The sequence below is a fragment of the Coffea arabica genome, chromosome 6e, assembly GCF_036785885.1.
Source record: "Coffea arabica cultivar ET-39 chromosome 6e, Coffea Arabica ET-39 HiFi, whole genome shotgun sequence".
Classification (NCBI taxonomy): Eukaryota; Viridiplantae; Streptophyta; class Magnoliopsida; order Gentianales; family Rubiaceae; genus Coffea; species Coffea arabica.
Genome location: NC_092321.1, coordinates 49,052,740 through 49,124,828, shown reverse-complemented (window position 1 = coordinate 49,124,828; position 72,089 = coordinate 49,052,740). Strand labels below are relative to the sequence as shown.

The 72,089-nt window shown below is 34.5% G+C and overlaps 3 protein-coding genes and 1 long non-coding RNA gene across 22 annotated transcripts; 2 read left to right on the top strand and 2 right to left on the bottom strand.

The window, feature by feature from the left end:
• Positions 1-28,366: 28,366 nt before the first annotated feature.
• Positions 28,367-34,526, bottom strand: LOC140004462 (probable transcriptional regulator SLK2). 14 transcript variants are annotated; one of them, XM_072055763.1, is made up of 10 exons: positions 33,721-34,526; positions 33,499-33,621; positions 33,028-33,076; positions 32,054-32,078; positions 31,930-31,975; positions 31,795-31,815; positions 31,058-31,181; positions 29,252-29,360; positions 29,067-29,162; positions 28,367-28,869 (listed from the first exon to the last, which is right to left on the bottom strand). In XM_072055763.1, exons 1-7 carry the CDS (start codon positions 34,077-34,079, stop codon positions 31,058-31,060), a joined length of 747 nt encoding a protein of 248 aa, XP_071911864.1. In that variant the 5' UTR covers positions 34,080-34,526; the 3' UTR covers positions 28,367-28,869; positions 29,067-29,162; positions 29,252-29,360. The 14 variants fall into 14 exon arrangements, with proteins under 14 accessions (XP_071911864.1, XP_071911865.1, XP_071911863.1 ...); XM_072055764.1 differs by having other exon boundaries at positions 29,252-29,338; XM_072055762.1 differs by having other exon boundaries at positions 29,252-29,348; positions 33,721-34,525.
• A 689-nt stretch (positions 34,527-35,215) lies between these two features.
• LOC113697345 (mediator of RNA polymerase II transcription subunit 11-like) lies at positions 35,216-40,461 on the top strand. 4 transcript variants are annotated; one of them, XM_027216926.2, is made up of 6 exons: positions 35,543-35,796; positions 36,377-36,482; positions 37,492-37,656; positions 38,382-38,466; positions 38,553-38,669; positions 40,044-40,461. In XM_027216926.2, the coding sequence occupies exons 4-6, from the start codon at positions 38,395-38,397 to the stop codon at positions 40,218-40,220; spliced, it is 366 nt and encodes a 121-aa protein (XP_027072727.1). In that variant the 5' UTR covers positions 35,543-35,796; positions 36,377-36,482; positions 37,492-37,656; positions 38,382-38,394; the 3' UTR covers positions 40,221-40,461. The 4 variants fall into 4 exon arrangements, with proteins under 4 accessions (XP_027072730.1, XP_027072729.1, XP_027072727.1 ...); XM_027216929.2 differs by lacking the exon at positions 36,377-36,482 and having other exon boundaries at positions 35,216-35,796; XM_027216928.2 differs by lacking the exon at positions 36,377-36,482 and having other exon boundaries at positions 35,539-35,796; positions 38,401-38,466.
• Positions 40,462-48,652: 8,191 nt separating this feature from the next.
• Positions 48,653-49,545, top strand: LOC113697374 (uncharacterized). Its single transcript, XR_003449858.2, has 2 exons — positions 48,653-48,898; positions 49,196-49,545. It is a non-coding gene; the product is annotated as an uncharacterized lncRNA (long non-coding RNA).
• A 2,367-nt stretch (positions 49,546-51,912) lies between these two features.
• Positions 51,913-64,907, bottom strand: LOC113697398 (ABSCISIC ACID-INSENSITIVE 5-like protein 2). 3 transcript variants are annotated; one of them, XM_027216997.2, is made up of 6 exons: positions 64,754-64,898; positions 63,599-63,692; positions 59,347-59,441; positions 58,135-59,134; positions 57,981-58,052; positions 51,913-52,209 (listed from the first exon to the last, which is right to left on the bottom strand). In XM_027216997.2, the coding sequence occupies exons 4-6, from the start codon at positions 58,984-58,986 to the stop codon at positions 52,129-52,131; spliced, it is 1,005 nt and encodes a 334-aa protein (XP_027072798.1). In that variant the 5' UTR covers positions 58,987-59,134; positions 59,347-59,441; positions 63,599-63,692; positions 64,754-64,898; the 3' UTR covers positions 51,913-52,128. The 3 variants fall into 3 exon arrangements, with proteins under 3 accessions (XP_027072798.1, XP_027072799.1, XP_071911861.1); XM_027216998.2 differs by lacking the exon at positions 63,599-63,692 and having other exon boundaries at positions 64,754-64,907; XM_072055760.1 differs by lacking the exons at positions 63,599-63,692; positions 64,754-64,898 and adding an exon at positions 59,747-59,801.
• Positions 64,908-72,089: the final 7,182 nt, after the last annotated feature.

Genomic DNA, 72,089 nt, shown 5'->3' with positions numbered 1-72,089 from the left:
TTGGGATCACTATGTGATAATATGTGTTTACTGGTGTGTTTTGTTGGTACCTCATGAGCGTAAGCTCACCCCTTGTTATTTTGTTTTCCTTACAGGGATCATTTTGGAACCGTGTTTAAGGAAATGAGCTGAGTTAATCTAATTTTTGTTTAGCTCCTCAGCGGTTGGAAACCCTAAATATATCTTGAATTAAATGTTTCCCTTTTGATCTGCAAATATACGAATATGGTATATAAACATCTTTAATCATATTCATGTGTTATTTTGGTTTGTAAATGTCCCTTTTCAAGGATTATATGAATTTGTTTGTATTCGGTTGGGTCCCGGTCGGATTGTGACGTGGCAGGCACTATTCACTTTCCATTTCGATTGTCATTTTCCGTTTCATAATGGTTGATTTGTTTAAGCGCGCTAATATGTCCCGGAACGAGTTGAGCTGTGTATAACCGTCCTAGTAGTCCTGGCGAGAGTTGGGCAGGCAGTTCGCTAACCCCTTTGGTACGCCTTAGGGGAAGGTGGGACTGTCACAAAACTCTTCTAAAGTTGTATACATTCTATTTTGACCCATTTTTGAATAACCAATCTACAATATCAAACTAAATTTTACATATATAAAAGGTTCAGTGCATTCATGAACGATAATAAATAGTGCACAGAATTATTATACTGTGATTCTTTGGAACTTGTGGGGTCTTTCGATCATTTGGTAATAGGTAGAATTAGTATTGGTAATAATCAACTCTTGGCCACATGTTCCTCTAGGACAAGAAGTTAGCAACAATCTAGGTGTGCTTATGACTAGACAAATTTGGTATTTTAACTTAGTGGATGTTGGCTTGGAGTAGTTGCATCTATTAGATTCTATTCATTTGACTTTTGGGCATCCATTTTATTTGTGAAAAAATCAGATACTAACTCTTTTATGCTCTAGATGCATGCTTCGTTTGACTGGTATGTTTCGTTTATGTTCCCATAGTATAGCTCTACTTTTGCTTTGCATTCAATGTTTTATTTGGCTACTTAGTGTAAGCATTTGGGGTTGAACTAATTGTAATGTCATAGGCTTGAGAAGAGCTAGTTGTTTTGCAAAATAATATTTGAATCTGATTGAAATCAAATGGAGTAGTAATAAGCTAGTATATGAATTTGTTGATAACAGTCAACATGGTGAGAGGTAAAACATACTTATTAGTTTGTCATATCCATTTCTATACTATAGTTAAGTATTGTTTTTATCTAGAGAACAATTGAGTGTTCCAAGATCCTTGAAAAGTGTTACTAGAATATATAGTAGTAGGTGCTTCTTGTTATTCCCTTTATATTGCACAAGATTTTTTCTTTTGATAAAGAATATATGGTAGTGTCAAAACTCTTTCAATTCTTTTCTGATTTTTCAATTTTTGGACTCTTTTTTTTTCTCTCTTTGCATTTTGGATAAAAATTATGTTACTTTTGAGTAATACTGTAATGGTATGTCATACCTATATCTTTGTGTTTTTATAATCATTTGTGTAAGTTTTGCTTGATCAGAAGTTCATGGGTTTAAAGAAACCTAATTGTTTGCACTTTAAATTTTACAAAACCATTGCCTTTCTTGAACCCTAACTTCATTAATATCTTACTTCAACTGGTCGAGTAGATTTGATACATACAACGTACACCATAGATCTACAGAGCCAAAAAACATCATTCCAACAGCTTCAAAATGTTAAAAAGGTAATCAATGAATTAGAGAATTTCTTCCTTAAATACCTATTTTTTTAGGAGTAGATCGTGGTAACCAATAAAGTTTTATTTTTAGAGGGCCAATCTATTATTAGACCACCAATATTTAGTGGTTCATATTTTAGTAGTTAAAAATAAAGAATGAAAGTTTTCTTACAATCCATTGACATTGAACTTTGGTATATTGTTACTAATGGTTCCTTGAAGTTAGAACAATTGACACTACAACAAATTTGAGTAGATTAAAAGCTAGACAAGAATTAGATGAAAAGGATAAAAAATATCTTTCTTTAAATGTTAAAACCATGAATTTGTAATATAATGGTTTAGATATTTAAAAATTTAGTAGGACTAATGGTTGTAAATCAATTAAGAAAATTTGAGATAAAATATATTTTTTTAAGATAAAATGTGTGAAATATATGAAAATAGTTAAGATATTAGAGAACACAAGAAATCTTTACTTGTTGCTAAATATGAATCTTTCAAAATGAAACATCATGAGAACGTTGATAAGATGTGCTATGGATTTAGTAACATTATTAAAGATCTTAAATTGCTTGATAAAAAATATTCTTTGAGTGAAAAAAAATAGAAAGATCTTGAATGTTTTGCCTAAGAAATGGAAAACCAGGGTTATGGCCATAGAAGAAGCAAAAAATTTAAATTCTATATCCATTGATTCTTTTGTCAATTCACTAATATCTTATGAATTGAAACTAAAATCAAAAGTGCAAGATAAAGAGAAAGCTAGAATCAAGAAAAGCAATGAACTCAAAATTTCTCAAGAAAAAGATGATCTATTTTTACTTGATGGTAAAGATGTGAAGGTTGATGAACTAAAACCATCAAAAAACTCTTTAACAATGAGAGAAGATTTAGAAGAGATGGGCCAAGCAACAATCAATTTTTAAATTTCACCAAAACGAGAGGAAATAGAAGATAAAATATCAACAACTTCCAAATCTCATGAAATAATTGTAATATGGATGATAAACTTGAAGAAGAACATGAAAGAGTTTAAATGGCACTTATGGCCTTTGGAGACAATGAGGTCACAACTAGCTGTTTTTCTATTGATAAAGATGATATTGATGTTGATGATGATGATGATGATAATGTTGAAGTATTTATGCTTAAATTACATGATAGTTATGCTAAGAATAAAGAATTGAAAATTAAACTAAATACTTTGTTGAATGAGAACTCTAATTGTTTAATTATATGTGCTTAATTGTTAATCAAGTCCTGTTTTAATTATACTTTTGTATACTCCTTAGTGCTTATTGATGCATCTTTCAAAATAGGAGGAGCTATTGTAAGAATGACCAAAAATTGATTTGAAAATAATTTTTTATATGAATTTCCTTGTATGTGCTTGACAGCATGCCTTTGAAGGGAAATATTTCTATGATCTTAATTTATCTCTTTTTGTTTATTTGATCAACATGGTTATTTTAAGGGAGAGTGTTGAGATTGAAAACATTGTCTTAATTAAGCAAAAACCCAATGCTTTATTTTAGGTGTAGTTCATTTGAATTTCTTTGTTATGCTACTTAAAAATATTATTTGTTTGATTTTATGTGAAGCTTCTTGCAATAATTTCTTCAAAAACAATTTTCCTTCACATTTACATGCTTTATTTTATGATACTAAAAGGGGGAGTAGATTGAATGATATTTCTTTGAATGTTGGGTTTGTGTGTGTAGGAAGAGTCTATTTTTTTTTTCAACTAACAATTATCCTAAAAATTTCAACAAAATATAATCTTCTTCTACTAGGAAATCTTTAGTTAAAATATTTGTTAACAAATCAACGTGATCTTTGGTTAACAAATATCCTTATTTTTCTGATAACTAAATTATTTTGATATCAAATTCAATCTGATAAAATCTGTAGGAAAAGTTGGCATATCTCAACACTCCTCCTTGCCACTTTTGCTGCAGATTTTCAATTGTCTTCTCAAATTTTTGACCCTTGTTTTGGACAAGGCTTTCATAAAGATGTCTGCAATCTGGTCATCAGTCTTGCAATGTTTCTTGAGCCAAACTTCAAAATCAATACCAAATTTTTTGATGTATTCAAATGACTTATTTGCAACTTGAAAGTAGAACTCCCATACATAATAGATAAACCTGAAGAAGGAAGAGTCTATTTAAATTCATTTGATCAAAGAAATTATTATTTTATTTATCATTATTAAAAAGGGGGAGATTGAAGATCTAGTTAATCAATCCTTGGTTTTGATCATTAATAAACCAAAATGATGATTTGGTTTAATGTTTTTAGTGAGAATTTTGTTAAAATAGATGCTCAAACATTTGAGAAAAGAAAGGATGAAAACTAAGAAGGAATGGAGATTGTCGCTCAGTATTGAACGTAACTTCAGACACTAGTTGGAAGAATCAAACGTCCAAAGAATGAAAAAAAATGCCAAGGATGATCAAATGATGGGACAGATGCACAACATGCCTATCGGATGTCCGACAAGTTCACAAAATTCTCTGTAAACTCTCTGTTGCTGTCAAAAACTCCATCCGACAATGGTTTAGACATCTAATGCTGTCAGACACTCTAGTGGATGATGATTCGAACATCCAAACATTTTAGCAAAGAGAATTCAAAGTAGGATCGGACGATGGTGGATTGGCCGTTCGATGACTCTAACAGCTAGTTTTTCAACAACTATTTTCATGACTATTGGAGAGCTTTTTGGACTAAATTTTCACTCCCTATAAATTCCAAGAGGTCTGAAACATTGAAGGACTTTTGCCTATATTGAATACAAGTTTTGTAAGAGGAATTTTGAGTTGAAATGCTCTTTATGTGTGTTATTGTATTTTTTGTAAGGTAAAAAATTGAGAAGAGTTCTTCATTAGTTAGGTGGACATTGAATTGTTATTTAAAAAGGATTAACTAGGAAAAGCTATAAAATCCCTTGGTTCAATTAGAGTAGGAAAACTTAGATTGAGCAAAGAGTGAGCTCTTCTTTGTACAAGTTGGTTTGCTTCACCAACATTAGAAGAAACTCGTAGTGGAAAGTGTAGTAGTTCTTAATTGGTTGGGAGCATTCAACTATTGTATAGTGAAGGTTAACTTGATGAAGTTGTGAAACTCTTTACCTCAACTAACGGCTATTTAGAGTAAGCAAATAGTGAGCTTTCTTATGTACAAGGTAGTTTGTTACGCTATCAATTGAAGAAACTACTAGTGGAATTCATTCCAAGATTGAAAGACTTTTGGAAGTGTGATTTGTTTGCATCTCTTTCATTCTATTGTTCACTTTTCTTTTATTCTATTGTGTGGTCAAATTGCTTCAAACTTTATTGCTATTTTGTATGTTTAAGTGTGTGATCACTTAGGTCATTTTGGGTAGTTAAAATTAGGTAAATATTTGTAACTATTTGTTTGATTTGTGAACAACCTAATTCACCACTCCTATTAGATTGTTTTGGGCTTTACAAGTTATTCATTTTGTCTAACACAAGTCACCAGAAATTAAAAAACTAAAAGTACTAAAACATTAAAAATTTGACAAAACCTGTACGCTTTCTCTTAGGCTTTACTTGGCTTGATTGAGGTATGTCTCTTTGAATTCTTTCAGTGTGGACTAGTGAAATTGGATACAATATAGAGCAAATTATCTGGTTGGCCACTAAACTTTTGCAATCGTTGAGTTTTGGTCACTCAACTATTAAAAGTTTGGTTTTGGCCACTAAACTGTATAAAGTTAAGATTCAGGGCCATTCTGTTAGATTTTGTTGTTAACTTTATCTGATCTGTCTATTAGCGCAATTTCCAAGATAAAAGAAAGGGTTATTTTAGGAAGTTCAATATGCATCTTCTTCTTCTTATTGTATAAACCTAAAGAAGGCAGGGTGCCAGAGAAACTACAAGGGAGAAGGAAATGGAAGAAACCCAACTTGGATTAGAGGAAGTAGGACCAAGCTCAATACCACCAAGAGCCGTGCCAGCAAGTTCCAATTCCCCATAGAGGGTTTTCTGGAATGAACCCTAAGTTGCTAATCCCTTAGGGGATTAGTGAAGATCCTTGGATTAAGGCCAGTGTAATTTGGGGCATGGAGGTTGGGAGTTATTGGGAATGGGTTGTTGCCCCTCTCTGCAATTACGTTGCTACCGATGATTTCATTTCAATGCAAACAAACAACCCTGTACACCTCTTGAGGTTTCTGAAATTATTCTTTTTATCTTTTGATACTACTTTGTACAGCTTCAATAGCAGATCAGGAATATCTTATCAAAGCAACCGAAGGACCTGTGCTTAACTTCGACCATCCATAGTCATCTCCTCCCTCGAGTCTGCCTTTCATTCTGGTTACCTCCCTCTCCTCTACTCTCCAAATTTCAGCACCACCAGCCGTTGCATATGATATGAAAGCCTTCTTGTCTTCTTTGGCTTTTTTATTTTTTCCTTCTCCTTCTCTTGAATCTCTGCCACCCACTTGCTGAGTCTTTGAGCCATGGGGAGATTCCTTCGATTGAGGCAGTTTAATTTGGGACAGGGAGGTTGGGATCTCCTCCCTCGAGTCTGCCTTTCATTCTGGTTACCTCCTTCTCCTCTCCTCTCCAAATTTCAGCACCACCACCTATTGCATATGATATGAAAACCTTCTCGTCTTCTTTGGCCTTTTTATTTTTTCCTTCTTCTTCTCTTGAATCTCTGCCGCCCACTTGCTGAGTCTTTGAGCCATGGGCAGATTCCTTCGATTGAGGCAGTGTAATTTGGGGCAGGGAGGTTGGGAGTTTTTGGGAACGGGTTGTTGACTCTCTCTGCCATCCAAAAGATGCATGTTTAACTTCCTAAATTGACCCTAGCATTTGTATTGAAAATCGTGCAGACAGACAACATTTGTCTACTTAACGGCTAAATGTAATAGAATGACCTCGTGTCATACTTTTATACAGTTTAGTGGCCAAAACCAGACTTTTAATAGTTGAGTGACCAAAACTCGATGATTGCAAAAGTTTAATGACCAACCGGATAATTTGCTCAACAATATACTATAAGTTAAAATAAAAGTCTAAATATGGGAGTTTTAAAAATTATGTGCTATGAATACTTATAGTAGCTGCAAATAGATTTTGAGAAAATACATTGGGTAAAAGCATAATCATTTAAAAAGGTAAGTGACTTATTCAAAATGTGAAAAAATCATACAGAATCTGTAAAATTAATTTCATAGTTAAAAAAAATGATGATTAATCTAACTTTAAAATTTAAGTCGAAAAAAGTGCAGAATTAGAAAAATAAGTTTAAAATGTAAAATGAGTTTACAAAATAGTTACATGATTCTCTTTAGCTCATGGATTTGTTTTGGTTCTCATGCAATGAAAAATCATGAGCTAGTACAAAAAATTAAAATGTTTGGCTTGGAAAATATGTACAATTCATAAGGATAATAATTTGGGAAAAGTGTTGGCATCAAACTCTATGAGCTAATTTGACTGTAATAGAAGATTAATAGGAATGATCAAACCAAGCACCTAAAGATTCATACTGAATTGATTGCGATTGTGCAATAACTACTGTAGGAACCTTAACAATTATAGAAGGGTGAATTTGATTCTCAACAGGCACACTTTCATGAAGTTATTTTTTCCTCACACTTTTCATTTTTTAATATCCGAGCTCTTCGTCTCCTATTATTTGACACAACAGATTTTTTCCTATTGAAAACTCAAATGGTGCATTAACAAATAAATGCACCATATTTAAGCTTGCAAGTGGCAAAATAGATCGACTCATAGGCTGAATCATAACAAACTCAATAGAGTGAATCACAAGTCTAGAAGGTTAGCATTTTCAGCTTCTATATGCTTTGCCTTATGCACACAATGCATTTGAGATATTTGGCCTTCCAATCTAACATGGTGCTCTTTCTAATAGTTTATCATACCAGAAGACTCAATTCCTATAGACCCAAATAACACATTCATGAATGTCTGCATATTATTACTATTTAGAGAAACATAGAAGGAAGATTGTGAGATCTAAAAACGGAGGGCTGATATGATTTCAGAGATATAGAACAAAACAATCCATCTTTTTGAGATTTTTTGCCTTTATCTCTCATAAAGTTTTCGCTCCTATTATTTCTTACGTTAGAAATTTGATTTTCTAGAAATGAAAGTGATGCACCCATGCATATTGACTATTATTTGGGTACGTTGGAAGAAAATGAGATAAATTAATCCATAAGCAAAGAAGAATGCTAATCCATCAAACTAACTATGACAAAATAGTTAAGTCCTCCAGTAAACATATGATGACAAAAATTACTCCTCTACAAATGGCTAGCCATAACATGCCTTAATCATTATTTAACCAATCATGTAATCATCTTACATTTCATGGTTGTTTATATAGTCTCATCTAAATAGTATAAGACAAACGGTTGAACACAAAACATGTGACAGCCCCACCTTCCTTTAGAGCGTACCCAAGAGTTTGGCAGACCGCCTGCCCAACTCTCGTCAGGATTCAGTCACAATTCATGAAATTCACAAATGATAACCTCAAAATAAAAGCGATATTAAAAACAACCTTCAATATATACACTCATGGACCTCCAATCTATAATACAACCAAGGAGTCAAACTTGCAAAAAAATCAAACCAAATAAGCTGGCTAGACATCTATGAAGTGCTCGCGTGAGCGACTGACAAACTTAGATGAAATCTAGGCCTTCCTTAATTCAACCTCTCATGTTCTCATCCCTGTAAGGAAAATAAATTTGCATGGAATGAGTTAAAAACCCAGTGAGGTTCCAAGAAAACAGACAGGTAATATAACAGGCAAGACCATACACTGGATATCAAGAAACAAGTCAAACTCAGATAGATCATGATCCAGTATATAGTTAAGCAAATAACCAGATAGATCATGCAAAAGTGTACAGTAAAGAACACATTCATGGCAAAGGATATAGATTGCTCTCAGGAGCAAGTTTCACTGCAGTTTGATCAAGGTCCGTTGACTCTCCATCAACCACGAAAGTATAACGTCTGTAGATCACCATTTTACACCAATTTTCGTCCACCAGACATACCCCTTACTGGGCCCGAATACTAAAGAAGTACCCAAGGTTCGTCGATCTCCTCGACCAAGCCCTTGCCGGCTCAATTCGACCAACTAACCCTGGTTGGACTTATAGTCCCAAATATTCAGTAATTCAGGATCTAAGTTATAACCCCAAGTATTCAGGTATTCAAGATTGGAGTCGTTGGCTATTATCCAACGCTTACACAGTAAATGGTTGGAGACGTTAGTTGTCACTTAACGCTCCATATTCAGTAATATCAGTTTCACGTAATGAATTCTAGTTAGGAGTAAACAAGTTAGGAACTTGTCCTTTACCCAAGATTTCTCAGCTTACCCGACCGCTCTGAGGCTAGTCTAAATCAAGAGATCCAACGAGGGTTCAATTCAACCGTTACCAACTTACATTCACACATACACATGAGTAACCCTAGATTTCACTTACTCGACGTCTCGAATAAAGTCCAAGGCCCAGTTCAACCACTACAAGAGAAATATAGCTGGTCTACAATTCAACCGCTACGGTCTACTATTCAATCGCTACAAGAGAAACGTAGCCGGTCTACAGTTCAACCGCTGCAAGAGGAATGCAGCCGGTCTACAATCATGCATATAAATAGACAGGTCCACACACAGGATCAATTGATTCAAGTTCATGGAGGTCAAGTGCGAATAAGGACACACTCGCCCAGCCATGATCAATTCACAAGTAATGTCCAGCAATTCACATTCTCAAGTATTTCAAATCCATATACAAGTCATATGCACATCAAGTTACTTGCTCATGCATGAATGAGATATCAAATGTTTAGTCAAGTTAGGTCAATTGAGTGTACATAAGAGCACACTCGCCTAAACAGGTTCAGTCACAAATAAGCTCAGCATATCATGTTTCAAGTATTTCAAGTCCAAACAGTTGAAAATCGGGTGGGTGCGAAAACCTGATCAAACAATAAAATTGGAGGAAAACTGCAGAAATCAGATATTTTGGCAGCAAATCCGACTAGATATTGGCCGGATTCAAAACCGGATTGACAAGGAGAACTTAAAATTTTTTATGCTCACTGCATCAAATCTGGCCGATAATCCGGCCATAAAGTGGCTGGATTCTAGCCACATTTCAGTTATAACAAAATGGCCAGTACATATTTTAACAAAATATCAAAAGTTTAGTCGAACTAGGTCAAGTGCAATAAAGTACACACTTGCCTATACGACGATAAATCAAGTACCTAGCGATTCCTAGCGACTGTGAGCTTGTAACATACGCCCCAAGCACACAAAAACGTTGGTGGGATAACCACCCGAGTGACCGACAAGTCAAGTGCAAGCAAAAGCAATTCATTTCATATCAATATCAAGAAGTTAACTATAAAGGATCGAGTATGATAAAGTACATCCTCATCCCAAAGGTCATCAATTCAAGAGTAATTACTTTAACCAAGCAAGCATGTCATTCGAGCAAGGAGACATTCCACGTAAAATTTTCATGCACTTAGAACACTCACCAATCAATTGCAACCCTTCACTTTAACCCTGGTTTGTCCTCTTGAACTTTCTCAAGTCCTGTGGTCACATACTGTATTAAAAGACTAGCAATACGAAACCAAAACACATGAAGAAATTAAGGTTCCAAAACTTCACTTCCTTTCATTTAAACCTCAATTCCACCCATAAACTAATCTCAAAATAGTTTACCAACTCCAATGTTAAAGTTGGAAATAAAAGTAAGAACAGTTCTAGGAAAACAGAATTTTTTCAGTTTTGTGCGGCGCTATGTGAAAAATCATAACTCAAGCTTCTTAAGTCCAAAATTTATAAAATTTATACCATTGGAAAATAGGCTCAAAGGGTTACAATTTCCCAGAAGACACCTTTGTAAGATTTTGTCCACAAGTTAGTCAAATTCCAACCTCAAGCGGCTGCTTTATCCAGTAGAAAGACAGAACAGGAATGGAAATTTAGTCAACTTTGGAAAATCACAGATATTCATAGGAATTGAGAAAAATTCTAAACTTTTCACGATACAAAATACTGTGAATCTACTTTCAAAGTCAATAAACGGAACTCAATTCCAACTTTTCTACACCAAGATATAATAGATTTCCCAAGACTGCTCAAGATTTCCTGCGAAAAATTTTTAGTAGCACTCCCTTTGTGTTTACCAATTTTTCCAGCCATATTCAAGGCTTCATTCTCACCATAAAACAGCCTCAAATCAAGCATATACATACCAGACCAACAACTCACTAAGTCAAGTATTTATATAGCATATAACCCTCACCTACTTAAGCTAGAAAATTAAACCCTAAACTGAAATTCATAATCACAAGTTGGAATTTTCTATAAGTAAGCCAAAATAACTTATAAAAGCTAGAAAATTTACATGACAAAGCTACCAAATCATAACCAACCTTAAGCATCATATAAGGGTAGAAATTTCACCATAAAATTGAAAATTTTCAAATATCCACTTCAAACCAAGAAATTTCTCATAAAACTACCAATTTTCAACTATAAACCACTAGTATGCTAGTATTAGAAGTAAAGAGAAGTTTCTTGCCATAAATACCTTAAAACCCCAAGAAAGATGGAAACTTAATGTTTCTGCCTCTAAAATCTCTCCACTCAAGCCTTTAATCTTCCTTAGTTATCACTTTCTATGGAGTAGTTTGTAAGATGGTTGGTTAAAACTCAAGATTCAAGCAAAATTTTGAGGTTGAAGATGAAATTTCTCTCCCTTTCTCCCTCTCAATGGTTAGGCCAAAAAAGGAGCAAAGTGATAGAAATTTTAGTCAAATTTTTGGTTAATTAAAGAGGTAAGAAAGTCTTTAGTCAAAGTCAAAGATCCTAGAATTTTGTGACAAGTGTTTAGCCAAGATAAATCCTCATCTTGTTGTCTTCTAATCACTAAAATATCTACCCAATTTCTAATTATCTCTTAACACCTTATAAAATAATATTCCTTTGTACAAAACTTCTTTTAATCTTCAAAAATTTATCGCACGCACCGCATTAGCGGGTCCCACATCCATAATACAATTCAAACTTAACATGAACTAACTTATACAAGAATTCAAACTTAACATGAACTAACTTGTACAAAACTCCTTTTAATCTTCAAAAATTTATCGCACGCACCGCATTAGCGAGTCCCACATCCATAATACAATTCAAACTTAACATGAACTAACTTATACAAGGAAAATGATTTAAAAAATTGACTCACTTATAAAAATATCTAGGAAATTAAGGTAATAAAGTAAAGTAAAGAAAACGTGCTCAAAGAAATAAGATAAAATAAAGATAATTTTCGGGTCCTCACAAAACAACTACACAATAGAGTTAAAACCAAATGCACATATGACTTGAACAAAGTTGAAAAAAAAACTAAGACACAAAAAGCAACCAAGCGTTAAAAATAAAAAACATAGAAACCTTTAGCGAAGCACACAATATACCAAACTAAATAGTTTTAAAGTTAGATTGAGTCGCAAGATGTACTTGGCAATAGTATCAACAAGTTGGAGGAAGCAAACATGTGAAGCTCTCTGCATAGGATCAAATGGAGATTATCTAAGTAGCAAAACACAGGGAAAAAAAAAGAAACATCGGCAGAAAGATGAAAAGATGGCAAGAAATAGGAACAAATCTCAATTTTAAGTTAGGAAATAATTTAAAAAATCCTAATCTCTTAATTTTGACAATAAAGTTCACAAATTAATAAGAGGAAAACCATAAAGTCTTAATCTTCAAGGAAAAAAATGGAAAAATAATTAAAAATTGAAAAGAAGGAAAAATTAAAAATACACTAATCTCTTAATTTTCACTAATAAAGATCACAAATTAATAAGAAGAAAACTCTAAAGTTCTAATCTTTAGGGAAAAAAGTGTAAAAAATAATTTAAAAAAAAAAAGAAGAGAAGAAATCATACTAAATGAAGAAACACGTAGACCAAGAAGAAACCAATGGACCTCTATTTTCTTTGTTATGGCAAAGGAACACTAATAGTTATTAGAAATATACAACAAATGGGACATCAAATCCTTTACTATTAAAGAATAAAGAATAATAAACAATACCTTTTCGTTTTAACATGGCCTACTGACTATTAATATAGATATAACAAATCTACTTCTTTACTAAATTCTTTCTTGTTGATTTCCCAACTAATTCCTCTTCGTCTCTTCTTTTTCCTTTTATTGGCTTGACCAACCCTTTTTCTAATTTTTTTTATCCTCTTGGAAATTACATCAAGCAAGAACCCAGTTTACATTTATTTTAAGTTACAATATGTTCTATTCTCCATTTTTTTTCCTCAGATTTTATGACAGCTAAATATGACAAAATACCTAAACCCTCTAGTAAGCATATCAATGAACACTAAAATTACTCCTCCATAATAATGGCTGACCATAACATATCTCAATCATTATTTAACCAACCATGTAATTGCCTTAGATTTCATTGTTCTTTATATTGTCTCATCCAAATAGAATAAGACAAATGGCTGAGCACAAAACAACTATAGAACAAAGCTAAAATGAAATGGATACATAATTTGATCAAAGATGGGGAAAAAACTAAGTCACAAAGAGCAGTCAAGCACTTGAAAGAAAATCTTCAATTAAACACACAATATACCTAACTAAATAGTTTAAGAATGAAGCAAAAACTGCTACAAGTAATACAAAATTCAGAATGAGGTGCAAGATATACTTGGCAATAATAGCATCAAGTTGGGGGGAGCAACGACCAAAGCTCTGTGCTTAGACAAATTGAAGATTAGCAAAGTAGCAAAACACGGGAAAAAGAAACATCGGCAAAAAGATGGAAATGAAGCCAAAAAAAAGGAAAAATCTAAATTATAAGTTAGGAAGTAACTAAACAAACCCTAATACTTTTTTAATTTTCACCAATAAAGTTTAGAAAATAAAAATAGGAAAATCTAAAGTCCTAATCTTTAGAACTAAAAGTGCAAGATATAAGGAAAAAGGGGTGAAGAAACATCCAAATGAAGAAACACTTGGAGGAAGGAGGAAAACCTTTGTTTTCTTTGTTATGGCCAAAGAATACCTAAGGTTTAGGGGTATTGGAAATAGGGACATCAAATCCATCCTTTCCTTTATTCCTAGGTTAATCTATGGATAAAACTTGAAGAAGTACAATTGGAAAGAAAGAAAGTTACTCTTGAAAATGCCGATACAGTTACTAGAATATGCAGCAAAACAAAGCTCCATCAATCAGTGGCCATTAGCATATCTGAATAATTACAATTAAGATCTAATGGAAGTCAATATAAGGCTTTAAATGAAATATTAGTCTAGTAAGCCTAATCTAATGGTGATGGATTAACAACACATTGACTTAATAAGATAATTAACTCTAAAGAATCCCATTGGGCTTACTAGTAGAAGGGAAAAAAGTTCAAACTTTTCTTTTTTTTTTTTGTCAAACAGCAATGTATTATATCATTTAAACTTCATAGTACAAGTATTAGTTACAAAAAAGGGACAACAACCCTACAATCTATCTGTGCAAGTTTCTCGATCCAATTTGGGAAACTAATGTCCCATACTTCATCATTAACTAGTTCAATGCAAATTTTGCTAGTCTACGACAAACTTCATTTCCTGATCTGTGCACAAAAGATTGTGCATTGGTCAAATAGATCACTCAAGTCCTGTATGTCTTCCAAAATGGTCTCAATGCTGCTGTTTCTGTTGTTCCTTGAGTTGATTTTCTCCACTAAGCCTTTGTAGTTAGACTGAACCTCAATTTTTCTCCATTCTATCTCTTTGCCCACGATCAAAGCGTTTTGTATTGCCAATGCCTCTTCAGTGGATGGATCACCTTTTTTTGTTCCTGTGGTGCTTAAGCTTTTATTAAATCCCTTCTACTGTTTCTGGCTACTATTCCTCTTTGTGTTCTGTGCCTTTGAGGTGTTAAGGCAGCATCAACATTCAGTTTGATAATTCCATGCTCAAAAGGCTTCCAGCTCCTATTTGGTTGAGCTTGAGTTGTTTCAGCAATGCTCTCTCTTCTATCTTCTTCCTCAACTTTTTTGAATTCCTACCATTCCTGTTGTGCTCTTTGCACACAAGTCAGTTTCTTCATTGCCTCTTGCCTGTGTGTTACTCTATTTCTCTCTTTCCATATTTGCCAAAGGATGTTAATTGTCAGGTCTATATGGTCCTTACCTTCAAGTCGTCCCCTTGCCTGAAGTATTCCTTCCCACCATCTCCAGAATTTGAACTGGAGATCTTTTAGTCCCTCCCAATTGACTGTGGCCAGCTTCCAAATTGTTTTAACCTTTTCACATTCAAAAAACATATGCTCTAGCATTTCGATTCCTTCTCCATAGTTGTAGCAGAAATTTTCCCCTTTGCCAGTCCTTTTGTTTATTACTTCATTTACCGGTAGGCAATTCTGTAAATGCTTCCACATGAAGTGTTTCAGTTTGTGTTTCACTTTAGATCTCTAGAGCTATTTCCATACACTTTCCTTTCCTCCCTAGTAGCTTGTTTGTGCTTCTTCTTGCTTAGTGTTGTTCTTCATTGCTGCCAACTCTCTTGCCACTACGTAGCCAGATTTGACTATGTATTCTCCAGATTTGGAGAATTTTCAAAACCATCTGTCTTTTCTTTGGTAGATACTGATTGAGATGTTGCCAATACATTTTGCAATTTTTCTACTGAACAAACTCCCCAATAGTTCTTTATTCCTTGCTCCTTCTTTCATTAGCTGACACACCCAGTATACGTCTGTTTGCTGACTTCTGTCTGGTTCTACCTTCCCTTCCTTTGTGTTCGAGTCCTATCTATCTTTCCAAATCTTTATAGTTTTTCCATCTTCTACTCTTTTCCACAGTCCTTTCAGTACGACCTCTTTTGCACTGAGTAAACTTTTCCAAATGAAGGAAGCTAAGGGTGCTGCCTCCCTGTTAAGTGCATATTCATTTCTCATATATTTTGCTCTGAGAACTTTGCTCACTAACATGTTTGGCTTCAATAAGATTCTCTACAGCTGCTTTGCTAGTAGTGTTGTGTTAAAATGCTCCAAATCCCTAAATCCTAGCCCTTCTTTCCACTTTATCTCAGTTATGCTACTCTATTTTACCCAATAAACTTTCTTTTTCTGGTCATCTGTTCCCCACCAAAAGTTGGCAATTTGTTTGCATAATCCTTTTGAGAGCCTGAAACAAGATATTGTGTAGTTGGGTAAGGCCATCACTAATGCTTTCAAAAGCCCTTCCTTGCCTGCTTGATTCAATAGTTTTCCTTTACATCCCTTTAGTTTGCTGTTTACACTATTCTTTAATGATCAAAAAACTTGATTCTTTGATTTGCCTATAACCATTGGAAGTCCAAGATACTTTCCACTATATGCTTCCTTCAGATTTCCTAGCTTCCAACAAATTGCTCTTCTAATGTCCAAATCTGTATTTCTGCTGAAATAGGCAATAGATTTATCAAAATTCACCTATTGACCTGAAGCTTTTGCATATTTCTCCAGTATTTCCTTGAGCACCTGAGCTTCCTGGGGTGTAGCTTTGCAACAAAGCAATGCATCAGCTGCAAAGAAAATGTGAGAAATTTCTGGACAATTCCTGCCCATATTGATTCCTATAATAGCCTTATTAGCCACAGCTTTAGCTATCATGCAAGATAATCCTCCTTCAGCACAAATTAAAAACAAATATGGGGACAAAGGATCTCCTTGTCTAATGCCTCTATTAGGCTATACATAACCCACTTTTTCACCATTCAAGTTAAAAGAATAGGATACAGTAGAAATAGAATTCATAATCCATTTGATCCAGAGAGGAAAAAAATGCAATTTGAACATCATTCTACCTAGGAAAACCCATTCTACTTTGTCATAGGCTTTGGACATATCAAACTTAATAGTCATGAATCCTTCCTTTCCTCTTCTTTTGTTTTTATGGTAGTGCATGACTTCATGGGCTAGGATGACATTGTCTAAGATTTTTTTGCTTGAACAAAGGCAGACTGAGAGTTGCTAATGCATCTGGTCAAAACTTTTTTTAGCCTATTAGTAAATATTTTGGAGATGATCTTGGATAGGACATTACAAAGGCTAATGGGTCTATAGTGGGATAAATTTTGTGGATGTAGCCACTTTAGGAATCAGGGTAACAAAAGTTTCATTAACAGCTTTAAACATATATCCACTATGAAAGAAACTCTTGATATGCCAATATTTTTGAAAGAAAAGAGGAGACATACCATTTTGACTTGGGGCCTTATTTGGATGCATTGAAAAACTGCAGCGTTAATTTCCTTTTCCTCCACTGGTTTAACCAAGTTCTCATTCGTTTGAGTAGAAATTGTGTAGGGGACTTCATTCAGTATCTCATCAAAGTTGTCAGGCTACAAGGATTTGAAGATGTTTTGATAGAAGCTGCATATTTCCTCTTCCATGTTTTTTCGTGGTTTCATACCAATTTCCATTTTCCTTTGGAGGCATGAAATTGTATTCTTCTTTCTTCTTGCTCCCACAGATGCATGAAAATAAGCAGTGTTCCTGTCCCCTTCTTTTAACCACTTACTTCTTGCTTTCTGGCAGCAATATATTTCCTCCTCTTTATTGGACTTGCTTAATTGTTCCTTCAATTGTTTTATAGTTCTTTTGTTACCAGGATTTTTAGGCTCCTTTGCTTTTTCCAATTGCAGCTTCAATTATTTGATTTTAGTTCCTAAGTTATTTTTCCTCTTTTTGTTCCACCTTACCATTCTGCATGCCCTTGTCTTCCTTGCAACTTTGAACATTTTTTATCCTTGTTGGTGTCCAGACCAGGCCTCACTTATGACATCTCACACCTTCTCATCCTATGTCCATTTTTTATAAAAATAGAATATTTTTCAGATTATGTTCAACCTTGAGTCAGTATATAACATCAAGATACAATGATCTGAGGCCTCTTTCTGAATGTGTTGACATTTAGCATTTGGAAACTGTTGACACCACTCAGTACTACACAAAATTTTGTCCAGTTTTTCGTTAATCTCTCTATTCTCCTCCCATTGATTGCACCATGTCCAAGGCTTCCCTAAAACCCTAAATCTATGAGATTGTTGCCTTTTATGAAGTATCTAAAATCTTTAAAGCTATTCTCAGGTCTGTTGCTCCCTCCCTCCCCCAAATTTTTCCCCGTTTGATTCAATGTCATTAAAGTCTCCAACAATGATCCATTGCTCTCCCCAATTCTCTTTTTCTTGTTGAATTTTTAACCACTACTCTTTCCTGATTCTATCATCCACACTTGCATAAATTCCTATGAAGTACCACTTACATTAATTCTCCTTGTCATCAGTTTTGACTTCAATAAAGAAACCAGCATCTCTCACATTTATCACCTCTAAATCCTTATTCCAAAAAACTACTAGTCCACCTAACTTATCTAGGGAGTTCACTACATAACAGTTATCAAACTTTAAGCTTTTCCTTCCTACTTCCATGTGCCTCTTTTGATTTTTAGTTTCACATAAGAAAATAACTTCAGGAGAGTGGAGGTTTATTACCTTCTTGAGCTAAGGAACTACCAAGGGGCCTCCTGCACCTTGGTAGTTCCACACCATAAATCTCATTTGGATGGTGGAGGCATTTGGGGATTAACCCCCATTTCCCCTCCTTACAATTCAATTCCTCAGTTTTCTTCAGCATTTTGCTCCTTTGCATCTCAGGTTCATTTCCTGTCATTTACACATCCTCATCTTCCCATGCTGCTTTCCTTTTGACAGGCTACAGTTGTTGTGTGACAGCCCCACCTCACCCTAAGGCGAACCAAAGGGTTCGGCGGACCGCCTGCCCAACTCTCGCCAGGACTAACGGTTCAGATTAGAGCGATCGAATACGTTCCGGACCATACAACGCGCATAGACAAGTCAAAATCCCAAAATAAAACAAAATGAAATCGGAGTCGGCCATGAATAGGAACCGACATGGCAAAACCCAACCAAACGTCAAGCAAATATTTACATCTCAAAATTTAGCATATACAACCCAAAGGGCATACCAAAGTGATTCAAAAGTGGATACATGTACGGTTTGCCAAATCCAAAAGAGAAACGAACCCAAAAGTATATTTAGGGTTTAAATCAATGATCTATACAAAAGATATGTCCAACTAGCTCAATTCGGCAACCAATTATCAAATCCAGTCCAAAAGTATTTATTTTCCTGTAAGGAAAACAAAAAGGAACAGAAAGGGGTGAGCTTGCGCTCAATGAGGTACCAAACATATAGCAGTAAAACCATGGCATTTCACATTTCACAAATCAGGTACACATGCCAGATGTAAAGTAAAGGAACCAATGATTCAAATCAGAAGGATACAGGTGGCTCTCAGGAGCCAGCTTTCCAGCGCAGTACTTGATCCAAGCCGGTTGACTCTCCGTCAACGTATATAGAACCAACGCGTCCATAGACCCCACTTTACACCAAATTCCGTCCACCAAACACCCCTTTACCGGGCCCGCTCACCTTAACAGAAACAAAAATGGTAATACTCGAGTATACCCGAAATCAAGGGTCTCAATACCCAAAGATCCCAAAACAGACTACCGTGGTTCGTTATCTAATCGTCCAGGCCCTTGCCGGCCCGACTCGAATAACTTAGCCACAGGATTTGAGCTCATAGGTCACAGAAAGGTCGTTGGACTCAAGCTTCCAAACGACGTCAGAACAGATACAGATCCAGATACAGATAACAGATACAGATAGCAGATTCAGATACGCGTTCAAAATTGGCATATGAACAGACCAGAGAACGAGTGTGATAAAGTACACCCTCGCCTCCATTTTATCAAAACAGTATTTGGCTTCAATAGTCATAAATCAAGTATTCAGATATTCAGATATTTCACATAACGGGTAGCAGGTAGTGGAACACTCACCGGCTCAACTTCAAAAGTTTTCACTTCAGATTGGCCTTAATCGCCAAGAAACCCTAAAATAATCAAAATGAACCAATTGAAGGTTTCACTTCCAGAATCGAGTAAACAGAATGCACATGTGAGGCTCGACTACTAGTCGTATGCCTCGCCAAATAATTACTAATGCAAGGGTGCAAAACATGATTTTTGGGAACAAAAAGGTAACATGAAGACCTAGGTTCAACAACCCAAAAGCCCTTCATTTCTACCAAAAGGCAAATCCAACTTAAAGGAACCAAACGGCCTAGAAAATCGGGCAGCACTTCCCCTAAATTTGCTAACTTTCCAGCCATCATGGCTTCATTATTTCCTCAAATCAGTCCCAACATCTCACACAAAAGTCATCTCATTTCCCAAAAGCCGTTCACTAGGCTCAAAGTAGTACAAGTACAAAAGTTAGCTAGGAAATGACCGGAATGAAAGCAAGCCTTAAAACATGCGAACAAGTACAAGGAGACTCGATAACGAGTCATAAACCAATACCAAATATGACCCCAATAGGGTTCCATGAACATATACAAACATTAAAGGAAACCAGAAATTTCGGACATGCAATTAACTTTGGCCCTGAAAAAAAAACAGGTTTTGACTACTTTGCGGTAATAGCACCAAATGCACTACGATTATCGGATGAGGGTGAAAGACCCACCATTTCGAAGCTAAACCACAGGGATACAACATCACAGAAGGTCACTCAACTCAGTTTTGAGTGCAAACAGGTCAAAAATGCAAGATACTTCATCAACAACGTAAAACAGATTCACCAAAACGCATTCTAGCGGACACATCATAACTCAGGTTCTACAAGTCCAAATCCAGAAATTCCAAAACCAGCTGAAAGCTAAGAAACAGGGATACATTTCATCAGAAGGTCTCAACAACCAATTCGGAAGCAATTCCAGCCAAAACAACCAATTACAGTCGCAAATCTCAATTTCGGGTAGAACCAGAACAGCAATAGTAATTTTGACTTTTCTCACTCTACGATACTCCGATTTACCTGAAATTTTGTAGACACCTCTAAAATGTCATTCCCTACAACTTTCATGTTTTGAGCTAAGGCCAATTTGGCCTCTATCTATGACCTAAAATTTCGGACAGAATGTAGCTTCAAGAACCCTAGATTTTTCAATTTTCTTCCAAAACAGAAATTGGTTGCAATTAATCATTTTTTCCACCTTCTAGATGCCTTACATACCATTTCCAATCATCATACATAACCACACAATCATGCTTATATTAAAACAGAAAAATCCCCAAAAATAATAAAACTTCACCAATTCAACCAAAACTCAAGATTTAATCCATAAATTTGCATCTTATACTACCACTAAGCATGATTTAAGCATCAATTAAAGGAGGAGGGTGGTTCTTCACAACTTACCTTAAGAACAAGAGAGAGAGAGCTATTGGTCACCTTAACTTTCCAAACAACTTCACCAATCACCTCAAAATCACTAAGTGAAGAGGTTTTATGGAGTAATTGCAAGATCAAATGGTTGGATGGTTCAACTTGAGCAAGATTGGAGCTAAAACTTGAAGAGTTTTCTTTCTTTCTTGAGAGAGAGAGGGTCGGCCAAGCTTGCAGAAATTTAGGTGCTTTTTGGGTCAAAATTGAGTATTAGTAAAGGTAAGAAATAATGGTCAAGTCAAGGTTGAATAGGAAGGTGACACTTGTCACCCTTTTTAATGCAACTCTATCCTTTTGTCTCTCCAATGATAGTCCATCTAGGTATCCTCTAATTATCTCTTAACACCCGATAAAATAATTTCAGTATCCAAAACTTAATCTAGTTGGCCGAAATTTGCCGAACTTTTCGCACTAGTGGGTCCCACGTCCGGTATACGCTCTTAATTTCTCAAAATCTATTCGATACTAAAAAAATCATCTAAAAACTATATTTACTCATAAAATTTATCTAGAAATTTTTCCGGATACAGAAAGTGTAGAAAACAAGCCATGAAAAATGCGAAAACCGAGAAAATGCAAATTACGGGTTCTCACATGTTGAGTTTTATTTGTATTAAAGATGGCTAAAGGTTGCCTAATTGTGTTTGGCAGACGTCTTGTTTTTGTGCCTCTCTTTGCCACCTTGTTCTGCATTTGGTCTATTCCATTTTCCTTACTTCCTCCTATCATCATTTCCATCTTATCTCCCCCTGAATGTGAACTTGCTCTTGGTTAAGCCATCAGCTTGTCTATATTTTCTCCCTGCACTGTTTCTACATTCATGGCCTTTATCTCTGAATTCTTTTCCACCCCCCTTGCATCCCCTTCTTCTCCTGTCTTCTGTATCCTCCAACCTGAATCAGATGAGGTGCCTTTGTACGAGTCCACCTGTGACGCCCCCACTTCTCCCTAAGGTGAACCAAAGGGTATCCGCTGGACGCCTGCCTAACTCTCGCCAGGACTCGAGACAAATCCAATTCAAACCTAATCTAATACTAACAATGAAAGTCGGAATAAAGGTACGAAGTCATTTCCATACATAAATATCCAGTCTTACATCACAATTTCAAATTTACAATCACTTTCCCCAAAATATACAACATCCAAAAGTGTCTAGTCGATTACAATTAAAACACTAATACAAAAGTGCCTCAAGTCGGCGTTTGCTTAACTCCATCCAATCGGATTCCTGTTAAGGAAAACAAACTAATGGGATGAGCCAATACTCAGTGAGGCCAAGAAACATACATGCAAACATGTAATCCAAGTAGCCACAATTTACATAGTAAGTAAAGCTATAAGTTCGAATAATTCACATTTTGAATAGGAAAAATAAACAGAAACACTTCAAGGATACAGTAGCTCTCATGAGCTAAATTCCACGTAGTCGAGTCGAAGTCTTGATCACATCTCATGTTGACACTCCGTCAACCACATAAGTATCAAATCCATAGATATACCACTTTACTTCGAATCCCGTCACCGTTACACCCCCTTACCGGTCCTGCTCATCAAAGTTTTTGATAATACTCGAGTATATCATGGCAATACTGCGCAAGTAATGCCGAGCAAGATCTCTCCAATAGATCATACTCTACGAATATCTCATGATTTGCTAAGCTTATCGACCAAACCCATGCTGACTCGATTCGCAAAGTTAGCCAACGAGTTTGGGCATCCCCCGAATACGAATACGAATACGAATATAAGTCGATGAGCAACGCTCAAATCGACGATTCCAAATAGGAATCACAAATACGAATCACATCCACATTACTAAGTACAAGTCGAATATGAATTCACATAGCCAAATACGAATATAATTTCATTTGAAGGAGAACGAGTGCGGTAAAATACACATTCGTCTCACAAAGTTCAAATTCGTATAACGGATAAGAAACAGTTAACCACTTAGCAACAAATTCATGCACTTGACACTCACCAATCGAAACAAGGGAGTAAGTGCGTAAACGAGCCTTTAGGTGTTCCTCTCGAGATCCTCTTGAAGGTCTCCTTGAGTACCTGAGCAAATAGTAATTGTCTATCACACACTATTGCTTAAAACCCCTAATTATCGAGGAAGATTGTACACTTGTACAATCTAAGAAAATTTTACGAAAATGAGCCTTAATTACTCGTAAATCGAGGCTCAAAAATAGGGTTTTAAAACACAAGCGAAATCTGATTTTCATCTTTGAAATCAAGCGTAAAACGGTCTAGCAATATCGAAGGAAAATAGAGGGTTGGCAACCCTCAATTTCCTTTAAGTTCGGAAATTTCAGATTTGTCACTCATACTTTGAAAAATCGTATCTCATTCTCTACAAGTCCAAAATTGGAAAACTTGGTGCCGTTGGAAACTACTTCCAAAGTCTAAAAGTTCTTAGAAGACACTTTTCCATGATTCCAGTTGGAAGATATTCGAAATTTAGCCCAAAGTTGTTGTTTTAGAAAGTCAAGACAGTTTTGTGTTGATTTTCGACAAAGTTTGAGGATTCGGAAAAATTCATACAATTCAAGCTAGACTCTGAAATTTGGAAATCAATTAGAGTTATAATCAAAGTTTTCAACGCAAAAAGCGACACCAGAATTGGAGTTTCGAGCACCAAGATATGGTGGCTCAAAGTTGCTGAAAAAAAATGAGACCGTTAGGCCAAATTCCAGATTTAATTCACGAATATTGGGACTTTGGTTAAACATCGAAACGGACTCGGAATGACACCAAGGTTAGCAGTATTACACTATCATATAAGGGCTATTCTTTTATAAATTTTCGTACAAAAATTCACACGGGAAGTCAGTTAACAAAATCATTGAAGTTCCAAAATTTTCCAAGACAAATCTGCCTTGTACTTTCGTTTTCCTTTTTGTTCCACACAATCAACTTCAATTAATTCAAATATTAAAACTAATATTCCATAAACATCCAATAAGTAATTTAGAAGTACTTGACATCAAGGTTTTCGAAATATAACTTCCCAAATCAGATTTGACCATTCGGCCAAGAGAAAAGGAAAATTTTTCAGATTCGAAGAGCAACTTTGGGACATCATTTGTATATCAAAATAGTCTTAGATTGACACCAAAATTGGTACAGCTCAACTTCCATATGAGGACTACTCCTCTACCAAATTTCATTTGAAAATTCATTCGGGAAGTTGGTTAACAAAACCATCAAAATTCCTAAATCTCCAAGACAAAGCTGCCTTGCACCACTAGTTTTCTTTTTCTCAAACCTTTGGCCAATAAAATGCTTAAAACATGCCTTATTTATGCTAACCAGGTCTAATAAGGATCCAAGATACATTTGGTAGGTGATTTAAATCAAGAATTTCGAAGAGCAAGTCTCAAATCAAAATTGGTTACAAATCTGTCCAACATGAGGGTTTTCTCCCACAAAGTCAGTTTCGAATTCTGGTCATAAATCACTCAATTCAACTCGGAATTGAGCATGGTTGGTGGCATTGAAAACTAGATTCATAATTTTACAATTTCTTAAAAGAAATCGTTTTCAAAATCTATCCACAACTAGCTCACATTTGAGCATCAATTTGCTGCTCAAAACAGAGCTCTCAGTGTAGACGTGAAACAAGACAGTCATGTTTAAATGATTGGTACGGACTGCTCAGATGGAATCAGAATGTGCATTTTATACCGTTAGAAAGCTAGGAATGTCTAGTTTCTAGTACCACAAATGGCACTCGATTTTGACATCGGGGTAAAAATTTATAGTGAAAACAAGAACACTGCCAGAGCAGTTACGGGAAAAATTTCCAGTTTTGCTGATTTCCGAAAACACATTCTTTGGCCAACCAAATCACGTTATTTTTTTATGAAACTTTCTACACAACCCACGCAACATACATACATCATAACCAAGTCATTAGAACCATGAAAAATCACTCTAAAGGTCACGGACAACACAGGGGCAGAAATGGAAAATTTTCACCTTCACTCCCCTTTGAGTTTCCACCAACAACACAACATTATTCCACTAAATTAAGCACTAAACCAACATTAATAGCATCATCATTCATAAAATCAGTCCATCTAACTAAAGTGGGAGTTCATAGAGCCCACACAACAATTTTTCCAACATAAATAAACTACTCACATGCATGCATGAGCTTATATGTGCACTACTACTTCCATAAAGCAAGATTTGAAGGGTTGATCGTGGTTTACCTTCTTAGATGAACTAAGACAGAATTTTCGGTCCAATGAAGCCCAAGAACCATGGAAAGCAGCCCCCTTTTGTAGCTTAAGATGATCACCAAGTGATTAACTAAGTGTAGGTGAAATTTGAGGTGAATTGGAAAAAGTTTGATGAAGATTTGATGAAGGAATTTGAAGAACTCTTGAGTTGTTTTTCAAGCTTGATGGCCGGCTGTCTTAGTGAGGAGAGAGAGAGTGTGTTTGATCAAAAGTGAGGCTTCCTTGAGTGGCTTTAATGTGTGGCCCAAAATTAAGCAAAAGTCAACTCTCTCCCCGCGCGTTTTGTGCTCGAATCCTCTCAGGTTTGTTTCACTTGAGCACTAAACTACTAATGCACTTATATTCATACTATTATTATTCACTCTTAATGGTCTAAAAATAATGGTCTTAACTCCCTCAATTTAATCGCGCGCGTAAAACGCGTACTTCCGATTTTTGCGCGATAAAGCGAAATCTCCAAGAAATTCTTATAACGATAGCTTCACTAACTAATAATCGAACACTTAAACATAAAAATACCTATTTCAAGACTAATGTACAAGTCTCCAATTTTTCAAGTTTATTGTATTCTCGAATCGATTATTGTTTCCAAATGCGAATTCACTAATATCACTTAACGAGCTTTCAAAAATTAAATTTTTGAAACGAGTCATTTTAAAAATATAAGTAAGTCATAGTTCCATATAATTGGGTCTAAAAGATTTGAAATAAATTATTGAGAGAAAATGGGTGAATAAATACTTAATTAAGCCAGTAGAATAATATAAAATAAGAAAATTTCGGGTCCTCACACCACCTCCATTTTCTAGATTGTTAGTCTTTCACATTCTTTTGATGGTTCCTCTTGTTGGTTCCTTTCCTTCTTATCTCTCCCCCTACCATTTATATCATCAGAGAGGTTTGTAGATCCCAATTTCTTATATGTACTTTCCTAGTTTGAATGTTCATTAAGGGGTCTGGTGACTTTTCCATCCTCCATTTTCCTGTCCCCCCTACTGTTATTGTTGTGCTGGAGCCCACTTATAGATCGTAGTGGTGATGCCATAATATTTCCAGCCTTCATCGATGCTCCAAATTGCTCATCTCTTTCGTTACTTTCACCCACACTATCATCCTTGCACATTTTGTCCCCATTACCAATTCTTCCGTATCTATAACAAAAGTCTGGGCACTTCTCATATTTAAACTCATCCCAATGTCATGTTCCGTTCAATTTAACTTTTGTTCCCCTGGCTAAAGGTTTGGAGACATCTAGCTCTGCAAAAATCTTCATATGTCTTCCTTTCTTTCCTTCTCCCACTAGGATTATAACTTCTTTCACCGAGTTGAAAACTTCACCCAACTTGTAACCCACCGCTTTGCATAACCAGTGAATTGATAGGTTCCAAACTTGTATCCACAAAGATACCATATTAAAAGCTGTTGGGTTATTTTCCATTCTTGCTTCCCAACTTCTCAATACCAGAATCTGGTTATCCATGATCCATGGGCTCCCAAAGAGAGCTTTCTCTTAATCTGTTCATTTTCAAAATAAAATTGATACAGATTTGCTCTTAGCTCTGTTACCTTAGGTGCCTTGGATATATCCACACATGTGAAGTAAAGTTCTTTACTCCTATAAAGTTTGCCACCTTCTTCCCTATTATCTTGTCAATCAAACTTAGTCTGCACTCATCAATCCCTTGTTCAATGACATCCACACTTAGATCTTCTCCTTCCTTTTTACTCTCTGACTGATCGAATCTTTGCGAAGCTACTATTATTTCTTCAGCCATTGTGAACTTACTATGAGTTCTCCGTACAATTCCACAATGGACTTGATACCTTGGTTTAACCTGTAGATGAGAGGGTAAACCAAACAGATTTTCAGTGAGTACTTACTACTTACAAGAGAGATCAAAGACAAGATATCAGAAGATGAAAGAGAACCAAATGGAAATGAAGAAAAAAAAAGTCAAAAAATGAGAATACTAGAAAGGAGCTCATAAACACAAAGCTGTAACTAGGTTGAGGTCGGTGTTTTGAGCTAAGAAATTTGCTGTTTGAAGGTAGGATTCATGACAATTGGCTAATAAATGCTTCCACACAAAGTATACTAGCTATTCAAAGTATTTATCAACAGATACAGTTAAGTGAGTGCTGGTTGGATCTGGAATTGGGAATTTGGAAAATATCTATGAATTTTTGAATGTTTGAAGAGTTTGAAAATTGGCTCGAAAGATGGTGGTTGAACTCATGCTTGAAATTTGAAAAAGTGTGTCCTTGGATTTTTCCCTCCCACACCAAGAAGAGTGGCTCTCATTTAGAGAGATAAGCTCTCACTTAAGGAGAATCGTCGAGTAAAAATGTTCAGACATTTCAAAGGTCACAAATTGGTGACTTGGTATAAAGAAAGGGCACAAAAAGCAATTTGCAAGGAATATTATAACTAAAACCATGCCATTGATCAAATTATTAGAAACAAATTTTTGACAAAAAAAATTAGAAACAACTAAAATTAAAACTAAAACACTTAGATTGAAAATTTTATTTTGCTTCCAAACAAAGGGAATTTTTTTTTTTCCAAACGATAACACCAAACAAAGGGAAATTAGTGAGCCAAAATTTCACTCAAATTGAATAAATAACTAGGAGGCATAAAACGCGCGTTGTGCGTTGGGATAAATATAAAATATGCCCCCTTAAGCATGTGAATTCATGGAACAAAAATGTTTGTTGGTTAATAATTTGTGTACACAGCTAAGCATAAATATACATGAATAAGTAAACGGCAAAATCATTTCACAAAAATAGTACGAATATTTATTTACATTTATAGAGAGGTACTGCTAGGATTTAAAGCTAATACTTTTTTAATTAATATTTATTACTCGTTTAATATTTATAGAGAGGTACTGCTAGGATTTAAAGCTAATACTTTTTAATTAATATTTATTAATATTTAAATGGTTCATACACTTCCTGAGAGTCACAACATTACAACATCTTTAAGTTACAATTTTTGGCCTATCTCTTCTACTTGAAGTTGCTGTGAGTTAGCCTGGAACTCTGTCATTTGTACATGATTGTATGGGGACTGTACTTTTTTTTAAAAAAAAGAGTTATAAGAAGGAGGGTCCTATTTTACATCTGACTGCTTCAGAAGTCTAGTCAACATTGACTACTTCTGCAACAACGTGGAGTGTATGGAGGAGCTCCACAAGACAAACTTTTTTTTAATGGTTGTATTTCCAAAAAGAAAGCACGCGTGCACCAGAATTTGATTATCATCAATGAATGATATAGGACCTGCTGCCTTTCCTCCAATACTACCAGCAGTACAAAATCATTGAAACTCCAAGCTCTACATACGTCTAAAATGATATCCCTGCTAACTTATCAACTCCCGCGTGGAAACGAAGGTCAGAACCAATCTGCTCTGAGGTGGGATATACCCAGCAAAAGATATTTGGTCCTAAAACCTGAAAGTCAAGTAAATCACGTATAAATGCCTAGAAAGCTAAGACCATATCTCGGAGAGCATGTTGTACCATGATATCTACAGTATTAGTTAGTAAACTTCTATGCACAAAAAGCCTAATTTGATCAGCCAAATGAAGTGCCTACTCTAGGCTCTCTGATTTGCTACTAAGAACAAGAGAAGAGAGAAACAACTTACTGATATCATATTCTCATAAGCATCAAGATCATATGGATGTGAATATAGATAACCTCCTTTTTCAGCAAGCCACGTAGCTCTCACACCTTAATGGTACTGTACGGTAAAAAAGGTAGGAAGTGGTCATCAGACTTGATCAGATGCCAGATAGATGAAAAAAAATTACTATCACCACCAATGCAAACCTCTATTGTGGTCTTGTTTTGCAGAATAAGATAAACATGCCAAACACAAAGATGGTCAGCACAAGAGTCAATGGCACCAGCAGGAGCCTGAAATGACCTGAAGGCTAAACTGTTCAAGTTGAATGCAAGGATATGCAAATTATAACTTGTTGAAATATAGATACAGGAAGAAGTTTATACACAAGATGCGCGCCAGCAACTGAACATTACATGCCCAATTAAACATAAATTATAAAAGCACTCGTCAATGTTTCTATGTCTGTACATCTTTATCTATAGTATATACATATTTGTTCTTCATGCAAGTCACTGTAGCAAAGCATTGTGAATTTGATACAAACATTATAAACCAAAAGTATAATGAAATAGTATGTTTTGAGAATAAAAACCTAATCCCTAGAGCAACTTTTGTCACGAGCATATAGTTTTCTTAAATCAGGATCAAACAAAAGGATTTGCCATTTGAAAATATATTTATCCCGGCCATCATCCAAATATTATACTTGTTTGTGCTATTCTTTTCTAAAACCATCTATATTTTCTTTTCCAATTGAAAAAACCGTGACACTGGCATGTCTGCAAAGCAACCCCAACCAAAGTCTCTAAATTCTCCAAAGCAACCACAACCGGAGACTCCATAGTCTGGATGGCTAGCCATATCAAAAGCTCTCCTATCAGTGAGCAAGCAAGGGACAGAAATCTCTTGTACATGGTCAAAAATTAGCACAAAACTTAGCATAAATTCAATAATAATCAATAAGAAGACAAATATGCAACAATAATGCTGTCTTCCAATCTTTCAATACTATTATCCGGAGCACTTTATCACTAATTGCAAGCAAATGCTCAAAGCACTGATAGTGAAGAATGCTACTAACCCATTAGACCTCTTAGATACAAAATTCATGACCTTAATTGACTGGAATTTAGAGTCAAAAGTGAAACTTAAGTAAAGGCAATAAGTCGTCAACTCTATCAACTTGATCTTGGTGGTGCCATGGTCAATTAAAAGATGTTCTCAATGGTCCTGCATTTCTGACTTGATGCATTTACCAATACTGCCTAAAAGTACTTTTATCTGCATTTTTCAAAACTCAACATTATCAGTACGTAGAACCTCATATCTCTATAACCAAACCCCTAAAATGCAGATCCACTGTCCCCAACCTGCCACATAGAATGATGAGACCAGCATCCTAATGCTCAAAAACTAAACAAAAACGATACTAAGGGTGCCTATTTATGCCACATGACTGCAGTATACAGGTTAAATTTTCTTTACTTTCTAGTTAAAAGATATGCAAAAAATTGAACTCGTGCAGAAGTAAAAGTACAATATCTAAATTCACAAAAGTTTTATATCTTTTCAGTAACAAGAAACATCAAGAACAATTGTTCTGAATTAGTACATGAAAAAACTTTTGAAATTAACAATAGATGTTTAATACCTTAGCAAATGGGACATAATTAGCATAGCCACATGCATAAATCAAATCAAATATCAAGCCTCATAATGAATATAGATTCTGCTGTCTAAATTCTGCTGTCTAAAAACCTAATGTAACATTGTTTAACTCTGGATTAAACTCCAAAATGTAAGATAACAGAGCTAATTTGCAAAACTTTCATCCTCTGTAGATTCATCAGTCCCACAAGTTAGAATGCATCATTCAATTCTGATATCAACTGTACCGATTAAAAAGAGGAAAATGACAAGACCAATATGTTGCAGCCAACAACCTCAAACACTTTTTAAGTTCTTAATTGCGATTTTCATGAAAACATAAGGTAGAGCAAAACTACCACCTAAGTAAAGCGATTAATCTTCTCATGAATGTGAGCAATCTCCATCAGCACTTGTTCAAAGCCAACAATGGTGTTGCCCTCGCCCTTAGGTATGCGCAACTTCCCTTCGACAAACCAACCACAACTTCAAAATATAGAGAAACAAAACCAAAAATATTAGAAATTATGCTTCACAATTTATAAAAAACCATAAGTTCAAACAAACAAAAGGAAAAATATCAGCCAAAGGAGAACAATGCTTAAAACATTTGAATAGTTATTGCAGGAAGAGAAACAAAGAAAGATCTCCCCTATAAGACTTACAGTCACTACATTAATTTCAAATGTATTTTAGAAAAGCCAAGCTACTAAAATCTCAGGAAAAAGAAGTAAGCAAACCACACAGAAGTAAGAGCATCTTTCCCAAATTTTCTCATCTCCAAATTGGTGAAATAAAGAAAACAAGCATGCTAGCAGAGGAAGATCTATAACAAAAATAAACAGAAGGAAGGTTAAATAATGTTCAAGGTATTCTAGATAAAGTAGAAGCATGGAATAGAAGACTACATGCATGCATAACCATATTCATTTTAAAGTTTAGGATTTTTTATGCTGTAAAAAAGAATATAAAGGTACATGATGGCAAAGCCATTCGTGGAGAAACTAATATTGCCTCTAGGCTGTCTGAACTTAAGTGTGGTGCTTGAATCTGTTTGGAGCCATCAAATAAGTGTTTGTAGGGCAAAAGGGTGATTTACAACTGTACAATCGCTTCATATCTACAACAGAAAGAAAGGCAACACAAGTATTAAAAATAAAACAAGAAGCTAACTGGATAAGGAAGAATTGGAATAGATTGTTCAAACAGAGAAGAAATACATAAAGAGACAAACCTAAATCTAGGTGATTCTTTCTCATGAAATGCATTCCCAAGTATCACTGGCACCAACCAAAAATCCAAACATTAGAACTCAGAAAATCAACCCAAATAGTTACAACAAAGACTCTTAGAAAAACCTTCAAACCCAGTTAAGCATTCAACCTGCAAAAACATTAGTTTCTTAATTAAAAAATTACACAAGATTACAGGAAGACAGAAAAATATTTCACAGGATTCAGGATTATCCCTTAAACTTGCTTCAAAAGTTTCATCTTATCAATATTCATTAACAAATATATAGCTTTCAAATCATATCTATTATACCAATTACCCTAACACTTACCGTAAGCGTTAAAAATTTACAAAAAAGGAAACAGGTTCCACCATAGTTTCACAAAGGCCTCATTAGAATCTATACCAACTTTTCCAAATAGATCACTTTCATATTTTTCTAACAAAAAAAAAAGTGAAATAACACATTACCAGCTTCCAGTATTATAGACAAATTCATAATTACAAAAAACATCCTCAAGATAATTTGGCAATTTAAACTTTATAAATAAAAAATAAATTTAACACATAAAACCAATGATTTGGGAAAAAAGGGGAAAAAAGTAACTGTTGCTCGATGGTGGCATTACTTGAAATAATCTATCTTTCTTTCTGGGATTACTGTTGCTGCTAATATAGCTATTAGGATTGTTACAGTCAAACTTGCAATAGTAAAGTTTAAGCACTCAATTTATAACAATACCAATAGTAAATAAAGGGAAATAAATGAAAATGATCAGATGGTCCATACAAATTTATAAAAATAAGTAGGTCCTAGTTCAAATTAAGGAAAAAAACCTTAGGAAATTAAAGGGAAAAAAGAATGGCTTTTTATTTTCTTTCCTTTTCAAGAAAATTCAGGGGAAGGCTCACATTCTCGAGGTAGTGGTATCAATTAACATATTGAAACCCCAGAATTGTATTCTAGACAATTCCTTTTTATCCCCTAAATGGCCAAATGAGAGGAGGTGGGCAGTTTTTAACCAAAATAAGAAAATATAAAGGCATACCAAGGATGGAATGTCAATGATATATCTAAGGGATTCCCTGCCGAACTTACCAAAACCTCTTCCAGATTTTGAACCACAAATATCACATTGCCATGCATCCTGACAAATAGAAAGAAATGGAAACAATTAGCATAATAATCAGGGATGCCACAGGTAGCTTTTTGACTATTCCATTTTGGTTTTAACTTTTTCCTCAAAGAGGAGAGCAATCGGCAGGATCTTAATAACAAATACCAATTATGAGGAACAAAATTCACATCCCCAAATAATCATGATTTACATACTCCAATTGGGAAAGGGTGCTTTCCACTTAAACTTTACAAAATTATATGTTCCAAGAGATCCACAAGGATACCGCAATCTAGATATAAAAGCACACCATAACATTACTAATCAACCTGCATATTTTGACAAGGAATTTGAACAAACGAATTTGCAATAATCTTTTTCACACACAACTCAAGTCACAGAATAGTTTTGAAAAAAGCAAGTTACACAGATAAACTAAGTACCATGGCTACCTGGGGAAATACCCATAACGTATGGTGCCCAACATTGTCATATAGAGACAAACACCACCTCTTTTTAGCACGGGGAGAGTAATATTCTGAAACGAACTTCCTCCAATAAGCAATGCTATTATCCTGCAAAATAAAGCTCTTATAGAATACCAATCCAAGCCAAAAAACTAATTAGACCAGACTCTTATGAAACTCGTACATTCTTTATTCCTCAAAACATACATTCTAGTTACATTATCCATGAATCTTGAAGGATAGGGAAGCCAGGTAGTACAGAGGATCACGAAGTATTTTTGCAAGAAAACCACATTTATACTCACTGCAGGTCTTTGACGCTGATGGTATAGATATTGCATCAGCCCGCGAGAGCAGACACCACCATCATAGGGTCGTTCGTCCCAGATGGTGTTGCACCCTGTTGTTGAAGCTGTTGAAGAAAAATCCCCTGAAAAATAAAAAGAATACAACCAGTCAAGATACAAAAAAAAACCACTAAATGACCATCTCTTAAGCCCTAGAATTTCAAGATATTTTGGAAAATCAAAGCAAAACATCACAAAAAAGCAAAGGCATCTTCGCATGTAGACTGGGAAACAGGAAAATAATCAAAAAGTCAAAAACACCGAAATACTGCCTAATATTGATATTCACGCTGAAAAAAAACGAGGAGCAAAAAATTTAAAAATAAAATTGAAGGGCGAGAGAATAGAGATCGAGGGAGGAAGAGCAGTAAAAAATGCTGATGACTGCGAGGATCTTGTGATGGGATCGAAAGTCCTCCCAAAGGCTGGGAGGGGATCCGACGACGATGAACTTGAAGCGCAGGGAGGTTGAAGGAAATCCCAGGGAGGTGGGAGAAGGGGGACTTGTGATGTTGGGGGTAGAAGGAGCTCCTAGAGGAGAGGTAGATAGTGTGGTGGAGAAAGTCAGAGGAGAAAATAAAGAGGTCAAGATTGAGAGAGAGAGAGAGGAAGGACCGGAGAGAAAGGTTGAGGAAAGAGACGAGAAGAAGAAAGGGAAGGGAAGAGAGGCGGCGTTTTAGTCTGACCTAGGTAGGGCTGTCAACGGGCCGGGTCCGGGCCGGAATTCATTATTCCGGACCCGGACCCGAATTACTATGCCGGATCCGGATCCGACCCGTTTACCCGACGGGTCTTTTATTCTATATTCCGGATCCGGATCCGGCGGGTCCCGGATCCGGATCCGGGTCTACCCGAACAAATTTACCAAAATTTATAATTTCTAATAAAAATGAGAAAAAAATATATTTGTAAACTAATTTCTAACTAATGCAAAGAAAAAATCAAATAAGAAAAGAAATCAAATTAACTTTATTAAAATACATCACCCTAATCAAATTATATTGATAAATATATATTTTTTAAATTATTAATTCATTTATATCCGGATCCGGGTCTAAAACGGGTCGGAATACTATATTCCGTATCCGACCCATTTTTTTGTTTGACAAAACGGATCCGGATCCGGATCCGGGAAACGGAATTAAATCTCTACCCATACCCGCAAAAATTTCACGGATCCGGTCCGGATCCGGGTCTAGACCCGACCCGTTGACAGGCCTAGACCTAGGGTTAGAGTTAGAAGAGTCACGCGCAAGACGGTAAAACAGTGGCGAACGTCATGGAAGAAGACAACGAAGCTAAACCGTGCCGGACGAAAAGAAACAAGCGAAAGATAACACATTGAGAAATTGAAGTTGATTTGTTGAAAAAAAAAAAAGAAATTGAAGTTGAAAGGCGAACAACACAAAATGACGTCGTCAGGAACCGCAGCACCGCGTGAGTAATCTGTTGGTGTTGGGATGGATTTAGCTTCTGAGAATGAGGACAAAGGTGAGGCGAAGGAGAGAAGGGGAGAAAAGAGAAAGCGGCGGCAGCGGAGGAAATTTACGAAAACCCTAGAGAGGAAGTATCTGCAGACGTCTGGCGCATTGCGCGGAAAAAAAAAGGCTGGTGATTCACATGCTTGGCACATGAGAGGACGACGAAAACCATCCAGGTCATCAGAGCTCTTTGGCTCTTTATCTACTTATGTTGAAAAATGTGGAGTGTTGCGCAACCATTTGGTTAGTTGAATCCCGACGATTCCATAGAAAATCTTTTTGAACCATATAGAAAAGCCTCTCTCCCGTCGTCTCTCACTCTCTTAGTTCACACTCTCAACATCAATACAAACGATTAACATAAAAAGCATCTCCTCCTTTTACTTTTGATCGATCATGTCCTTTTTGCGACGCTAAACAAAAGGTGTTCTCTACCAACTCTTCGCAAAGCGTAGGTCTGTCATGTCTCTCCTTTTTTTTTCCCTTCTATTTGCACTAATTTTTTTTTGTCAAAAATTTCTGCCCAATGTTTTTGGATGGTGTTTGAGTTATGGGTAAAATCAGGTCATCCTTATTTTAGTTGTGGGTACAAATTTTGAGGGGTTCGAGTGTGGGTACGGTTTTGGGGTTGGGTGCGGGGCGAAGTGAAGGCTTAATTGGCTGTGGTGGTCGGAGTGGAAGAGAGGTAAGAGGTGATTATGGTGCAGATGTGACGGTGAGTGGTTGCAAGTGAGGAAAATAGTGGGTTAAGTGGTGCCGGGTTGGGAGGGAATTAGGAAATGGTGATTGGGGGTTTAATTAAGAAAGTAGATAAGTTAGAAGGTTTAGTGAAGATTGTTGTTAGGTAAAAAATGCCCTTATTTTCTTTTTTGGGTTGAATTTTGGTAAATTGTTATGGGAATTTCAAGAGAAAACTTCATGTTCGTTCTCTACTCCATCACTGACCTAATGTCGGTTCTCTATTCTATACTGGCCTCATGTCCGTTCTTCGCTCCCTTACTGCACCCTCCCTCTCTCTCTAACATTAACTCTCAGATGCGTACATCAAGGTGTGAAGAGATCGCAATAATTTTCATAAGGCTTAATGGTAATTGGGGTATTTGAAACCAGAGGAAGAGGAGATTGTAATGGCAGCCAAACGGTTAGGCTATCTTTGATATTTGAAAATTATTTGCTTTTCTTGCTCAATTTTTCCATTTCTTGCTTTAGTTTCTTTGTTGAGAATTTATTTACAAGATTAGGGTTAGAAATTTCAGGTATAATGGTAATATACTGCTATTAAGTGGGTTATTTTTCTACCATGAATTTGGGCTCATTTCAAGCATTTAGTGTTAAAATTCTTTATTCTTGGGTAACAAAATCTCTAATTTTAGTCAAATCTAAGGTGGCCGTCTCAGATCTCCAGTTTAAGATATGATTTTTCCAAGTTTTCCGAACATCTATTTTTGGATTTCTACAAAATCCACATCTCATATTGTGAACTAGCCTCTGGAATCCCCCAGAAGGAAGCCCATATGGTGAATGTGAACTGAAAAAAGACAATAGCAACAATATTCGACTAGCAATCTTTGTCTCTGCTATATTTAGAACATTGTGCTTGATATCTAAGAGAAAATTGGTGCCCAATATTTTCCGACTTCCATGGCTTCTTGCCTCTTTTCATCTTCTTTGTGGGTCTGTTTGGATGTTCATTATCTGGCTATAAAGACAAATACTTGCCCAAGAATATCAAACTCTTTCATTTTTTCACCTGAACCAGAGACGAAGATTGGTAGTTTGAAAATAAATGTTTGGATGTATAGATGTTGCTATTTGTCAAAATTAAAATCTGTTTATTAGCCGAAAACAAAGTGTAAATAATATGTCCAAAATAAAAAAGTAGGCTATACAATTCGAAGCTGTTTATATATCCGCTGTCCGTTCCACATGACATCTGGACTATTTGAACCAATGTTCAACCAACAAAAAATGAGTGAGCTTTATCCGGCCCATATTCATTAATCATAGACTACTCAGTTATCTGTTAAAAACGGTTCTGGTATATTGGCTACTAGACTAATTGATCCTCCTAACTTGGTTGTTCGTGCTTATATATTTATTGTATTCCGTCGGGTATTCATGATTGGATTCTTGTATTTGTGAAAGGATAGAATTGAAGTGACTGAATTAAGGATCCGAGACTCCTCCGCCCTTCTGTGTTCTGCCCCTTCCCGTTGGGTACTGGAGCCTTAATCTGTGCAGACAGATGCACCTTCATGAATTTCAAGCTAAATCTGAAAGCATTGACCTGAAGATTACTGCAATCAAGCTGATTGGTGAGAAAAAATTGTTTTGAGCATTCGAATGAGATGGTATTTTTTGGTTTCATGTTTTACTTCTTCCAAAATTTTCTGCTTTTATGGAAGTAATTGGTGTTCCTTACACTTTCCATTTGCTGTTAAGCAGCAAAAGTATAACGATTCTCCGTTCGAACTTCAGCTTCAAATCTGGCTTGGCATTAACTTCATTTCAAAATTTCTGTTCCACTAACACAGGTTAAAAAATGGCAATGGAAGGTCATAGGCTTTACTAATTCTCTCCAAATATTGACTAAAATTTCTAAGCACTGTTAAAAATTATTATCATAATCTGGAAAAAATTACTAAAGTTTGGAAATTAAAAGGGTCCTATGTCTTTTTTCAGTGTGTGCCTAAGTTTGTGAGATATTTTTGCCCTTAAAAATCTAAGCATACTACTCGTGTGAATGCATTTTTGGCTATCTTAACACCCGAAATGACCAAAAAAGATACAATTTTATGAGTTTGGTAACCATTTTGGCTTAAAAAACAGTTTAATGATCAAATGGTGCAATCTTAAAAGGTTGAGTGACATATTTTGCCATTTGCTCAATAAGTGACTCATTTTATGTCCTTGTACCTACATAAGGTTTGCTCGATCAGAAGTTGATGGGTTTAAAGAAACCTAATTGCTTGCACTTTAAATTTTGTAAAATCATTGTCTTTCTTGAATCCTAACTCCATTAACGTCTTACTTCGACTAGTCGAGTGGATTTGATGCAGACGACGTACGCCATGGATCCACAGAGCCAAAACACATCATTGCAACGGCTTCAAAATGTTGAAAAGGTAATCAATAAATTAGAGAATTTATTCCTCAAACACCTAATCTTTTAACATTTCTATGGCTATGTTGTTGATTTTTGGCTTCACAGAGAATAGTTAGGGTATTGGAGTTAGCTGGCAGCGTAATGGACGAACTGGCAAACCCTAGCAGTCCAAGAAAGGAGCTTGTTAATAGTCACTGCAGTGAATTTATGCAATTGATCAAGGTCATGATCTTCTTCCTGATCAATTTCAATACGATATGCGCATATTGCTGTCACGAAATAGGCTTGTATGTACACATGATTTGTGAGAAGGGGATATCTTTAGGATGTTTATATGAAGGGGAAGAGTTAACTTCCAAACAGAGTGAACTGAGAACTTTTCATCCAATTGCATAAAGATTTTCATCTATAAAATGTGTGCTGTTTGTCATAAAAGCAAAACAAAGCAGTATCTTTGACAATGTAGAAGTACCTTGTAGTACGATTTGCTTGCTTTGCGAATCTAATTACTGTGTCAATATTGTGAAGCATTAATCCCAAGTCCCTGTAGAGATGGTCAAATGCTATTGTGGTTGACTAGTCGTGGTGGCAAGGGAATGTGGTAATTCTTATTAGTTATTACCAGCAGTATGCTTTTTTCCTTAAGCTGGTAAGGTCTAAAAGTTACAAGTAGGGTTGCTTTGGGGTTCTGTGAAAGGTTTTAGCTTGTCGTAAACACCTACGTCATCTTAGAAGGTAATGGTGGTAGTTTCAATTTATGGCCACAGAGTGCTGAAATACTTGAGTTAGAACTGAATCAGTTTCTTTCCCTGTCAACAAAGCGAAAAGAAAAAAATGGTTCGAAATTTTTGAATTAGAGTGGAATATATTTCTGAAATTTATGTAACCAAGAGTTCAGAGTTCATGTGGGGACTAGACTACCACATGCAAATTATACCATGGGTTCAAGGGTAACACTCTGGAAGGTATATCTATGTTTGCATCTTTGTTTTCTGGAGTTTTATTTCGCTCTAATGACCAAACCATGAGGATGGAATTACAATTTTTTGTTTTTGTAAGTGATCAAGTCATTGCAATTTATTGCAATAAGTCAATTGCACATGGTTTTGTTGTCCAAGGAAAGGCTATGCTTTTTGTCATATTGTTAGCTTTTGTTGTTTCTTTGGGATTTGTTTTGGAAATGCTGGTTAAAAGGATGGAAATCTTCTTGTTTGAGATTCAGATTGTTAACAATTCCTGCATTTCTCTGCAACCAGAAGAAACATGACATTTTGTTCTGTTGCTTCATATCTTCTTTTGTTTGTGTTGTCATTTGGAAAGACAAAATTACAAGCAAGAAGATGTAGGGTTTGACAAATAATACCTCTGGCATATTGAAGAAAAAGTAAAATTGTTCTTATAAGCCCTGTAAAAAAAAAAAGATTGTAGTTCTGCATATCCATTATTAAGATGTGTGGATCCTTTGTTATCTTGGTAATTGGGCATTTTATCCACTTGTCCCTGCTCAATAGCATTGGTATAGGCTTCATATGTTATGATAGTAACTGCAATCGTGGGCTGAGTAGATGGCATTTTGCATCTCATCTTTCTAAACAGGACATCCAAGTGACACTGCGAGAAGAAATCAAAAGTGCCTGTGAGTATCGTCCTTTTGAGAAGTGTGACTACGTTCCAAGAATATCTAACGAGATCTGTTGCAAGAAACTGGAACATGTCATTGCACAGTTAGACGAAATGAAGCATACAATTGAAGGGTATCATGCTGCAGTTTGAAACTCTGTATGTTTTAGCATTCACCACTAGGTTGCTTTTATAGGATTCCTGTTATTTGAGGTTAGGATAATGGATTTAGTTGGTCTGCAAGGACATTTGATTAGCTCTGAATGTACGCTCGTGGCAAGTAGATTTCCTATTCGCTTCTTCAGTAAGATTAGGATCGACGTAAACAAATTGTATTACAGAGCTTTGTATATATTTTTGCGTTAAAAATGCTTGGTATGAAACACTTCCAGAATCTGTTGTGCAACAACGGTTAGCTTTAGATTACTACATGCTGCATATGGCATTGTGTGATCTTGTTGTTTATTCCATAAATCCCTAGCGTCTTGGTCTTGTGCACCATTCTAAAAGTTAATTTTAGAGATGTTTTTACCACTAGTACAGGATAGATGAATTTCTGCCATCTTTTAAATGGTACGCTGCACTGAAACATGCTCTTTATACAACCTTACAGCGCGTGGTCTGTAATATGATAATTGTTGTGGGTAAAGGCATCTTCTGGTTGGTGCTGAATGCTGATTTTGTTCCACATACAGGAGTTCTTGAAGAAAAAGATTTAAATAATGTTTAAGCTGCCGTCTTCTTAGCTTTTTCGATTACTTCTCTCTGATCTTCTACGGTTTGTTGCCAATAGTTAGTTTTCATATTCACCAAAACTCTTCAAGTTTTTTCTCGTTATTAACATTTCTAGATTTTTTAACCTTTTTTTGTGTTTTTGGATGAGATCTTAGGAGCCGTTTGGTAGAAGTTCATCAATGACTATCGCTGTCATTAACTGTTTAATGATAATGGGTTTTTGTTGAAAACCATAGAGTGTTTGGTAACGAAATTTTAGGCATTAGTTTTTACTCTTTTTTTTCTTTTTCTACTTCTTTTTCTTCTAAATTTTCTTTAATTTATTAATTCTTCTAGTATTTTGTAACTTGATTTATTTTTATTAAAAAATATGAGATATGGGTGAGTAAACATTCCTTACTAAAAATTAGTTAAACACTATTATACCAAACTCATTAGAGCAACTTGAGCGTAGAGCTGTTAAACTTCACGAGTAGCTCGAAAATTCGTTAGAGCTCGACTTGATAAGGCTCGAGCTCGACTCGTTAGTTGCGGTAAACGAGCCGAGCTCGAGCTAGAAATGTACTCGTTTAGTCGGCTCGTTTGATATCCAAGTAGCTCATTAGAGCTCGTTAATAAAGGGTATATTTGTCATTTTAGAAGTCAAAAGTATAAAAATTGAAAATTATAGATTTTTATTGAGATTAATTTGCACGAGCTCGAGCTCGAACTCGAGCCACATGTATATTTGACGAGTCGAGTTCGAACACATTTTAAAGCTCATTTGCCTAACGAGCTCGAGTCGAACTCGGCTCGAATTAAGCTCGAGTCGAGCTCGGCAGCCAAATACTCGGCTCGATTAACAGCTCTACTTGAGCGGCGTTCATGGGAGGTATATACCTCCCATTTCACAAACTCATTACACGGCCACAATATAATGAACATTACACGCATTATAAGAATGATACGTGTAAATGCTATTGTAAAAGAGGAGATAGCAGATCCTTTTTTTGCAACAAATAAATTTGGTTAAACGTGGACAACAGCTATAATTTCATGATGCAAGTTTACGTTTAATTTTTTTTTCAACGGTCATTTTTTGCTCTTTCTTTATAAACACACAAGACACCTTTTTTTTTTCATATCCATTATCCTACTCTATTATTTCTCTTACTCCCTCACTCATTTTCCTCAATCTCTTTGTACAATTTTCTAAATTTTCATTATTTTGTGAACGGTTCGAAGGCAATAACAATGAAAACTAGTATTCATTATGTTATTATTTGTATTTTATTTGATTTAAATTATGTAATATTATGTTATGGAGATCAATTAATTATATAAAGAATTATTAATTAAGTATGGATTATTATGATATTTTCACATTTGACGTATCACATATTTGTTTAATAATTACATAATTATTTTTCAGAAAATAACAATATATTATTTTTTTGAGAGATAGAAAAAGATATATTGTTCAAACTCAGAAATTAATAATATTATTTTTTAGAAAATAAAAAAATAAAAAAGGTAAAAAATTTAATGAAAGTTAATAATTTATTTTTTAAGAATAATGAAATTATTTTTTAAAAAATTACTTTATTTATTTACGGGATATGAGTTGTGCATTATTAAAATAAATATTTGATTTGATTATGGACCCATACTATTATACCATGTGGAGTGTAATTCAATGTGAATGAGAATATAATAAAAAGACGAGATAGTAGATTGCTAATGTAGCATGTGGATTATACTGTATTAGACTCTAAAGAGTGTAATAATAGAGTGTAATCCACTGTGGATGCCCTTAGGATCAATACCTACCGAAACTTTTGGCATTAATACAAGTATACACAACTTAATAAAATATCAAATAAAAAATTCCTACCAAGCATGGATTTGAGGGCCATAAGGGGTCAAGTATGGATCGGGATGTCAGGGCTATAAGGGGTCAAGTCTGGATCGAGTATAGGGCTTGTTTGCCAAAAGGGTTTTTGACCAAGTTTGTTTTCTACAAATTTTTTAACAACTTTAATTTTAGTAAAATCAAAAAACTCTTCAAAATTTATAAATTGTACACTTCAAAACACCCAAAACACAAAAAAAAAATTTCCTTTTCTCCTTTCTTCTTCCATCTCAACCCACCACCACCTCCTCTAATGGCACCGGAGCCCGTGCCGCCCAACTCTTTTTTTTTTTGTTCCTTTCTCTTCTCCCTCTCCTTCTCCTCCTCTCTCTCTCTCCTTCTTCCCTCCCTTCCCCTCTCCCCCACCACCTCTCTTCCCCCCCTCTCCCTCTCCCCCTCTGGCCAATCTAGTCGCGGGACCAGATTGGGCAGAGAAGGAGAGGGAGGGTGACAGGGGAGGGAAGGGGAGGAGAGAGAGAGAGATAAAAATGCAAAAAAAAAAAAAAAGGTTTCTGCTGCTGCTTGTTCCGGCTGGGAGGAAGAGGTGGCGGGAGAGGGGGAGGGGGAGGGGAAAGGGAGAAGAAGAAGAGAGGAAAGAAAAGAAAAAAAAGTTTTCCATTTTAAAATTTTTTCCTATAACTTCTATTGTAAGTTACAATAAAATTTTAAATAAATATTTAAAAAAATCCATTTGCCAAACGGGTAGTTTTATGCAGGCCAAAAGATACTGTTCTTGAATCAAGAGTACATTATAGAAACTCGATCAAGCAAAAAGTGGATGATAGGATGCATAATTGCCATTAAATTTGTGAATATTTTCCTTTGATATTTGCCAAATATTGCATTATTAGGTAGATTCTACTTATATTTGGTGATTGATGTAAATTGTAGCTAAGTGGAGCGAAAAAGTAGTTGAATGGGCAATTTTCCAGCATGTTATGAATTAAATTGGTGGTAGCATGATTAGGATCTGCTGTCAAGTCCAGAAAACTCGAGAAATTATCAATTACAAAGATTATCAATTACAAAGAGATGAACAAGAAATTATCAATTACAAAGATTTCTAGAATGTTTGATTATATAGCAGATTTCTTTACAAATTAAAAAAAAAAAAAAAACCCTTCAATATTATTGAGGAGACTCAAAACGAATCCATCAACTTGAACGGATGAACAAACTAAAATTATTAATTATCTTAAAGAAAAACTTAAGTCATTACCATGGCTAGGTATTCCTTACCCTCATACATTTATGATAGTAGAAACAGGCGCATCTAAATTAGAATATGGAGGAATACTAAAGCAAAAATTAGAAAATCTATCAGAGCAACTAGTTAGATATCATTCAGGAACATAGTATGGTCCTCAAAAGATTTACTCCACTGTTAAAAAGGAAATTTTGTCTATAGTTTCTTTGCATTTCAAAATTTCAAGATGATTTATATAATAAAAAGTTCCTTCTGAGAATTGATTGTAAATCAGCAAAAGAAGTTTACAAAAAGATGTGGAAAATATAGTTTCAAAACAAATATTTGTTCAATGGCAAGGTATATAATCAGTTTTTTATTTCGAAATAGAATTTATAAAGGAGAAGATAACTCTCTACCTAATTTTTTAACTGGAGAATTTCTACAGAGTCATGGATAAACAAAATGATTCTATAAAGTATATCAGAAGACAATATTATTCCTGAGCCAATGCGCAAAAAAGAAATCCTTTATCAAAATCGGAAAATGATCCATCATATATATATATATATATAATAAAGTCGTATTCTCATTCTTATCCTTTCATGTTTTCTCTTTCCTACGTGGCTTAACGAGACGTCAAGTAGTTTCCTACGTGGCTTGCTCCTTTTTTGTTTGGATTTATATCAATTCTTATTTCCTATAAGAATTCTTAATATTATATGATTCTTATTTCCTACCCAAAAAAGGAACTGGAAAGTAATGCGATATAAATAAAAGAGACATAAATATCTCTATTAGATATATCTCCAAATTCATGCCAATAATTTGTGTACTACATAAGGAACCAAAATAAATAAGAATTGTTATCACTACAAGAAGTAGAAAAGTAACTAATTTCAATTAATAAATCATCTTTTCTTCAAAAAAAAAAAGTTATTTGGACGATTGTGGTTATATTTCCTATAAGAATTCTTAATATTATAGGATTTTTATTTCCTACCCAAAGTTATGTACTTTAAACAACTTAAATCAAGATAAACCTACTTTTAATGTTCTTATTAATATTTCTTTATATCCTTATCAATTCTTATTTCTTATGCCTACACTACATATAGCCTCTAATATATTGATTTCAAACATCAAATTCATGGTTAGGTATTTTCAGTGCAAGCGGTTGGCACATTAAAGTATTGATTTTGGGTTTCCACTCCTCTTGATTGTCAGGTACATCTTCTTTCAATATATATATTTTTTATAAAGGCATGTTGATCTTCAATTGTAAGAGTTTAGTAACATATCTTGAATTTTGTTTTTTTTTTTGTTTTATTTTCTGTTTGTTTTGTATGAAGACATAGGATTTAAACAAGTACTTTCATCGTTATTTTTGTAAGATTCTTGCTAACATGTTTGTTAATTGATTTTTGTGATCATATGCTAAGATGTTTGTTAATTTACCTTTAGGAAAAACAACCAAAAACAAAAGGCACTGGAAAGTAATGCGATATAAATACAATAGACATAAATATCTCTATTAGATATATCTGCAAATTCATTAGTTAATTAAAAGACTCTGGCCGTTTACTTAATTAATCCACTTGAGAATATTCATCCACTTGAGAATGGTTTCATATGATTTTTTAAAAAATATCCAGCCTTATGTCTTATCAACATAGTTTAAATAGAAGAGAGGTCAGGAACCTGATCACTTAAACAACATGAACTTCCGGCAACTATTGGCTATATACACTTATAGTCTATGCTTCATAAATAGCGCCATGAAAGTGCTTTGCAGAATACATCAATTCCTTGCTCCCATAATCAAGAAGTTTAAAAGCAAATTCTATCTACATTCAGAATATTAGCTACCACTATCAATGCTGTCAGTAGTCGACATCCAAGGCCCTGTATTGTAAGAAAAATATGGAGTATCCTATACTGTGTAATGCTTGCAATCAAAATGTGGAGTATCCTAAATTGAGGTATGTCGTAGGTGTTAACCTTTTTATCATTTTAATTGCTACAATATCTACATAAACATAACTTTTAGAATATGTGTATTTATACAGGTATATGTTAAAAGTCTTAGCAAGTGATGCAACCAGTAGTGTTTGGTTTGTTATATTTGATCAAAAGACTGAAAGAATAATAGAACACAAATTTTCTTTTGTTCTTGAAGAATTTAACAAGGTAAACTTATATCTAATTTTTTAAAATATTTTTAATAATAGTAGACAATCCGACACTTATCTCAGCCGTTGAATATTCTAACAAAAAAAATCTATTACGCATTTCATTTCCAGGAAGGATTTAGCAATGAAATCGTATCATCAATTATAAATAAGATCACGTGGAAACCTTTTGTATTCCAAATCAAGTTGAACAATTACAATATGGAACAAGGTAGTAATAGATTTATAGTGACTAGATGGTTCCACTGTGATTTCGGGAGGGAAACGCATTTCATGCTTTCACAGGTAATGTGCAATAAATTTCTCTTATGTTTCACATACTATATCTCACATAATATTTTTACCTTTAATTTTGATAAATCATTATCAGATTGGCAGAACCGACAACAAATACCAACCTAAAGCATCTTCTTCTCAGATCCCAATTAGTATAACAGATGATTCTAATCAACAGCATTTCAATACACTTCATATGAATCATTCATCAGAGGGTTCAACAAAAACCACAGAGAAAGGGAATCCTCATAAAAAGATTTGCATGAGAAGGTAGATTTAATATACTATTTTATTTTCTTAAATTATAATCTTTACATATTGTTATATATAACCTTGAATGCGATAAATCATTTATTTTTTTATACTTAGTTATCCTGCTTTGCTATCATGCAGTGATAATGAAAAATCAATAAATGCTGAGTTGCACGGACAAATTGAGAAGAATGTTCAAACATAAGAAAAACAAAAACAAGTTTCTGAAGAGTAGAATATTATTTGATACTATTTACTGCACTTTTTATTTATTGTCAAATTTTTGAATGTTATGGTATTGTTGAATGTTTTTTTTTCCATTTTTGAATTATTATTCATTGAATTAGATGTTCAAATTTATATTATAAGAATACTTTATATTACAATGCGCACATAGTAATATACTTAAAACAAGTTATAATAGATTATACATTAAATTTGTATTTTATATCGACATTTTTATAAAATTGACTAAATAGTTTTTTTTTTTTTCTACGATTCCCGTTCAACAAACAGGTACAAAACTAGTTATATTATAAAGCCAAATGGAGAGAGTCAGAGAATCCAATCATAACACATTTTCAAATATGATTAGATATCTCTTAAATCCTTCAGAGCAATTACTACCATTCTAGAGAAATGTTTTTTGAAAAGAAGGAATATTCAAAGGTTTCAGATAATGCATCATTTCCTTATTCAACGCAGAAAAAAGGCTTCCCGTTACAAGAAATGGATAAAACAAGAATTACGAGAGATGCATAACATTATCTGTTGACATCCTGTAGAAAAATGAGCAAAGGAAACTTTTCAAAAGTTTTGTTAGTCAAAGATTATGAGATGAAAACCACTCAGATCTCTACTTCAAATACATTTCAAGTCCTTTCAGACTTTCATCCATTATCATATGCTCAAACCACTCAAACGCCACCTTCATCCTCTAAGAAAAACACCGAAGAAAAAATCCCAGAAAATTCAAACTCTTACTTCACTAAACCAATTACACAACAGATTACTCTCACCAAATTCAAAGAACCTCCACCCTATAGTTCTTATTAGCCCTTACTAATAGAATATTTCCAGAAGGATGCCAATGGTGTATCGAAGACTATCAAATCTTATGAATTGATTTTATTGGACACAAATTCCGTCGAAATTTCTTCAGTTCCAGACAAAAAAGATCCAAATAAAATTTCTCATTCCAAATGTGTAATTAAAAAGGTGTGCTGACTAGATGAATGGGTATCTCTCTATTCAAAGAAAACCTTTTCAATCAGACACATTTTAGATGGCTACAAATACCAGGATTACAGAATGGCCTGGTGTAGAGCCTTTCTCTTTCGTCTCTTCAATCATTCATGGTTCTTTACATTTCATACCAATTGTGATCGAGAATTTTCAATTTAATTTTACCATTGGTGGAATTATTTTGGTCCGCAACTCAAGAGTTTTCCCCCTAAAGCAAAAATGGAATTCCAATTATATCAAAGAAAAGCACCAGGAGAAGAATATACAAAGCCAATATTATTCCATTTTGAGTTCAAAGTTCTATGGATTTTTTGATGGAGTTACAAGATTATACAGCAACTTCCAAAACCATTCCCAATGTCATTGATTAGACAATACAAAATCAAATGGTGGACAGACTTTACCATGGACTATTGTTTGCAAGAAAATGTAAAAAGATTTCTTCAAACGGGACAAAAACTCCAATGGCAAATACATTCAATATCCAAGGAGATTCAAAAGAAGAAGGAAAGAGATGAAAAAAATTAAAGAAGATGGATTATCAAGATCGACTCATTACTTTTTATTTGCAAAAATTATAGAAGATCCAGACATACTCAAGCAGTATATGGACCATCTCAAAAGCAAACAAGAGGAGTTAAAGGAGATTGCAAAATCTTCAGAATCTATTATGATGTAAGATCCATTTGGTGGCCCATGTGCACAAGATCCAAATTAGATATAAAAGATGCAACAATAATTCAAAAGTTGTGGTCATAATAAAATGTAACATATAGTTGACAGCAAATTCAAGATTTTGAAAGAAGTGTCAACATGAAGATAAAATATATATTCAAATAATGTCGACATAAACATGAAATGTAAATGAAATTTAAAATATAATTACACTAGCCTACCATAAATACATGCTTATGTATTGTAAAGGGGTGTGTGTGATGCTAGTACTGTTAGAACCCTCAAAACCTCTCTTTTGTAAAAATTTCTTTAAACAAGAATCTCTTTAGAAGTTTTATCAAGTTTCGAGATATCTTCAACAATATTATGCTATATACAAGTAAGTCTTCATTATAACTTTTATTTTAATATTACAATCTTGTTAGAATCCCGTCTATTTTAATTCTGGGTTGATTGCCATAGCCAGAACCCAATTCCTTTTTCTCAAGTCCAAACTTTCTTGGTTTCTTTTTCCTCGCCGCTTTCCTCTCCCTGGTTTCCTTATTTACCCATCTCATGCTTTTTATTTTTTTTCCTTATATCTCTGTTATTGTATTTTTCTTGATTACTGTCCATGGATTTTCAATGTTTTTGACATGTTATTTTCTGATGATCGTTGCCTCTTCTTGGGTTTTAGAATACCGGAAAGTTTGTTGCATCCTTGGATCCAAGTTGAAGCGGGTTGACTCAGATGGTTGCGGGCGATTTTTTTGAATCTCTGAGTCGACTCAGGTCGAGTCGAACGAGTATGAAAGAGTCATCGTTGATTCCTACATCTCTGATGAGTAGCAAACCGGTCGCGGAACTTGGGATGAAGGGTTCCTTTTAGTGGAAGAAGGAAATCCAGCTTTTTGGAAGTTCCATTTACCTTTCAAGAACTTTTTGCACAAGACCAAGCCTAAATGGTTTCCCCCTACCATGCATCTTGAACAGAATCTATTCTTCTATACATGTGCATATGGAAATAAATCAATAATTGAAGACAAATTGAGTTATTTCTTGGAAAAGAATTGCAGATGCTAAAACTATTGAATAAATCTTATGCACTGACACTATATATACTATTATCGTTAAATTCATAACACATGTATAAAAAGAGTAAATTTTATATACACTATCAATGTATACACTATTATAGTTGGATGGATGATATATAAGCAAACTTTGAGTTTCAAATTCCAATTTTGCACATGTGTCATATAACTAATAGTGATAGTATATATAAGATTAATTTATATAAAAATTGAATTTCAAATTCAAATTTTGCATTATTATCGTTTATTCAAGGTTGATAGTATATAGTTGACAATGTATACACTATCAACGCAAGTAAAATTAATCTAAAACTATTTCGCTCTTTTCTTGCTCATGTTTCAATTAATTGGCTATTCTTGATTTTCTTTCTGAGTATACTCACTTCCTTTTTTCTCCAAAGATACATCAAATATCGTGCGCCTGTTAAACAAATACATATTTGTTGAAACTTTAACCAGGACATAAATTAATTTGAGATTACAAAGCCAAAAACAGCAAGAATTGCTGGACTCGAAGCAGTAGATAGGTTTGATATTCTCTTGATTAAATTGGAGAATGTACAAAATAACTTGGTTATGAGAAAATAGTTTATATTAGTGCGTTTTTTAATCACCTAGATGATATATATATATATATATATATATATATATATATAGGATAAAAAAAATCATAGCTAGACACAGACTATACAGAACTAGTTTTATGAAATTTTAGCAAAAGAGGAGAAAAGATACATTTTCATGTCTATGATGGGATTGTATCTGATACATATGGTAATATGCTAATTTAACAGAATGAACCCATCTGTGGACAATTTCTCTATGGCTGCAATGGATGTATACTGACGTGCATATTAAATAAAGTGATTTTTTTTTTTTTTACCTCTCCCACTCCCCTATTTCTTCCCTACCTTAAACCTGCTAGTCAGGATTGAATTCTGGTTTTTCAGGCAGGAGTTCAACCTTATTTGAACTTTCAAACAATTTAATAATAAAAATTCTCCTCCTATATATGTTATTTCTACTCCTTGAATTTTCCTTTTAAGCTTCATGTTCTTTTCTTCTTAGAAAAAAAAATCTAGCAACAGAGGAGTGAAATTTAAGGAGCAAGGAGAGGGAAGGAGGGATTCGAACCCAGAAACTCTAAATCCTGAGGGGGATTTAAGCTCTAAATTCTTCTCCCATCATTCCTTTGTAAAAAAAAAATTGTTACACATAATCTCTTGCAATTTTCTTTTTTCTTTCATTTTTTCAGAATAAAAAAGAAATATCCTTTTGTGAACTCATCTCAATCACGCACTCGTAGCAAATACACTGGCATAGTGATCTCCAAATTTGAGCAGTATCGGACAAGTTCGAGTCCTCCCATTTATACTAAAAAAAAAAGATGCTTTACTACAAGTTGTTTTAGCCCAACTAATCTCACTGATTATGTACATCAAAATTTATGTTAATTGGCCTAATCAATAATTTAATTGTAGTCTCTGTAGATCATAAAGAGAAGAAAATGCTAGAAAGAGAACTTTACTTCAGAAAAACACTCGAATGATGAATACTTGGAAGGCGTGATTCCCACCTCACAACATCACCAATTTAAGATGATTAAAGCGTTTCCAGGCCAGTAGTAAGTCGGGCGCCTTCAGTTGTCCATACGTGAAAATGCATGTGCTGTCTTGCACCCGTCGAAAGTGCTGCTAGCTATCCTTGGCCCAAAAAGGCCGGTGCCACGAAGTTGCTACGTTGCCACCAATTACCTATTTTACCCCTCATTGGTAATTAATGTCGGTTTCTGGAACTGATTTGCTAGTGTGTTTGCCCATGAGCGTAAACGGCTCCTTTTCCCTCTTCTTTCCCAACAGCCCTGGCTGTCCACTTTTATTGTGCAATTCTCAAGCTAAACTGGATCAATAACCTAAAACTACAATACTAGATTACACCTTTTCATAGCTGGCTCTATAACATCCATCCGAATTTGGGTCAGTCTATCCGCACCCCGTTGTTATGCTCTTCGAAACACCTCGAACGCTTGCCTTTTGACCCAGCAACGCCTCCAAGTTTGGGGCGTTCATGAAGAAATCAGACACTAGCAACCATTTTTCCTCCTATAGTGTCTTATGAAAGTTAAAACCAGCAGAATTGTTAACAAGAAGGCCCGTGACATTGCTTAACCGGAATGTTTTTGTTTTTGGTCTTCAAACACAGTTCAAGATTTGGCAGCATATGCTTGCATAACCAAACATAGTTCTTATAGGATAACATAAATGGCAATGCAATTAGTGAATAGGAAACATAAACTATTAAAATACGAAAAGGGTGCAAGTAACCAAACTACAAGGTCATATATTTCCATGTAATCATCCAAAAAGGAACAAATTTCTCCAGGTTAAAAACTACAAAATGTACAAAAAAAAAAAAGAAAGGGGTAAAAAAGCACTGACGGTTCCAAAGGCCAGCATTTGCATAGGATGGTATGAACAACACCTTGCAAGCAAAATCTCTATGGCATAACAAATATCTGTATGATGATGTATTGGTGTCAAACAGGGCCTGAACTTGTTCTTCGCAGCTGATACTTCGGCTCTGGTGGTGGCACAGTTGTTAATGCTTTCTCCATCTCCTGCAAATATATCAGTAAGATTATAAAGTTATAACACCCAAAGAGAAAGTTGTAAATAATTGCAACTCATCTTGTAAGCGACCAAATCTCAACCACAGAATCGTGAGTAGGCTGATGATAATCTACATTAGCAAGATTCCGGTAATCTTGTCAACTGCCGCTGCAGCAGCAGCAATAGTAACAGCATTGCCCAGAATTCAAATTCACATTGATTTCAATTCCACCCACGAAATAAAATCTGATGTAGAAGCTACTTGTTACAAGTTGACTCTCATTCTGATGTGTCTAGTGAGGCTAAGCATACAAAACGCAAGAAACTATGCACAGCACTCCACTTGTAATTTGCTCAACCAAGTACGTATGCCGGTATGCTAATACTGTGCATTAACTGTTACCTAATCAAAATTGTCGACACTATGCTATGCTATGCATTAGCTTTCATTCTCCAAAGTGCACTCCACTCTGATGAGCCTATTGCTGCCTCTATTCAAGGTAACAAGCATCATACTTCTATGCGTAAATAAATTCACAAAAACCACAAAGTCCAATACAAACTTTCAACTTCAATGTCCAGGTTAGGCATATCATTGCAAAGGTATCTAATGCCATACCATATCAATTAATTCCACCAGCAAATTTTACAATACAATATACAAAACAACTTGAGAGCAATTATGACAGGAAATAATAGTAATGGATTGACTTTTGGAAAACATTGACCTGTTGTCAGAAAATGATTGAAGTATGTTCAATTTTGGTCATGTACATTCCAACTCTAGTTCCAATCTCAAGATGAAGAAAAATGTTTGAATGATTTAGGGCCTTCACGAACTCAAATACCACTTCTAAGTAGTCATACTACCTACCATAAAAATAACAAAAGCTATTACTTTTTCATAGGTCTCCAGTGGATATTATTACTTGAGACTTCAACACAGGACTTTTATAGTAGTGGCCTAATTTCCTTCGAAGTGAATATGACTAGCTAGCAATTGTAGCAATAAAATTATCCTGTACATAAAAGGGTCCAATCTCATTGATTTCTATATGTCAATGGCCAACATCATTAAATTAAGGGCAAATTATCCAATTGACCCTTGAACTCTTTGTCTAAGTAAAAATAAGCCCCTTATCTATTTTTTGCTGACTTTAAGCCCTCGAACTTGTAAAATTGGACACCCGTGACCCTTTTAGCCAGTTTCTCCGGTTTTGCAACCGAAAAGTGAATTCACACGAATGCCAGTATGCTTTTAAGAAGGGCATTTTTGTCAAAAGATTCAAAACTCGCTTGCCCAGTATTCTCTACCTCCCCACATCACCTCTTTCCTCTTCAATTCCAATTCCAACTCCCTCGCCCTTCACCATTCCGACACCTCTTTGTCTCTTTACCCTTCTCTCTCCCCTCTCTTCCTTCCCTTCTCCCTCCACTCTCGTCCCTTCTCCCACCTCCTCCGCTGCCTTCCTCCACCTCCTCTCTAACCCTAACCCTCGTTCTATTTTCATCACCTCCTCACCTTTCCTCGGCAGCACAGCTGTTCTCTTCCGCTTCTTTATTTTTCATCCTACCCGGAAGGCGTTTGTGAAGCTCAAGGTTCGATCTAACCATAGGGATTTGAGGTTCGATGATAACAAGTATGGCATTGTTTTCGCGGTTTCTCATGGCGTTTCGGTGAAATTGGCGGGTGGGAGTAATTTTTTCAACATGTATTCTGTTTCGAATTCGAAGATTTGGGTTTTTGCTATCAAATTGGAGGCAGATTTTGAAGAGGTGAAGTTGATGAAGTGTGCTGTGATTGATTGTGTCTTGCCGGTTTTTTCCATGAGTGTCTTGTCTGGGCATTTGATTTTGGGAGAAGAGAATGGGGTTAGGTTTTTCCATGGGGGAGGAGATGAATAGGAGGGAGAGGGAGAGGTTGCGGGAGAGAGGAGAGGAGAGGGAGACAACATCGGTGAAGAAGTCAATGAGGAGAGAGGAGAGAGGAGTTATTCCTTTTTTGCTTAGAATATGCGGACAAAAATGCCCTTCTTAAAAGCATACTGGCATTCGTGTGAATTCACTTTCCGGTTGCAAAACCGGAGAAACTGGCTAAAAGGGTCACGGGTGTCCAATTTTACAAGTTCGAGGGCTTAAAGTCAGCAAAAAATAGATGAGGGGCTTATTTTTACTTAGACAAAGAGTTAAAGGGCCAATTGGATAATTTGCCCTTAAATTAAATGTTAAATCCCCACATCATTACTTCCAGACATGGAAACTTTTGAGCCTTCTATGGCTAAATCAACAATTTATAATTAGATTAGGAGTGGCGCATAAGCAATTCACTCGATTTGCTATTTGTTGTGCACAGCATATGCAACACAAGGGCCAAAGAAGCAGAACAAAATAATCATATCTACATCTATTAATGAATATCACAAATAAAAAATGAACTCAGACTGAAACTCAGACTAGGCAGCAGCTTGGCCAAGCTCAGGCAAGGGTCACGAGGTCAGGTATCAACGGGTTCAACCAGTTAGACCAAGGTCAAATAACCGGAGAAAAGGAAGATGTTGCAACATCATATATATTTTTATATGTAAAACAAAAAAAATACAGAAAATTACCCTCATTGGTGACTTTATAAATAATACAAAGGATTCAGTAAAAAAATTGAAGAAATTAAGGCCAGAAATGTAACTTGGAAAATGTTTATGGCTCTATTTACAGTTTCTCAAAACATTAGGGATCAAAATAGAAGAGTAAGATTGTAAGGAACATCAAAAGTTACTACTAAATAATGAAACCTAAATCTTTGTAAGCGGTCAGCGTCTATTTCTCTGCACGCTGACATCGTACCTTCTTCCTTGTAGTTTCTTTATTTCATCAAAATCACACACACATGCACAAACACACAGAGGTGTGAAACCCTCTCTCTCTTGTTTATTGTCTTCTCCTCTTTTATTTATTTATTTATTTCTCTTTCTCTTAGTTCATCTTAGAGTTTTTAAGGCTTGAACTAGCATGAGTGGCTTTTGAGATGGAGTCAGACTTGGAGAAGGTGGAGATGATGACAAGCACCGGTGTCTGGCAATGTGCGGACAATGGAATCAGGCCAAGAAAAAAAAAAACAAAACTTCAGCAAGAAAAAAAAAATTACAAAGGGGGACAGAAACCCAATTTTTTTATTGGTTCCCAGTTCAACCACGAATTTGACTGGGTCTTTTCCCCCACTGAGTTTTAGTATTAACTCGGACAGGAGACCCAGCAGGTTCCTGGTTCAATCAGTCAAACTGGCAGCTCCAGTCTGAGTTCAATAATACTGCCTCCACTACAACACGGTTTAATGGAAAGCCATAGTAAGCACATCTAGGACATACGCCAATGCCCCACTGGGCCTTAAAGTGCATAGCCACATTAAGTTGGACAGTTATGAAATGCAACTAACCTTTTAGGTTCATAATAACAACTGAAAGAAAACGTATCATAAAGAAGCATAAATAAGAAAAAGGACAAAGCAGCATATATGATCAATATATCCAAATGCATATGCAAGACACGTGTTATAAAGCATAACCTCCATCAATAACTCAGTTCACATCTAAGTAAAAGAGATTCTATGAATAAAATGTATAACTTGCACTCTGTTGGAGGTAGGTGCTACAAGCCATACCGCACTTAAAATGTTACCAACAAATTTACTAAATAGGTGTATGACACTAAGCTTCTCAGATTGCTCCGGTAATGCTGTATTCAGTTAAGTAGTAAGCAGTAAAATAAAACAGTTGGCACAAAAACTAACTCAGTTAAAATGACTACACTAGGAGAAGTGAGATCCCAACCTTCATCGAAAGGGTCAAGGTTTGCAAAACCTCAAATAGAGGCCATCATCCAACACCAAACAAAAAGCATCAGAGCAATTATAATTTCTCAAGAAATCACTCGCAATCCAAGGTTCATTTTCATAGTAGCTATGAAGGAACATTGTTGAAGCAACTCTAGATTATTAACACCTAAAATTAATCCTGTACCTTAATCTCAATAAAAGATATTTGAGTCGTACGTATCTCTGTCACTAGATCAGCCAAATCAATCCATTACTAAATACTACTCCCTCTGTCCCAAAAATTGGGACTTTTTTGGGAACTGCACTTTTTATGTACTGTAGCTAGTGGGGCTCAAGTTTTCAGTTTCTTCCGGTCTTGCCCTTAGTTGAACATATGGACTTGCTGATGGGATGTCCTTTCTACAATGAACAATTTCTGCAACCCACAGATGTCACAGTAATAGATGACTGAGATGATGTGCCATGGTGGACCAATACAATTGCTTAGTGTAATTTGAAGAATCCTGTCATTACTAATTGAAGGGTGTAAATGGAAATTAGTTAATGAAACTGGTTTGATTCAATTGTGACTCAAATTTTGGGATAGTGAAAAAGTGAAACTATAACATTAACAATGGGACGGGGGGAATATGTCCAAATTAGAATACAGAAGAAATGGTTAAAAAAATGCCAACATTAGAAAAACCTAACCAAAGACAGCACCAAACCAACACGAAAGTAGATCATAGTAAACCTACCAATTTGTTTAAGTGCCTTTACCTTTTAACATATACCTTTTCAAGCAAATCCATATAATGGCAGGGTAGAATGACATTTCTCGAAGATGCTGCGAACTTGGAACAAAGAGATTCTTACACAAATCAAAGGATCCACTTAGAAGTTGCATATTCTACCCAGCTATCAACATAGCACAAAACATGGGAGAGTTCAAGAGTTCTTACATACAATATTTTTGCGCGCACGCGCGTGTGTGTGTGTATAGAGGAAGGGGACGTAGTACTAATAGCCACTCCAAAGAACAAAAAATGATTTCTACCAGCTATTGCACTCTAAGAGTTTTAGATATTTGGGATGCAGCCAACAAATGAGTCAAGGAAATCCAAGATTCAAGGATTTCCAGAATTTTGCTTAATCCAAAGATACAAAGCATTCTTTGGGAGTTGGGTTGAGTCTTAAAAAGGATTCTTACTTTCCATTCAAGTACACAATTAATTTAAAGAATCCTCAGATCTTCTGAACAAAAGTTGTTAGGTGCATTCTAATAATTTAGCTTGTCACAGAAATTTTTGGTTTTGGCAAGTAGTTTTTGAGTTTTCATTCTTGAGTGAATAAGGAATCCTTTCTAATTAGGAATAGCCTTGTTCATATTCTAGTTAAGTAGCAAATCCTTGTAATAGGATTTGATTCAGGGCTATACAAAGACTGTAATGCATTAATAAAATCAGCAGACACATTATCTTCTTCAGGTTGTGTAATGCCTAAAGGTTCCTAGGAATGATTCCTAGAGTTTCCTAATTCTGTTCTTCATCTCAGATTCTAAGCAGTTTTCTTTTGTTTTCTATTCTAATTTTATTTGATCTCCATTCCTGCAATAATTTCCTATAATAGTGTGATTTAGTGCAAGTACTAAGTCTACAAAACATCTATCACAATTCACACGGTGCTTGGCCTAAAAAGCTTTGGTGCTGCTCAATTTGTTTCCATTTCCCAAACACAGAATTACCCGTACAATTTCCAAAAACTCCCCAATTCATGCATCAACAAGAATTTAGACATTATGAGCCAATATCTCGCAGAAACTGATTAGACCATGATGTATTTAAAGAGTGAAATCGGTAAAAATAATTTCTGTCCGAAATTATCATATAAGATTCTCCACCCGAAGGCAGCAAGGATTGAAAATCAGACTACAGAACATCAATAAGTTGTATTTAGTACTATAAACCATACCCTCTGCCTCTTAAGCCTTTCATTCTCCTCTTCAAGGCGTGTAACCTTGTTCTCCAGCTCATGTGTATATGCCTGTCCATGAACAGAATCATACTATAGCCATCGAATATTTTCAACTTAGAGAATTACACATTTGAATAGGTTTAAACATCACCTGTTTTCTTGCTCGTGAACGTGCTGCAGATTCCCGGTTCTTGATCATCCTCTTCTGTCTCCTTTCAACAGTCTTTTGTATCACATCACCAGAACCAACCCTCCTCCTTCCTGGTGTTTGTGTATCAGAGAGAGTGCCCATCAAAGTGGAGGGGGACATGGTCATTTGAGTTTCAGGATATGCAGAATCCATCATAGGATTTGAACCAATTGTAAGCTGCGGTTGAACTGGATGGCCAGGCATAAAAACAGGCATAATGTTCTGCTGCTGCTGCTGCTGAGGTGGTGGTGACTGATGAATTGAAGGGATCTGATAATGTGTCCACTGAGATTGTGGTGGAACATTCTGTTGTTGAAGTACAACAGCATCAACCCCTAAACTTGAACCAGAATTCTTTGATGGAGTTGGTTCAGCAACCACTCCTGCCTTAACCAAGAAATCCTCCAGTGTTATTTCACCAAGAGTAATTTGTCTTTCCTGAGCTTTCCTCTCATAATTGTGTTTCTGTCCTTGTTGAATATCTTGCCAGACCTCATCCACAGTCTTCTTGCTCAGATCCCTAGACAATGTAAGGCTTGATTGGCGATTTAAAGCCAAAGGTAGCTGGCCATGCTGATGTACCCCATAATCAACACCTCCAGTTCCTTGGTTAGCCTCAGCAGTCCAGACAGTCTTAAGAAGCTCATCAAGGTTCATGCTGCTTAATGGTTTCCCCAAATCCCCTAAGTGGTGCTGAACCTCATCAAGAGTTAGACTGTATAAAGATCCTTGCCTTGCCAATGAGCTTGACTTGGGCTCATGGATTTGAGTTCCACCAACAGTACTCTTACCAACACCCCCTTGAGATCCCATTACCTCAGTTCTTATCTATCAGCCTTTCTAAATATACTTCAATCAAGTATTTGGTAAGGCTTGGTAGTGGATCCCACACAGCCTTACTCAACAGCAATTCACGTTCTTATTTCCAAAATGGAAAGCTCAATGATGCCAATTGTCACATCTATGCCCAATTAGAGATGAAAAAGTCAGAAAAGACTCTTTCAACTTCACGTCAATGAAAACATACTTCCCTGACCCCCTTAAAAAGAATAAACAAATGGATAATAGCATACAAAAGAAAACCATGCACTTGGGGACAGCTAACCTATAAACTAGAACAAGTGTAAGATACAGAAGATGCATATCGATCAACAATTCAGAATTCAAAAGAACCTGTCAAGAGAAAGAATCGCAATAATCATTCAGCTTGCATACTTCTCCACAGGTACATCATTATCCACAAAGCTATACAAACCTCAGGCACCATGCTGCAGGAGAAAACATGCATCAATTTCACTGAAAAGAACAGAATCATTCTATCTGCATATGCATGAGGCTGTGGGAAATGCAAAAGACTTATCCCTATTTCTGATCATAAAAGTGATGCTAATGCATTTCAAAACTAAACTATTGAACTCCTGCTATGCATCTTGCACATAGAACACATTTTAGTTTAATTATCGTCAAAAATACAAATGGTGAAGACAAATGCCAGGAAGATTTGAAAAATAATTGAAGATAAGAAACCTAAATTTGGAAAGACCAATTTGATGCTGATATAGATTTATTTTACTTCTTAGGCGGCATTTGCTGTAGGCTGATTCAGTAACTTATGCACAAGCTTCACCACTGGGCTGCATCTGTAGTAAAGCATATTTTGGCTTAATACTCGCCTGATGGTAAGATTATAGAGTAATGTCCGTATGCTTCACTGTAGACAACAGCCAGAGTAATGCATATTTTAGCTTCTTTGTAGCTAAATCCAGCTGAAAAGCTGCATTCATGAGCAGCCATATGCAGTCAATACTCTCAAATTTCTAATAAGCAAATTTTAGTTGGACTTACAAGTTTATGCCCCAATAAATTGGCTACATCTGGTTTTATTGAGCCAGAGCTTCGGAGATAAAGAATTTTTTCACTTTTAAGAAGTAAACCCTTACTTTTTTAATGTCTGACCCCCCAGAGGGGGGGGGGACACCATAAGGTATTTATTATCTGCATCCTATAATCAGCACATAAAATTAGCAGCTAAAAAAACTCTTACAGCCCTGAGATGTGCCACAGTACTTGTGAGTAGGTTAGTTTTGTAACTGAAACTATAAAGCCCTGGTAATGTCCATTTTCTATCATACTATTTAAAAAAAACAGGAAGATTTGTGATAAGGGAGACAGAAGAGTTGAAAATTGATAATAAGGCATAACTTTTACCCAGTTTCTAAAAAGGGAAGAAGATACTGAGTATGTAGCACCTGGACCCAAGCCCTTGTGAACATTAAATTGCAACTCTTTGAAAAGACTATTCAAGATAGGAATTTCCCTTTGTGGAAATTAAATAATTTAGATGTCGTCCTATTATGCAGAGGATTACCTCCCTTTTTCTTTTTAAACATTTGTGCAATGATTAAGAATCAAAGTTTTCCTCGTCTTTTTCGTTGCCTCTAATACTATTACAACCATCCAATTTGCAGCCAATAGACTTCGCTGATTGCAAACAGGAATCTTCCTCATTCCCTTTCTTTCAGAGCATCATATCCTTTTGGATATTGCTTAACTTAGATATCTACCCACAACACCACTATAAACTGATTGGTGCCACACTAAAAGACGGAGAGAAAAATAATTTGAGGGGATTAAAAGTAAAAATATTGCTTCTTGTGATACTTAAGAAGATTAAAATGCTAGAGGGATGTGATCTTTAACAAGGAAATGTCATCGCATCACCCAAATTCATACTTAAAATTCTCTTAGACTAGTTTGTTACCCTGAAATATGCAGAGGATTTGCATGCAACTACATAAGTGTATGCATTTAAATGTCCATAACAGCAGGAGAAACATGAAATTTCTACAAAAGACATCCAGTAACCATCACAACACCTGTATCGTGACAAGATGGTTGAACCAATTTTGACACTATATTTTAGGACCAAGCCCTTGTGATGAGTAGGTATCGAAATTAGAAAATAACCTTAAGTGAATCAATCAAAGTCTATATTTTGAACCATTCGGAATAAAGTATGATAAAACTCAAGGAAATCATACCGAGAAAGATAGTATACTATATTTCACGGAATAACCTAAGGTGTTTAAATGGATTTGATTTCAAAAAGGAATTTTAAATGACTGTCGATTTCAAAGCCTCATTAAACAGATCACTTTCTTTGGGAAACTTCAAAAAAATTTGAGAAAAGAATTTGAAATCCATCAGCTAAACAAAGATTATTGAAGGAATTGAGTAAAAACTGTTCTAAACTTTTGGTTTCAATCCGCAAATATAAATAAATATCATTGGGGACAAAATAAGCACATTAAGCCTTGAATGAAAATTAAATTACTATACAATCCCTAAACTATGTCAAATTTTCAAAGAATTGTAAGATAAGGAGGGGTGGCACTGTGGCATCTAGGGATGGCAATGGGGCCACTTTCCCACGAGTACTCCCCCCTCCCTGAGGGCACAATGAATAAGAGGACTCCCCTGCCCCATTGAGCCACTTCACATAATATGGTAACAATATAAATGTTTTGTCCTATAACATGTTCAATTGAGCATTCGCAAGTAAATTCCCAAAAAGTAGGGTTTTCTAAAATCACTTCCGAAAAGGTGGTGTTCTTTAAACTTCTTCCCAAAGGGTCAAAAAAGCACTCAGTAAATGCATTGTTTCCTCAAACAACGCATTCACAGAATGCGCTCTTTTATTTGGCTAGGCATTTTTTCCCTAAAAAACACATTCACTAAATGCGTTGTTTAAAAGATGTATTCAGTGAATGCGTTATTTCAGAGCCCTCACTATTTGAGAAGTCTTTTTGAAAAATACCACTATTTGAGAATTTACTCGAGCATTCGTGGATGCAAAGTTCATTAGATGGTTGCAGAAAAAGCTATAGAAATCGCCGATAATATAAGCTCTAGAGCATTTCTTAGTGAGGATATGTTATTTACAGCACTAGCATCATCATCAACTAGCAACTAGAATTAATTGGAGTTTGAATTGATAACTTAGCAGGCTATTGTGGGAGGTCCAAGCCACATTGTCAAGGGAATATTCAGATGCAGCATTTTGTATGCCAACCGGGTCTGAGTAAGTTAAAAATAAATAAAAATAAAAAATGAATCTCTACTTGCTCCTAACTTACACTTTTTAAAAGGGATGTAATGAAACTTTCAGCAAAACAAGAATTTCATTCAAGCAAATCAATAAAAAAGGATCCTCCTCAACTTTAAGAAATCATTGTCTACAAGTATCCCCCAGCTGCGTTGCCATTCCTGATGGCATCACCACCATGCACCACATTTGGCCACCACTTCATGACGTAATTTTCAATGAGAAACTATAACGAAATGGTAATTATTTGCATTCCAATTTGGGCCGTCATTTAACGAAGTAAACTAACCACATTTGAAGAGTTGCTATCAATTGCACTGTGGCCTTAAACTAGTCCCGTTCAATGGCTTAGCTAACTGCCCATTTTTTTCCTAGGTGGCAATAAATTGAACAGTTTTCATCCAAGCCAGTTTTAGGGGCCATGCAGCCTGGACAACTGTTCAACTAGTGGTTTTTCATATTTGATTGGGTAGGCCAGACTATGTCTTAATTCCACGCGCGTTACTTTGAGAAGTTGTACCATATTTGCAAATTTGCTATTCAAGTCAATATGGAAAAGACAACTACGACCTTTTAGCAGTAGCCATATCAATTACAGTTGTCTCCACTAGCATAGTCAGGTCAGAATGCAGACAAACTTGAAGCTACTTTGAATTTGCCAACTGACAATAATTAGCATTATCACCTATGCCGCAATTCGCAAACAAGTACAAACTGAACGCAAAGCACTCATGTGTTCAATAATGTATCCAATATAGGTTTTTAGCCAAAAGAATGATAACTCCAAAAACAAAAATATGTTTAATCTGTGTTTTTATTTGTTCTAAAAATTTCCACAGGCAAAATTAGCTTTCCCAAAATTTAAACAATCAATATACTGAAGCAATTAAGAGATGCACCAATATATCCTTTAAAAGTCCTAATTCTGTTTTAGGTGTTGCACACTGGTAACTTCACTCGCAAATATGAATATCCCATTTATTTTTTTTAACAATTAAAACTCTATAATAGGAGATCTTCAATGTCCAGTTGTCAGCAGTTGTAGCAATAGGCCTCATCTCTCCCAGACAAGAGAAGCTATTGTTAATAAAATTCCTCAAACACAAGAATTTCTATCAAGATGATTTCCTCAAAAATACAAGTCAACGAAAATTATTCCACAAAATCTGATTGAGCACAAGAATTGAACCACAGATTTAGATCAAAACCTACTTTGACAACACAAAAGCAGTTGACGACATAGGGAGGAATTATTTTCTCTTTGACGTAATTATTTAATTTCCAGACTATGAATCCACATATTTTGGAAACTGCCATTACCTTTTCGTCACAGGGATTAAAGCACTGAATCTTTAATTAGGTTGCACTTGATTGTCCCATACATGATCTGACATTTCAGTTACATACTCCTCTCCTGACCAGCATATAATCATTAATGTTATTTCAGCATAACCTAACAAATGCACGGCTCTCCAAAAGGAATGAATTGCTTGGAAATTATGGATACAAAGCAGTCCAATGCAGAAGGCAAAATAAATAATTCAGCAAACCAAGCCTATAGGTCTTACAAGCAATCCAACTCAGAATTCCAGAAGAATGGTAAAAAGGGATACATCAAGCAGATTATATACTGTGATTTGTAAGAAAGAGAAGCTTTCGGCAAAGAGAGCATATGTAGTCCTAAATAATAATAAGGCAGAATGTCAACTATTTACTGCACTTCTAGTTTCTACTGATTTATGTCCATACGAATACTTTATCGTGTAAATGTAGTAATCAATATGTACATAAATGAATACAAATGCCCTTTATTCCTAACAGTTCAAAATTGAGCCAGCTTTACAAATGAAGGTTTCAAGTGTGCCCTTAGTTCTCCCCATACTGAAAGCCAAACCACATAAGTGTAAAATCAGACTATAAAAATGCGGAATGCAAAACCAAACCTCAGCCCAAAATAGATTTCAATAAAAAAAAAAATTCAACAGAAGTGTCAAGCAGCGTATAAAGAAACACAGGCAAACATGCAAAACCAAAATTAAATCCAAAAAAAGAAAAGTTTATTTTTAAAAAAAAAAAAAAACTCCATGCAACTAAAGTGGGGACAAAAAGAGTCCCGAAATAAACGAATTGGACGAAAAATATGACGAAATCCATAACAGCATTATCCCAACAAAGCAAACGGATCAATACATAGCTACTCAAATTTGTTAACTAGCAAAGGGGATTTCCAGAAATGCCTAAAAAATCCCATAAAATGAAAAGCTAAGATCTAAGCTAAAAGAATGACACTAAACAAAACCATCCCATTGCATGTCCTCCAACCCTTGTGCAAAACCCAAACAAAAAAAAAAAGATCATCAGTGAAATTAAAAATCAAAGTGAAACTAAAAGGCTGCATGAATAACAGAATTCGATAAGTAAATGAGGCACAAAAGAGAAGAAAGAATTATAAAAATTAATGAAAATGGAATATACCTGAGCTTTTGGTTGATGAAGAAGAATGAAGAAGAGGTTTTCAATGGGGAGTTGTGAAAAAATGAGCCGGCACGAGAGAAGAAAGAACAGGGGAAAATTGGGAAATTCTCTGCACTTTTTATTACCCCACGTGATAAAGTACAAGGAAAGGCGGGCCGTCCGATTGATAATTCCACGCGCGCCTGAGTGGGGAGTGGAGTATTATGAAAAAACAAAATGGTTAATTTCACTTTGCACCCTTTAACCATACCTAATTTTTTACTCTCTGTTTTGTAACATTTATGTTTGCTGTTTTTATGTTTTTGTTTGTAGATTTCACTTTGCACCCTTTAAACATACCTAATTTCACTTTTTGTTTGCCTTGTTTTTAAAAGGCCAAAATTGTTGTTTTTAGCTATTTAAAAAACACTTAAAATAGAAAATCAATAAATGAATGTTTTAAATTGTTTTCATTTCATGTTCACTCAATTACCATCGTATATCCCACCTAAATTTCTCAACCTACTTAACTCAATACCACCTAGTTCGGCTCAACTCGACCTAGTCCGACTCAGCCTTTCTCGGCTTTAAAACTTATGATTGGTTCTTAATTGGGTTTCAACAAGTCTTTATCCAACACAAGAAATATATATATATATATATCTCTTTTTTTACCCCAAATTTGAAGCACTCAAGCTCACACATGTAAGATTGCATCTCAACGCATTTTTCTAACAAGCTGAAATTGGGTTAGCTTCAAATTTCTTGAAAAATTGTATATGTTTAAAAATTCAAAATGTTTACTAATGTATTACAACTAAAAAAAATACTAGATTTATGTACTTTTAATTATGTATTGCTCAATTACAATAACAATGCTTTGAGATAAACAAATAAACAATTAGTTTATACATTCTTACTTGTTTTGAACACGTACAAATATTAAACATATGAAATATTTAATTTGATATTGTTATTTGGGTTAGACACAGTTTAAATTGAAATTAACTTGGTCAAGACAAATCCATAATTATGCGCTAACTTTAATATTATGCTAAATTTAAACCTCATTAATCATTTTATCTCATACAACAATGATAATGTCTAATCAAATATAGTTGTATTCTTTTGTTTAAAAAAATAATGTTATGAATCAAACACATTTATGTTTTGTTTTTACTTCAAAATAGAACAAGTGTTCTATTTCGTTCATAGCAAAGAATAGAACAGCCAGTAAGTTATGCATTGAGTTCCTAAACTATTAAGATCATCTCATTTAAGTACAATTGTTAATGGATGAAAATTAGTCATTTGAGCAGCATGTTGCAACGGCATAGAAGAAAATCAAATTAAATCATAACAAAAAAAATTCAAAATTAGAGTAAAAAAAGGATTTTGTGGATCTAAAGTGAAAATTAGGGTATAATTTAATAATAGTGTAAACGAGTCTAATTATACCGAATAACCTATCTTTTAAAGTTGTTTGATTATTTTAACAAGTTTAGAATTGTGTTCAATTTTGGTTTTTTTTTTTTGTCAAGCCTAACTCAAATAAATTTTTACCACATCGAGCTTGAATCTTGTTTGAGTAGCTTGTTATTTTTATAAATTTTAGTTTTATGCTAATTGATTGAAGCCTGAACCAAGTTTAACATTTTACAAAATAAAAAATGATGTTCAATATTGGTTTGATTAATTTGCAAACCAAACGCGAATGAGTTCTTACTTATCCAAACTTGATTTGAGTCTCAAGTGCTTTGGTTCTTCTTTCAATGCTATAATTTAGGAATTAAATATCTCAACTTAAAGCTTAGACATCAAAGCAAGAATCAAGACATGCTTTAAGAATTAAAGCGTCTTACTTTAGAATTTAGGTACCAAAATAACAATTAGCATATAGTTAAAGGGTACAAAATGAAACTAACCCAAAACAAAATGCTGCCTAGTGCGCGTGCCTGCGTGACGCTGAGGTGTTGAGCGCTGATCAAAAGCCATAACTTAGAGGGGCGCCGGTGGGGGGCAGCCGGGCAGGGCGTCAAAAGATAAAATGATTTAATACTACATGTTGATAGTTAATTAAATAAAAGGAAAAAAGAAAAGTTAATTAAAATTAGGGTTAATTACATTTACCTCCCTTGAGGTTTGACAAATAACAAATTACTCTCCCAAAATTACTCTCCCACGCTAAGTTTGTTAGTTATATGGAACGAAAATAGCCAAAAGTCTGAACAACCCTTATTGATTTCCATCAATTTTTAAAGACATAAAAATAGAAATATGTACTTACTATTTTAGCCTTTAGGCGGGAAACAATATAGACAGAGACTTTATCACTTCAACCCCCACAATCCCAACATCAGTTTCCCATAAAGATATGGTATGTTATGGGCAATTTCTTTTTTTTTTTAACTTTCACATATTTAATGTATGTTAAATACAAAATATACTAGTTTTCCTTTGGGCGCTATTTAACCAATTTTTCCCATAAAGAACTGGTATGTTTCCCATAAAGAGTTAGTACAAAACATACTACAAAACCTGCTAGTTTTCCATAAAGAGCTGGTATGTTATGCGCTATTTAACCAAATTTTCATATTTAAGACTCAAATTTTCAAATACGTTATTTTAATTTTCGTAAATTTGTTTAAATATGAAAAATTGGTTAAATAGCGCATTAAATACGAAACCTGCCAGTTTCCCATAAAGAGCTGGTATGTTATGGGCAATTTCTTTTTTTTTTTTTAACTTTCACATATTTAATTTATGTTAAATACAAAATATACTAGTTTTCCTTTGGGCGCTATTTAACCGATTTTTCCCATAAAGAGCTGGTATATTTCCCATAAAGAGTTGGTACAAAATATACTAAAAAACCTGCCAGTTTTCCATAAAGAACTGGTATGTTATGCGCTATTTAACCAATTTTTCATATTTAAGACTCAAATTTTCAAATACGTTATTTTAATTTTCGTAAATTTCAAATACGTTATTTTAATTTTCATAAATTTGTTTAAATATGAAAAATTGGTTAAATAGCGCATTAAATACAAAACCTGCCAGTTTCCCATAAAGAGCTGGTATGTTATGGGCAATTTCTTTTTTTTTTTTTTTTAACTTTCACATATTTAATTTATGTTAAATACAAAATATACTAGTTTTCCTTTGGGCGCTATTTAACCGATTTTTCCCATAAAGAGCTGGTATATTTCCCATAAAGAGTTGGTACAAAATATACTAAAAAACCTGCCAGTTTTCCATAAAGAGCTGGTATGTTATGCGCTATTTAACTAATTTTTCATATTTAAGACTCAAATTTTCAAATACGTTATTTTAATTTTCTTAAATTTCAAATACGTTATTTTAATTTTCGTAAATTTCAAATACGTTATTTTAATTTTCATAAATTTGTTTAAATATGAAAAGTTGGTTAAATAGCGCATTAAATACAAAACCTGCCAGTTTCCCATAAAGAGCTGGTATGTTATGGGCAATTTCTTTTTTTTTTTTAACTTTCACATATTTAATTTATGTTAAATACAAAATATACTAGTTTTCCTTTGGGCGCTATTTAACCAATTTGTCCCATAAAGAGTTGGTATATTTCCCATAAAGAGTTGGTACAAAATATACTACAAAACCTGCCAGTTTTCCATAAAGAACTGGTATGTTATGCGCTATTTAACCAATTTTTCATATTTAAGACTCAAATTTTCAAATACGTTATTTTAATTTTCGTAAATTTCAAATACATTATTTTAATTTTCGTAAATTTGTTTAAATATGAAAAATTGGTTAAATAGCACATTAAATACAAAACCTGTCAGTTTCCCATAAAGAGCTGGTATGTTATGGGTAATTTCTTTTTTTTTTTAACTTTCACATATTTAATTTATGTTAAATACAAAACATACTAGTTTTCCTTTGGACGCTATTTAACCAATTTTATCTTGAAGTTTTTGTGCTCGTTAAACTTGGAGAAAAATGGGGGAAGTCTTTTTCTTCTCTCTTTTTGTACAGATAAAGGTAGGCAAGTCAAACGTGATTGGGATGTGAATGATAAAGAATTATAATCCCAATATTATTTATATATATTTTTAATGAAAAGGGTATTTTCGGAATTATAATTAATCTTGATGACAGCTGGATACAAAAAAGGCAACTTCATCAATCCAAGTTTTCTTTTTCCTGATGTCAAGTAGAATCACTAACGTCTCTTAATAGCAGGTGGGTAATTGTTAAGTGTCTTGTTATTCAAAGGGGTGGACTGTTATTTGTCCAAATCTCAGGGATCGATTCGTTATTTGGTCAAACCTCAAGGGAGGTAAATGTAATTAACCCTTAAAATTAAGATAACTGATTAGTTTATAGGATTCTCTGTACAATTAATTAGTACTCCTATGAGAATATTGGAATTAGGGAAGTCGGAAGTGCATAGTTGTAATGTTAAATAATGTTGGGAAAAGATAATGGGTACTATAATACCATTGGATATATGGGGCATCAAACATTCAAGATGGATTTTTGGATTAATTTTTGGCCTATTGCATGGTTGATAAAAAAATTTCTATCCACAAGTAGGTTTTATATGTTTTCTCACATAACTTCTATTCGATTTTATTATTCTTACTCAACTTTATACAAAATTACTTTTGATCATAAAATCGTGTTAATAACATAAACTACATAACGGGTGTTAAAATTGCAACATTGTTAACTAATGTTAATAATCTTAATATTAGTCGTGGACAAGTAAATGAGACCAGATATGTATAATGTGCCTAAATTGAAGTGATTTTTCTCACGAAATATTATTGGTATTAGTTAGACACTCTACCTCAAAAAAAAAAGAAGTTACAAGCCGTATTTGTTTACCTTAGTCCCAATCTCCATACTCCATAGTTGTGTGTCTCCACTTGGATTGCATGATTTAAATGAAAAAACTCTAATCATTTTATACTAGTAATTGTTTTTTTTTTTTTTGGGCAATGCCCAGTTGATGGGATACCAGCTCTAAATTTATTAATAATAAAAACGCAAAATATGGAGGGGACATCAACCTAATAATTAGGAGTATTACTTCCTTAAATTGATAAGCCTCACAAAAATGAAACAATTCTATCCAGAGCTACAATGGATTTAAATAATACCGGTGGACAAGCAAATGAAACTAGGATGGCAATAGATAGAGTAAAATCTGATATTCGCGAGTACTCAACCCGATAGTTGATTCAATTAGACGATTGGTGGATAATCTGTTAGAATTTGGTGTTGTGTATGTATGAGTGTGTATAACACTGGTATTTTACCCTTCATAAATTGCTAAATTCCTCTCATATAGGTTGTATGACTCTACTAAAGTTTAAAATTTAATATAATATGTTGATTTAAATATTATTTAAATTAGTGGGTAGAGGATACCCATGAATAATCTATATATATATATATATATATATATATATATATATATATATATGTATGTATATGAAAGTAACTATTTTAATTAGAGTGTTTTTCACTCCTATGTGGCATGCCTAATTGAAAAGAATTATGGATTATAAGTCATTTGGGCTTTACCCATATTATATACTTAAAAATTATCCCTAATTTTAAAAAATAACTAATCTTATTTTAATGATATATACTTTCCATCAAATTATTACATAGAACTATAGTAAAACTTTTTTCAAATTACAATTATTAAAATTTTACATATTTCATAAACTACTTTCTTTCATCACCATATCGTTGATTAGTATTCCAATTGTTCATCATATCTTCATTCAATTTTGAACTAACTTAGCGTAAGAAAGAGAATTAATTGCTACATCGATAAAATTACCAATATTATTGGAAACTAAATATTTATTGATGAAAAAAATGAATTACTGGATCTTTTCTACTTAATTAAATGTTAATTTATAGTTCTAGGTTTATGGTCATTATAAAAATTTAAATTATCTAAAAGAATATTTATATAAAAAAAAAAAGAATATCTACCAAGTTTTTGATATGGGATAGATTATTTGATGTATACTATCATGTTATAGTGAAAATATGTAAACGATTTTTTAAAAATTAGTAAATAATTGAACATTTAGAATATATTAATTTTTTAAAGTTAATATGAATGAATGAACATATAAGATTGTTGTTAATTTTTGTATTTAAATTATTCATATTTGTATAAATTCACAATAAATAAAAAAAAAGACCAAGCTAAGTCACGGGTAAAATTCTAGTTTGATAATGAAAGTTAAAATCCATAGGATTAGCCAATAGAATTTGATAAAAAATTTAGATATATAAATTAGGACCTGATAAGAGAGATTTTTTAGAGTATCCGACTCACTGTCATCTCCCAGGTGAGGCTAGAAGTGTATTATATGTCAAAGTTGAAGGGAGTCATATTATGTAGCATTCTTGGTATCGATCGGAATAGGCTGCCTCAATTACTTATGGAACTGATTTGACAAATGACAATTGAATTTGAGTGAGCAGACCAATACCCATTTTTTAGTCAATTACTCATTTATGTTGTGCCAAAAAGTTGACAAGATGAGCATATAACCAGAATGCAGCGCTTTTAAAATAAAAGAAACCAAGATGTTTCACTTTATCAGTTTGAAGAAGTACTTAGTTCAATTACTGATTTATCTATTTATTTGGAACTTTCAGACTCAAACTTAACACTGCACCACTAAAATGATCAAATCAAATAAAAATGTAGATTTGAGCACTCTAAGTACATGGTAATAAATGTTTGATCGAAAATGAATCTTACTTGAAATAAATATATATACTTACTAATAGAAAATACGTATCTTTGTTGAGATTTCAAGAATTAGACATCCTGACTTCAAATCTCTCTACTTCCTCTTTGATTCTTAAGTCCCATCTCTTCCCTGTTGGAAAAACTTTAAAATATATATATATATATATATATATATGTATATTTACTAAATGATGAAATTCAATGCAGGCCCTAGCAACATTTCTACACCTATTTATTTCATAAAAGGGAAGAAATCGGTAAAGGGAACAATGACTAAAGAAATGAGGTAAAAAAATATATCAGATGCTGTTGTATTTGGTTGAGTAGTCATATTTAATTTGACCATGCCAACATACTTAACAAAAGATTTGTAACTATGCTAGGCCATATGATGTGATATTAGACTATAAAATGCTTATGAATCGAGGTTGATATACATGGTTTGTCTTTTAATCACTTCTTTTTGATACGTGCTATCTTTTCTTCAAGAACAAATTAAATGATATTTTTGGAAAACTTAACCACCACTCCAAACCACCTCCACTTCATGGTGACTTTGATTACCAAAAATTTTTTTTTTTTTTA

What these genes read in the sequence shown, in the direction of transcription:
- LOC113697345 (XM_027216929.2), top strand. Translation starts at nt 38,395, where the DNA reads ATGCAGACGACGTACGCCATGGATCCACAGAGCCAAAACACATCATTG. An exon ending in GGCTTCAAAATGTTGAAAAG is followed by an intron (nt 38,467 to 38,552) that starts GTAATCAATAAA and finishes TTGGCTTCACAG; the next exon opens with AGAATAGTTAGGGTATTGGA. An exon ending in AATTTATGCAATTGATCAAG is followed by an intron (nt 38,670 to 40,043) that starts GTCATGATCTTC and finishes CTTTCTAAACAG; the next exon opens with GACATCCAAGTGACACTGCG.
- LOC140004462 (XM_072055763.1), bottom strand. Translation starts at nt 34,079, where the DNA reads ATGCGAAGATGCCTTTGCTTTTTTGTGATGTTTTGCTTTGATTTTCCA. An exon ending in ATGGATAATGTAACTAGAAT is followed by an intron (nt 33,622 to 33,720) that starts GTATGTTTTGAG and finishes TTTATTTTGCAG; the next exon opens with GATAATAGCATTGCTTATTG. An exon ending in AAAATCTGGAAGAGGTTTTG is followed by an intron (nt 32,079 to 33,027) that starts GTAAGTTCGGCA and finishes ATGTTTTTGCAG; the next exon opens with GTTGAATGCTTAACTGGGTT.
- LOC113697398 (XM_027216998.2), bottom strand. Translation starts at nt 58,986, where the DNA reads ATGGGATCTCAAGGGGGTGTTGGTAAGAGTACTGTTGGTGGAACTCAA. An exon ending in GTTCACGAGCAAGAAAACAG is followed by an intron (nt 58,053 to 58,134) that starts GTGATGTTTAAA and finishes GTTCATGGACAG; the next exon opens with GCATATACACATGAGCTGGA. An exon ending in AAAGGCTTAAGAGGCAGAGG is followed by an intron (nt 52,210 to 57,980) that starts GTATGGTTTATA and finishes ATATATTTGCAG; the next exon opens with GAGATGGAGAAAGCATTAAC.